Source organism: Dama dama, chromosome 19, assembly GCF_033118175.1.
Source record: "Dama dama isolate Ldn47 chromosome 19, ASM3311817v1, whole genome shotgun sequence".
In the NCBI taxonomy this organism is placed as follows: domain Eukaryota; kingdom Metazoa; phylum Chordata; class Mammalia; order Artiodactyla; family Cervidae; genus Dama; species Dama dama.
The window spans coordinates 17,354,089-17,426,177 of record NC_083699.1 but is presented as its reverse complement, the minus strand read 5'-3'; positions in this window follow the sequence as shown (position 1 = coordinate 17,426,177).

Sequence of the window (72,089 nt, the reverse complement as noted above, 5' to 3'; positions counted from 1 at the left end):
AAATTGAAAAAGACACACGTATCCCACTGTTCACTGCAGTACTATTTACAATAGCTAGAACATGGAAGCAACCTAGATGTCCATCTACAGATGAATGGATAAAGAAGGTGTGGTACATATGCACAGTGGAATATTACTCAACTATTAAAAGGAATGTGTTTGAGTCAGTTCTGGATGAACTTAGAACCTATTATATAGAGTGAAATAAGTCAGAAAGAGAAAGATAAATATCATATTCTAGTACATATATACAGAATCTAGAAGAATGGTACTGAACAACTTATTTACGGGTCAGCAATGGAGAAACAGACATAGAGAATAGACTTATGGAGATGGGGAGAGGGGAGGAGAGGGTGAGATGTATGGAAAGAATAACATGGAAATGTACATTACCATATGTAAAATATATAGCCATTGGGAATTTGCTGTGTGGATCAGGAAACTCAAACTGGGACTCTGTATCAACCCAGAGGGGCAGGATGTGGAGGGAAATGGGAGGGAGGTTCAAAAGGGAGGGGACACATGTATACCTATTGCTGATTCATGCTGAGGTTTGACAGCAAACAAAATTCTGTAAAGCAATTATCCTTCAATAAAAAAATAAAAAGAAAAAAATTGTGTTTCTTATTTGTCCTTGAGTATGTGTAATTACATTAATACAGAAAAAACAAAGTAGGGTTTATATCCAAAAATATAATACACAGTATTATAAATGTCTCTTTCAGCAGAGATCAGTAAAACAAAAACAAATACATGGTTCTTTGGACCTACTACTCACTTTTACCTTCAGGGGAAAAAAAGCCATATCCAAGTAGAAATCAAAAATTAAGAAGGTTGAGAGGAAAACAGAATATTGGAAAAATCTCATTGTGTTCAGTTGCGCTGAATATATTTTGATATAATTATGTGTGTGTCACAAGGTGGCACATACTTAATGAGCATGGAGTGCTAAGTCGCTTCAGTCATTTCTGACTCTGTGCAACCCCATAGACTGTAGCCCTCAAGGCTCCTCTGCTTACGGGGTTCTCCAAGCAAGAATACTGTAGTGGGTTGCCATTTCCTACTTCAGGAGGTCTTCTTGACCCAGGAATCGAACCTGCATATCTAACATCTTCTGCATTGTCAGGCAGGTTCTTTACCACCAGCATCTGCATAGTCCTTTTTAATTTCCAAAAATCCTATGATATAGCATTATTATTATTATGTATATATATTTTTTCCTTCAGTTGGTGAAGGGGTAAAAGATCTGCCTGCCAACGCAGAAGACACAATAGGTGTAGATTTTGATCTCCAGGTGAGGAGGATCCCCAGGAGGAGAAAATGAAATCCAATCCATTTTTTATTTTTTTTTTTGGCCTGGAAAATCCGACGGACAGAGGAACCTGGTGGGCTACAGTTCATGGGGTCGCAAAGAGTCAGACACAACTGAGTGCACACACACACACAGTGAAAAATCAGAGATTCAGTATTATCACATTGTACACAGTTGAAAATGTAGCACTTGATTTCAGTTCCTCTGAAGTTGAAGATCATAAATTTAAGCCACATCCCATAGTATGGGCAACACTCTATAGATTAACTCATGTACCTAGTATTCTCAGAGCTAATTTTGAGTCAAAATATTTTTGTGGAACAACAAATGACACTTAAAAATGCATTTCTCATGGATCCCTAATTTTTTTAACAGGAAGCAAAGATCTAAGTTAAAGAAATAAATTTTGAGATGATTTAAGGCAAGACCAGTTGGAAAAATTCATTTTGTTAAAGAGATGATTCCAGAAGGCTATCATTGTACTATAATGATAGGGGCTTATTTTATTACATGAGTAAAGTCTATCTTTTGATAGCTATTCCTTTATTTACTAATTCTTATACTTTTTTAATTGCATGCTATTTCATTCAGCTTTAAACATTTATATGTATTTGCAAATATTTATACATGAAAAACACTAAAAATTATAGAGGGAAATGTGCCTAATTTTTGGCATAATACACCATTCTCTTGGAGGTTAAAGTTAGCAACATAATATTTAAGAATATGCAAATCTTTTTCAATTATGGTATTTTAACTCTTTTTCTAGTCTATGAAGTTCATTAAGAATAATAATGAATAAAATTATGGCATTTATAAATATAATAATAAATAAAAATATCTTGTAGATGGCAGAATCTGGGAAAATACACCCCCCAAAACTGATGTATTTAATATTGCTACTAGTAGCTCTAGTTACTGCTAAAAGCTCTAGTTGCTAAAAGATGATGGTGTTAAAGTGCTGCATCCAATATGTCAGCAAATTTGGAAAATCCAGTCAAAGGACTGGAAAAGGTCAGTTTTCATCCCAGTTCCAAAGAAGGTCAGTGGTAAAGGATGTTCAATTACCAGACAATTGCACTCACTTCCCATGCTAGTAAGGTTACATGTAATATCCTTCAAGCTAGGCTTCAGCAATAGTTGAATGAGAACTTCCAGATATACAAGCTGGATTTAGGAAAGGTTGAGGACCCAGATATCAAATTACCAACATTCTTTGTATCATAGGGAAAACAAAGAAATTTCAGAAAAATGTCAAATTCTGTTTCACTGACTACTCAAGGGCCTTTGAATGTGTGGATCACAACAAGCTGTGAAAAATTCTTCAAGAGATGGTAAAACCAGACCATCTTACCTGTGTCCTGAGAAACCTGTATGCATGTCAAGAAGCAACAGTTAGAATCTCACATGGAACGACTGATTCAAAATTGGGAAAGGAGTATGCCAAGGCTGTATATTGTCACTCTGTTTATTTAACATCTATGCAGAGTACATCATGCAAAATACCATGCTGGATGAGTTACAAGCTGGAAACAATATTGCTGGGAGAAATATCAACAACCTCAGATATGCAGGTGATACCACTCTAAAGGCAGAAAGTGAAGAATAACTAAAGAACTGCTGATGGGTGAAAGAGGAGAGTGGAAAAGCTGGTTTAAAACTCAACATTCAAAAAACTAAAATTATGTCATCTGGGCCCATCACTTCATGGCAAACACAAGGGGAAAAAGTGTAAGCAGTGACAGATATTCTCTTCTTGGATTCCAAAATCACTACAGCTGGTGGCTGCAGCCATGGAATTAGAAGGCACTTGTTTCTTGGAAGGAAGGCTATGACAAACCTAGTGTGTGTGCTAAGTCACTTCAATTGTGTCCAACTCTTTGCGACCCACTGGACTTTAGCTCACCAGGCTCCTCTCTCTATTGGATTCTCCAAGTAAGAATACTAGAGTGGGTTTCTGTGTCTTCCTCCAGGGGTTCTTCTCAACCCAAGGATTGAATACAGGGTCTCTTATATCTCCTGCATTGTGAGGCAAGATCTTTACCACTGGCACCACCTGGGAAGCCCATGACAAATCTAGACAGTGTATTAAAAGCAAAGTCATCACTTTGCCGACAAAGATCCATGGAGTCAAAGATGTGATTTTTCCAGTTGTCATGTATGATGAGAATCATAATGTGAGAGTTGAACCATAAAGAAGGGTGAACACCAAAGAATTGATGCTTTCAATTTGTGGTGCTGGAGAACACTCTTAAAAGTCCTTTGGACAGCAAGGTAACCAAACCTCAGTCCTAGGGGAAATCAAGCCCGAATATTCATTGGGAGAACTAATGCTGAAGCTCGAATAATTTGGCCACCTGATGGGAAGAGTCAATTCTTTGACAAAGATCCTGATGCTAGGAAATACTGAAAGCAAAAGGAGAAGAGGGTGGCAGAGGATGAAATGGTTGGATGGAATCACCAATTCAATGGACATGAATTTGGACAAACTCAACTCTAGGAGATGATGAGGGATGGGGGGGGGAGGGGGCTGGAATGCTGTAGTTCATGGGGTTGCAAGGAGTTGGACACAACCTAGTGACTGAACAACAACTAGCAACTCAGGTATTTATTGAGGTGTTTAACCTTCTGGTAAGTGCATCTGACATGCTAGTAAAGTAACGCTCAAAATTCTCCAAGCCAGGTTTCAGCAATACATGAACAATGAACTTCCAGAAGTTCAAGCTGGTTTTAGAAAAGGCAAGGAACCAGAGATCAAATTGCCAACATTTGCTGGATCATTGAAAAAGCAGGAGAGTTCCAGAAAAACATCTATTTCTGCTTTTTTGAGTATGCCAAAGCCTTTGACAGTGTGGATCACAATAAACTGTGGAAAATTCTGAAAGAGATGGGAATACCAGACCACCTGACCTGCCTCTTGAGAAACCTGTATGCAGGTCAGGAAGCAACAGTTAGAACTGGACATGGAACAACAGACTGGTTCAAAATAGGAAAAGGAGCATGTCAAGGCTGTATATTGTCACCTTGCTTATTTAACTTATATGCAGAGTACATCATGAGAAACGCTAGGTTGGAATCAAGATTGCTGGGAGAAATATCAGTTACCTCAATATGCAGATGACACCACCCTTATGGCAGAAAGTGAAGAAGAATTAAAAAGCTTCTTGATGAAAGTGAAGGAAGAGAGTGAAAAATTTAGCTTAAAGCTCAACATTCAGAAAATTAAGATCATGGAATCTGGTCCCATCACTTCATGACAAATAGATGGGGAAACAGTGGAAACAGTGTCAGACTTTATTTTGGGGGGCTCCAATATCATTGCAGATGGTGATTGCAGCCGTGAAATTAAAAGACGTTTACTCCTTGGAAGGAAAGTTATGACCAACCTAGAGAGCACATTAAAAAGGAGAGACATTATTTTGCCAACAAAGGTCCATCTAGTCAAGGCTATGGTTTTTTCCAGTCGTCATGTATGGATGTGAGAGTTGGACTATGAAGAAAGCTGAGAGCTGAAAAATTGATGCTTTTGAACTGTGGTGTTGGAGAAGACTCTTGAGAGTCCCTTGGACTGCAAGGAGATCCAACCAGTCCATCCTAAAGGAAATCAGTCCTGGGTGTTCATTGGAAGGACTGACGCTGAAGTTGAAACTCCAATACTTTGGCTACCTCATGCGAAGAGTCAACTCATTGGAAAAGACCCTGATGCTGGGGGTGATTGGGGGAAGGAGGAGAAGGGGATGACAGAGGATGAGATGACTGGATGGCATCACCGACTCCATGGACATGAGTCTTAGTAAACTGCGGGAGTTGGTGATGGACAGGGAGGCCTAGTGTGCTGCAATTCATGGGGTCGCAGAGTCGGACAGAACTGTGAGACTGAACTGAAGTGCATCTGATCTCATATATATTTTGTTACAAATTCTATTGGTTCATAACAGTCTTCATTTTAATTGCAATAAATCTTCTGCAAAGCTATGTAACTTTGGAAATTATTATCCAGGCCTGGATAAAATATTATCCAGGAAATTATTTTCATGCTGGTTTTATAGAAAATATTGCTCACTTAAGGAAAAAGTGAATGATTACCATTATTTAAAAATTTCTCTGAAATTGTTATAGAATTTAAGTTATAGAATTTGTTATCAATGCAAATGTAAACTGTAACTGAATAGCCAGAGTCAGTTACTTTCCAAGACATTGGTGACATACAATTGTTAATACGGGTACCTTTGTGACCTTAAAGAACTAATGCTGCTTCCTGAAAAGCCAGGCTATTTCTTCACAATTTAGATTCCTTCCTACACAAATTTGATTCAAAATCTTTTATCCCATTTTTAATGTAATAAAATGAAAGCAAAAATAGTGGAAAATTTGCATCCATTAAGAACACTAAGAAAGAATATCATTCAGACTTCAGAAAGCTGAAAGGATTTTTGCTAAATGTGATATGCAAAGTAAGGAACTAAAGGAAAGCATATAGAATTTCCTATTCTAAAAATGAACTATATTGTTGAGAAGTAGAAAATATCCTAGTGAAAGAGGGATGATATAGCTTATTTCAACTCACCTATAATCCTCAACTATTTTGGCACTAGGACCAGTTTCATGGAAGATCATTTTTCCATGGACAGGGGTTGGGAGGAATGGTTTCAGGATGATTCAAGTGTGTTACATTTATTGTGCACCTTATTTCTTTCATTATTACATCAACTCCACTTCAGATCATCAGGCATTAGATCCTGGAAGTTGGTGACCCCAGCCTTAAACTACAATGACAATGGCTAAAAACAAGGTTGATATACCATACGCAAAGAATTAAAGTAAAATTTTTATGGAAATAATGATCTCCTTTGGTATTGTACCATAAGAATTCATGTGTCTGGACTGGCTTGAGGTTGAGAATTGATGAGAGCATGCATGAAAAAAATGATATAATTTATTGTGGAAGTAGTGCAGAGATAAATATGCTAACTAATTCACTTTTGAGATTCAAATAAGATTATGAAACACATTCCTAGTTTTGCAAGCCACTAATTACTGACTTTGGCTCTGTCTCTTCATTCTTTCTGGAGTTATTTCTCCACTCATCTCCAGTAGCATATTGGACTGGGCACCTACTGACCTGGGGAGTTCATCTTTCAGTGTCCTATCTTTCTGCCTTTTCATACTGTTCATGAGGTTCTCAAGGCAAGAATACTGAAGTGGTTTGCCATTTCTTTCTCCAGTGAACCACATTTTGTCAGACCTCTCCGCCATGACCCGTTCATTTTGAGTGGCCCTACAGGCGTGGCACATAGTTTCAATGAGTTAAACAAGGCTGTGATCCATGTGATCAGATTGGTTAGTTTTCTGTGAGTGTGGTTTTCAGTCTGTCTGCGCTCTGGTGGAGAAGGATAAGAGGCTTATGGAAGCTTCCTGATGGGAGAGACCTACTGAGGGGGAAACTGGGTCTTATTCTAAAGGGTGGTGCCATGCTCAGTAAATCTTTAATCCAATTTTCTGTTGATGGGTGGGGCTGTGTTCCCTCCCTGCTATTTACCTGGGGCCAAACTATGCTGGAGGTAATGAAGGTAATGGTGACCTTCAAAAGATCCCATGCAAGCACTGCTACACTCACTGCCCCCTACCCTGCAGCAGGCCACCACCGACCCATGCCTCCACTGGAGACATTTGGACACTCCTGGGCAAGTTTGGGTCAGTCTTTTGTGGGGTCACTGCTTCTTTATCCTGGGTTTTGGTGCACACAAGGTTCTGTTTGTGCCCTCCAAGAGTCTATTTCCCAGTCCTGTGTAAGTTCTGGCAACTCTATGATGGGGTTGATGGCGACCTCCTCCAAGAGGGCTTATGCCACACCCAGGTCTGCTGCACCCAGAGCCCCTGCCCCTGGGGCAGCCCACTACTGACCCGTACCTCCACAGGAGATGCTCAAACACAGTTCTGGCTCAGTCTCTGTGGGGTCCCTGGGTCCTGGTGTGCACAAGGTGTGTTTGAGCCCTCTGAGTTTCTCTGCTGGGAATAGGGTTTGATTCTAAATGCTTTTTGAACTTATATGCAGAGTACATCATGAGAAATGCTGTGCTGGATAAAGCACAAGCTGAAATCAAGATTGCTGGGAGAAATATCAATAACCTCAGATATGCAGATGAAACCACCCTTATGGCAAAAAGCAAAGAACTAAAGAGCCTATTGATGAAAGTCAAAGAGGAGGGTGAAAAACTTGACTTAGAAAACTTAGAAAACTAAGATCATGGCATCTGGGCCCATCACTTCATGGGAAATAGATGGGGAAACAGTGGAAACAGTGGCTTTATTTCTTGGGGCTCCAAAATCACTGCAGATGGTGACCGCAATCATAAAATTAAAAGATGCTTACTCTTTGAAAGAAAAGCTATGACCAACCTAGACATCATATTAAAAAGCAGAGACATTACTTTGCCAACAAATGTCCGCCTAGTCAAGGCTATAGTTTTTCCAGTTGTTGCTGCTGCTAAGTCTCTTCAGTCGTGTCCAACTCTGTGTGACCCCATAGATGGCAGCCCACCAGGCTCCCCTGTCCCTGGGATTCGCCAGGCAAGAACACTGGAGTGGGGTGCCATTTGCTTCTCCAATGTATGAAAGTGAAAAGTGAAAGTGACATCGGTCAGTATTGTCTGACTCTTAGCGACCCCATGGGTTGCAGCCTACCAGGCTCCTCGGCCCATGGGATTTACCAGGCAAGAGTACTGGAGTGGGGTGCCATTGCCTTCTCCGAGTTTTTCCAGTAGTCATGTATGAATATGAGAGTTGAACTATAAAGAAAGCTGAGCACCAAAGAATTGATGCTTTTGAACTGTGGTGTTGGAGAAGACTCTTGAGAGTCCCTTGGACTGCAAGGAGATCCAACCAGTCCATCCTTAAACAAATTAGTCCTGAATATTCATTGGAAGGACTGATGTTGAAGTTGAAACTCCAATACTTTGGCCACCTGATGTGAAAAACTGGCTCATTGGAGAAGACCATGATGTTGGGAAAGATTGAAGGTGGCAAGAGAAGGGGATGACAGAGGATGAGATGGTTGGATGGCATCACCGACTCAATGGACATGAGTTTGAGTAAACTCCAGGATTTGGTGATGGACAGGAAGGCCTGGTGTGCTGCAGTCCATGGGGTCACAAAGAGTTGGACATGACTGAGTGACTGAACTGAACTGAATTACTGACTTAATTTATTAACAGTCAAACCCAGAGTACTCAAATAAGTGACTTCACCTAATATTTAGATAAAATAAATAACCTAAAATCAAGAAGGAAGAAACTAGAATACAGGAAAAGATATTCATCACCTACTCCTTGGTATGGGAAAAATATTTTTAATGACAGGTACAAAAGCAAAGAAATAACATATAAATTTAAGTTATTTCTTAAGGTGTTGAGGTAAGTTCACTGGATAAATGAGAATAATGTAAGGGCACAGATGATGTTTTGTTCTGTTTCCTTGGAACTCAGCAAGAGAATTAGGCCCTGAGGACCAGGTGGCAGTGGGCTATAGACACTGGAATTAGAGCTCATGGGCTTGCTATATGCCAAGTGTAGTAGGATAATTTGATCTCTTAGAAAAAAAATGAGAATGAAACCCTGAGCCTGTAGAATTTTTGAAAGACATGATACTAGTGCAATGATATTCATCCAAAGGAAGCTAAGGTAATTCACGGAGCACTATCCAAACAAAAAGATAACAAATATGAAAGCAGAACTGATAAGGACCACAAGAGCTCAAGTCAAAAGAACAACTTGTTTCCAAGTCTAGTGTCAGAAACAAGCCTGTCCATATCGAAGGTCAAAACTACGCTTTGAATGATGATGTTTAAAACTCCACTGCAGGCTCTTAGAAAGAGAACAACAGAAAAGAAGAATATATGTTTCTTTATAAAAACAATTAGTTGGACTATTTTAAAAATAATATTATTCTACATTTTTATACAATTAAGAATAAAAATTCACCTTTGTTGGCAAAGTAATGTCTCTCCTTTTTAATATGCTATCTAGGTTGGTCATAGCTTTACTTACAAGGAGTAAGCATCTTTTAATGTCATGGCTGCAGTCACCATCTGCAGTGATTTGGAGCCCCCCAAAATAAAGGTCTGTTACTGTTTCCACTGTTTCTCCATCTATTTCCCATGAAGTGATGGGACCAGATGCCATGATCTTAGTTTTCTGAATGTTGAGTTTTAAGCCAACTTTTTCACTCTCCTTTTTCACTTTCATTAAGAGGCTGTTTAGTTCACTTTCTGCCATAAGGGTGGTGTCATCTGCATATCTGAGATTATTGACATTTCTCTCGGAAATCTTGATTCCAGCTTGTGCTTCATCAGGCCTGGCATTTCATGTGATATACTCTGCGTATAAGTTAAATAAGCAGGGTTAAATATACAGCCTTGATGTACTCCTTTCCCTATTTGGAATCAGTTTGTTGTTCCATGTCAGGTTCTACTGCTGCTTCTTGACCTGCATACAGATTTTTCAGGAGCCAGATAAGGTGTTCTGGTTCCCCATTTCTTTAACAATTTCCCCCAGTTTGTTGTGCTCCACACAGACAAAGGCTTTAGCATAATCAATGAAGCAGAACTAGATGTTTTCCTGGAACTCTCATTTTTTTTGATGATCCAATGGATGTTGGCAATTTGCTCTTTGGTTCCTCTGCCTTTTCTAAATCCAGCTTGAACATCTGGAAGTTCACAGTTCATGTACTGTTGAAGCCTGGCTTAGAGAATTTTGAGCATTACTTTGCTAGCATGTGAAATGAGTGCAATTGTACGGTAGTGTGAGCTTTCTTTGGCATTGCCTTTCTTTGGGATTGGGAATTCTTTCTTCGGGAGTATTCTAGTTAGGTTTTGTTTTTTGATCCATTTTGGGAATCTCTTTTAAGTGGTGCATTTAGACTAAGTAGTTATGGATCCAGTTGAATTGACATTATCCATTTTGTTATCATTTTCTATTTGTTGCTCATGCTGTTTATTCTTATTCTTGTCTTCTATTTTTTTCCTTTTGTGGTTTTAACTCAACATTTTATATTATTCAATGTATTTCCTTTCTTACCATGTTAGTTACAATTCTTTCTCTCCCCTACACTCCCCCACCTTTTTTTTTTTTTTTTTTTTTGGTGATTGCCCTTACGTTTGCAATATACATTATAGCTAATCCAAATGTACTTTCAAATAACACTATACCTCTTGACTTGTAGGGTAAATGCCTTCTGGGACTTTCCTGGTGGCTCAGCTAATAAAGAATCTGCCTGCAATGTGGGCACACTGGGCTCAATCCCTGAGTTGGGAAGATCCCATGTAGAAGGGAATGGCTACCCACTCCAGTTTTCTGGCCTGGAGAATTCCATGGACTGTATGTGACCATGGGGTCACAAAGAGTTGGACACGACTGAGCAAGTTTCATTATAATAACAAAATATTCCTAATTCCTTCTTCCCATCAATTGCATCATTTCTGTTATTTTATTCACTTACATATAAACTATAATTATTGCATACATTGTGCTATTATTAAAAAATACTTATCTATTAAACCCATTAAGAAAAATAATAGTTTGTATTTTACTTTCACTAGTTATTCTTTAATGCTGTGTCTTTATCTAAATTTAAGTTTTTTATATCTATTTTTCCTTTATCTGAAGAACTTTTAACATTTCTTGAAAGGCAGGTCTACTGGAAACAAATTCCTTCAATTTCTGCTTGAGAAGATATTTATTTATCCTTTATTTTTAAAGGAAAATTTCAGATGACACAGAATTCCAGATTCATTATTCTTTCCATAACACTTAAAATAGTTCACTCCTCTTCCTTGCATGTTATCTGAGGAGCAACTGAATTCTTGTCTTTGCTTTTCTATAGATAAGACACTTCCTCCCTTTGGTTTCTTTCAAGATTGAAAAAAAAAAGTTATCTTTATTTTTCTTTATTTGCAGTTTGAATGTAATATGCCCAGGTGTAGTTATTTTGATATTTATCATACATGATATTCTTTGAGATTCTTGGATATGTGCTTTAGTGTCTGACATTAATTTGGGGAAAATAATCATTCTTCTTTCAAATATTGCTTCTATTCCTTTCTTTTTTCTCCTTCTGGTGTTCCCAGAAGGGAATGTATGTTACACTTTCTGTAGCTGTCCCAAAGTTCTTGAATATTCTGTTCTTTTTTGTTGTTGTTCTACTTGCTTTTCAGTGGAAGAATTTCTGTTTTTTTTACATTCTCAAGCTTAGAGATTCTTTCCTTAGCCATGTCCAGTCTATCTCTGAGTCCTTCAAAAGCATTCGTCCTTTGTATTATAGCATTTTAATCTTCAGTATTTCCTTTCAAGTCTTTCTTAGAATTTCTATTTCTCTGATTTACACCTTCCATATGTTCTCTCAGGTTGTCTTATTTTTTTCATTAGAATCTTCATCATATTAATGATAGTTGCTATCATATCTGGATCTGTTTCTGATGCTTGCTATGTCTCCTCAAACAGTACTTTATGCCTTTTATTATTTCTTATATTTTTGTTGTTGAAACATTGATGTGATATACTGGCTTAAAGGAACTTCAGTAAATTGGCCTTTATTAATCTTGTTATAAGATGTAAGGGGAGAGGAAGTATTCTGTAGTTGTATGACTAGTTTCTCTGCAATTTGATTAGCCTGTTCCCTGAACTGTGAACTTTACTAGTGCTTCTCAATTTATTATTTTTTCCCCTCACCACTTTAGATGAGACAGAATGGCTAGAGGGGCCTAGAGTTTGGTATTTCCTTTTCCCCAGGTTGGTTAGGCTCTGATAAAACCTCAGTAAGTTATATGGTGATAAAATAGTTTTGCTTGAGGGTAGGCCTTGTTAAGAAGAACACAGTGCTATGGCATATTTCAAACTGGTTATTTTCTTCTCTCCCTAAAAAAAAAATTGGAGGGATTTTTTTCTGATCTTCACTGTGAGAACCTGGAAGAGCTCCCACAGATGAACTCACAAAAGTGTAAGGGCGCCTCGCTGTCTGGGTCCCACAGGTGTTGTTAACTGTTAGGTTTGGCCAGTTTGAGCCTCCAGCAATTGCCAATTACAGTTCAGGCTTCCTACTCTGATACTGATTCCTTTGGTGGTTTCTGTGTGGGGATTTCTGCTCTATTACATTGTTATTCTTTGTATCTGTGGATCTATCTCCAAGTTGGGGAGCAGTGCTTTGTCCTGTGACCTAAGTTCTCATAGAGATATTTAAGAAGAGTTGTTGACTTTTCAGTTTATTTAGCTTTTTATTTGTTGTTAGAACAAAGTAATGACTTGGAGCTCCTTACACTCTGGGCAAGAATTTGGAAGCTGTTTGCAATACACTTTGGCCCACTGCAAGAGGAGCTCTGGGCAGTCCTAGAGAAATGTAGATGTTGCTAGTCTTAAAGCTCTAGTGAAGCAAGCCTTAGCCTTAGGTAAAATGTGTAATGACACCAGCAAAGTCCATCTTACTGGCTAGTATATTTAGCTAAATATAACGCTGAAATTAGATGTTTTAATTGCAACTCAGTGGCTTCAATGAACTGAAATGTAGTAGAATTGAAATTGACCTGATATTACTTATGGCTCCAAATAATCCACAGTCTTCTAAACCTATTAGATGCTTTAATGGTTTGTAACATATCAAAAACCAAAAATGAAATAATCTACCTTAAGATCTGTCAGCACAGTTCTAACTGCCAGTGAGTAAATAATGAGTGGAATCACTTAAGAGCCATTCTTAAAAATATCTGTAGTAGGCATCTTTTAAAATAATTCCAATGATCACTACTTTCTGATACCAATGCCCTTGTATAATCTCTTCCCCTTGAGTATGGCTAGACTTATGTGAAAGAGAAGGATAAGTCATTATTTTACCTAAAGAACAGTAGACAGACACATATTTAAATCACAGATGAGGCTTTTTGCATCAGCTTTCTGATGAATTGATACCAAATATTTGCTTGATAGCTAAAATGCGGCAGAGATTTTTCAGAGGTGGTTTCCTGTGATTCTGGTCTTTCATGATTTCCTGAGAATTCAGCTCCCTTTCTGACATATTCTAATGCTGCTCTAAGCATTTAATTTGCTATATTAAGTCATTTCCAGCTAAAAGATGTCAGTGATTTATATGTATTTGATGAACACTCTTTTAGCATGATGAAGAATAAGAGATACCCACAAAAGTGCTAATCTGAGTAATGTGAAATATGCAATTATCTTACAGTGATCCACTTTGGGCAGAAAACTCTGAAAGTCATTTTTTACCTTTCCCATTTTGTACTCCATGATTTCATAAATCTGATGGAGCTGAAAGCTTTTAAACTTGACAAGAAGAGGCTGAGTGTGAGAAATTGAGAGAAAAAGATTTAGAAAGGCCAAGGAGAGGGGAAGAAGAAAAATATTCTGTCCAGGGGACTTGTTGAAACAGTAGTGAACAGCCATTTAGGTACTACTGGGATGAAGATTTGAGCCCTTCTGATCATCATAAGCAATTTACAGAAAAGACCGTTGTTGAGTAAGTAAGAAGAAACATATCAGACTGTTCAATATACTTTCTGTAGACTAGGCTGGGAAATACAAATGGAAGCTTCAGTAAAATGTTTTATAAAGTCTTCTGAGAAATGGAATATTTCTAGCCATATCAGTAAACAAGGATGTCATAGTCATCAGTGGTTACAGTCCTCCATTGTGAGCAGGTGAGCTCTAATGAACTCAGGAAGAAGAAGGTCTTCCATCTAGCAGCCATTAGACTACAGCCATTCCCTGCGGTGATCCCTGAGGAAACTCAGGATATGAAAACAGGATGCTGGTCCAGATAGCTGAAGTGCATATCAAAAGAATGATTTCAGTGAGTCCAGACTCTTGCATCTTCCCATACATAGAAAAAGCAGTAAATTCCTCAACTTAGGATGTCCGGTTTTCTTTAATTAACAATAATTTTTGATGTTCAAACTATCTACCCTTTGTTGTAAGATTTCTATATAATCTGTCTCCTCCTTTCACTTTCTCTGAGTAGCTCTCTTAGGATCACATGAGAGGCTGTCTCCTGGGTGTAAGTCCTAAAATTCCCCACTAATAAAACATAATTCTCAACTTTTAGGTTGTTAATATTTTTCTTCAAGTTGACACCTCCCTAGATGGATAGTTCATTCTTACTATCTGGGGCACAACTTCAAGATTTGGTTAGGTTTTTGGAGACGATAACCCCACAATGTTGTTTAACCTACTATAGTTATGTATTGGATTTTAGGGATATAGATTTGTTTCACTTAGTTTACTTTTCATTGAAACATGATGATTTTCTGTCCTTATAGAGACATTATCACTCTGTAATTGATAAGAACTTTTTCTTAAATGCATGCAAAATTTATTTGTTAACTTTAAAGCTTCTTATGCACATTTTTTTTTTTTTTACATTATAAACTCTTTAAGGGTAAAACTATTCTGGTACTTGAAGCACTTTTTGTATATACAAAATGAGTACTTGTTAAAGATGTGTTAAATGAATAAATAAATGCTCTGAAAACAACTCTCTTATGAGAAAATCCTGAGGAGGCAGATTTACTTGCTCTTTCACCCTCCAGAATTTTGATTTTAAAATACATTTCTTCTAAACGTATAGACACATTCTTTCCTTCATAACTGGTATTACATTTTCAAATTAAAAACCATGATATTTCAATAGTCCTAGTGCCTTGATGACCATTAAAAGAACAGCACGAAAATGTATCAGTGCTGCATTTCAAATTGTGTGGGGTGAGATTAATTTTTCGTATCAGGAAATATAGTCTTTTATGGATGGATTTTATCTTTGTTAATCTAGAACAACTTGCCCGTTTGTCTATATAGCTCTGTCTATTTTCATTATAAGTGCATTCAGAGACATATATTTCATATATTTGTTCTTAAGAATAAATTTAATCTTATATTCAAATACACTTTATGTAAAGGAAGGAATTGTTCTGTACTATGTACTCAATCACTTCTAGAATTTTTATAGATAAAGCAGCACAACCTTTAAAGAAAACAAACTTGCAGACAATTTTTCATAGTGATAAGGCATGAAAATAAACCTAATGAAAATAATGCAGATGATTATAATAATAAATGAGCATGGAGAAAATAAATATCTAATGCCACCTAATTTAAATTTAAATATAATTGTCAGTCAGTGACATATGGACACAATCCTAAATATTTTACACTTATCAACAAAGATACAAATACCTCATTTAATATCTTCACATATTTAAAAGAGCCATTCTGAAACTGCATCATGTTGAAGCTGGAAAGAAGAGCTATTTTGTACCAAATAACACAAAATGGCTCTTTTTGAGCTCCCCATCAAACATCCCATTATCACATTTTAAGCAAGTTGTTTTGAATGCATCGCTATAGATTTAAAAGACAACTTGAGCTGCTGATTCTGCTAGGCATTTGAAGTCTAGGAAAAGGTGCACCTAGACTTTTTAGGTAAATACAAACAAAACAAACAAGAAATACAAGCAAGAAATTTTCCAAGATACCAGTGTATTTTCTCAAATAGGGATATTTGTTCCTTAGCACTGAAGAAATATTAAGTATCTATCCTGGACAAAGCACTATGCTAGGCATCAGAGCAAGGCAGTAACAGTTTTGTTGACTAAATTTTAAAAATCATTTTTGTATATAATGTGAGATATAATTCAAAGTTCATTTTTTCTTACATACAATGATTCAGTTGTTCAGAAAACTTTTGTTGAAGACTATTCTTTTACCCAATGAATTGTCTTTGCATCTTTGTCCAAAAACAATTTTATGTACAGTGATGTACTGGGATCTCTATTCTGTTCTATTGATATATTTGCCTATATTTATACCAATAATACACTGAACTGCTATAAAGATTCATGAAATAAACCTTGAAATAAGGTAATGTTCTTTTCTAACTATGTACTTCTTTTAAAACTTTGCTTTGACTATTCTACTAACAGCTTTTCCATATGGGTTTTAGAATTAGCTTGCCAATGCCTGTAAAAATTTTAATATTGATTTGAATTGTATTGAATCTATAGGTCAACTAGGGAGAAATTGTATAACTTCTGTGTCAATTCTAAAATCAGTCATTTCTCCAAGGACATTTTGTTTCTGTTATTGGAGATAAATATCAGAAACTAAGATGTGGGTGCCAAATGTGTCATTTCTTCTAGATTCTCTCAACTGTCAGAGTGAGAAAACATATGTGTGTGTACTAACTTATGTATATCGATCCTCCCTTCTCTTCCTCTCGCTTTCTCCATATACAGTTATGTCTCAAACTTGCCTTCATGCTGATATCTCCAACTCTTGTGTTGTTGTTCAGTCACTAAATCACGTCTGGCTCTTTGCGACTTCATGAACTGCAGCATGCCAGACGTCCCTGCCCTTCACTATCTCCCGGACTTTGCTCAAACTCATGCCCATTGAGTGAGTGATGCCATCTAACCACCTCATCCTCTGTTGTCCCCTTTTCCTCTTGCCCATAATCTTCCCAGCATCAGGGTCTAATCCTTACCATATGATTCATCCTGCCTTTTGTTCATTCATTCATCCTTTTGGTAATCTGTAAACTTTCCAGTAAGAAATCTGGCTCCCATCATCCACTATCTATTTACTTAATTATTTATTTCAGTATACAGGTATAGCAGTTTCAGAATTGCTACCTGTACCACCATGGGAAACAATTAAACAACCTTATCAACTAAAATACAATATTTATGTACAGTTCCTTTTACCTTTAATTTTCCAGATTGCTTTCATTTCCAAAGTTACTTAGATCACAGTTTCTTTCTTACCATTTCATACATTTGTAGTACAATTAGTTTTTTTTGTTACAGTTTTCATTGCATGCTGGGATTTCCCCTTGCTCCTGAAACATTTTTTATAATTTACATATGTTAAGGTTCCCTCCTTATGCAATAAAGATCAGATCAATGGGATTATCCAAATAATGAATGTCATATAACCACAATTAGAGTATCATAGTTTATTAGAATACTTTCACTTTCCTGTGCTTCACTATTCAGCCCATCCATATTAACAGCCCCCCGGCAAACACTGACCTGTTTAACATCTCTGTATTTTTGCCTATTCTAAAATGTCATATAATTCAAATCACAGTGTACAGTCTTCTCAGATTCGCTTCTTTCAAATAGCAATATGCATTTAAGTTTCACCAATGATTTTACATGAACTAATAGCTCATTCTTTCTACTGCTCTGTAGTATATCATTTTAAGGACACTGACTACACTGACTATAGTTTGCTTATCCAAAACCCTATTGAAAGTCATAGTGATTCTTCCAAATTTTGGACATTAAATACAAATCTGATATAAACATTGAATAGTTTTGTGTGGATAACCTGTTAGGGAAATAATGAGTGAAATGATACGATTAGATTTAGTTTCATAAGAAACTGCCAAATTGTCTTCCAAATTTTCATTTCCAGCAGCAATGAATTAGAGGTCCTGATACTCTAACGTTGATTAACTTTTGAATGTTAAATCAACCTTGCTTTCTTGGAATAAATTCTACTTAGTCATGAAGTATTATCTTTTCTATATAATCTTGCATTTGATTTGTTAAAATTGTTTTAGAATTATTGTGTGTCTATATTCATAAGGGGCTTTGGATTGAAGTTTTCTTTTCTCCTAACATCCTTGTCTGAATTTGTCTTTATAAAATAATGATTCATAGAATGACTTGAGAAGTAGTCTTTCTTTAATTTTCTAGAAAAAATATATCTAGCATTGGAATTATTTATTTTATAAATGTATGGAAGAATTCACCAGTGAAGCCATCTTAACCTGGAATTTTCTTTATGAAATGATTTTTAATTGTAAGTTCAATATCTTTAATAATGTGCTCACGATTGCCCATTTCTTACTGTCCGCTGTGTTTTAACAAAACTTTAGTTAGGCTTTATTCCTTCTTACTATTTCCTAACTCCTTGTTCCCAAATCTGTGTAAGCTATAAAAACATGGAACATGCTGCTTCATCTACTTATTGCAAGAATCAGCTGATCACAGTGAGACACTTTTCTTCTCTGACTTCATTAGTCATTTCCTCTTGCTGCCCAAATTTCCTTTAGCACATCCTGCTTGTCTTTGATTATACCTCCTTACCTATGATAGAAAAGTCTTTTTTTCTGTTTGATTATGTGATTCTTGAAGTTTTCTATATCAGTGTAATTTCCCAATTGGAAAAACTTTTCCTTTCTTTTGGGAAAAAGATATCTCCCTAAATTCAGATGCATTAGCTTGATAATACAGATTTATTCACATTATTGTTGAGTCACCTTTGAGAATTTATGTCCTTGAAGTATGTTCATTTCATAAAAGCTATAGGATTTATTTGCATAATGTACATATTATGAAAAAATTATAATTTTCTTATAATATTCCAATATGTTCATTTCAATATCTGTAGTATCTGTAATGATTTCACCTGTCTCTTTCCTTGTATTGTTATTTCTTGTCATCTAATTTTTTACTTACTATTATTTTTTAATTATATTGATCTTTTCAAAAGAAATCTTTTGACATTATTGATTTTTTAAAAATTACTTCTCTATTCTCCAGATCTGATTTTTATTTTTTCTTTTGTTCTATTTGGGGTTTAGTTTTCCCTTTTAGAAAAAGTTTTGTCTAGAGAAGCTGAGTTCATTGATGGGCATTCATATTTTCCTGGTTTTGCACACCTAGGAATTTTTTTGTTTGATGCCAAGAATGGTTGATTTTTACTTTAAATTATGCCAAATAGTTTGTATTCCTATGACTATTCTTGACTTTTATTCTGGGAGACAGTTTGGTTACTTGAAAACTGTTTGATGCACTTGGGTATGGCTTTTAAGACTTGATGAGATGACATAATCAGATTTTATCAAAGAGCTAATCATTCCACACTGCCAAGAAAAATTTCCTCTAAATACTGCATCCAGTTCGCCATGAATTATCAAAATTTTCCAGTCTGATTTTTGACAATTAGCACTATTCCTGGTATTGTGCAGGATATTGGTACTGTTTCCTCTAATCCTTTCAGGTGTTCTTTTTTCCTGGCTTTGGATAATTTCCTGAAATATATAAGGTATCATTATTGTCTGGGTACTCAGGGGTTCCACCTCAGTCATCTGGAGCCCTGTCTCTGAGAAACTCTCTTTCCCCGATACTCTGTCTAGCAAACTCCAGCCGCCCTGCTTCCTCTAGTCTTCAACTCAGGGAATCTGACAGGCTCCAACTGACACCTCTGTCTTTGATCCACAGCCTGAAATGTTTCACAAAGCAATAAGCTGGTACAATCATTATTTTCCCTTCATTTGATACTTAATTCTACTTTACAATATAAAAAGTATTAATGGAATAACAATTATGTATGAAGTAACAATTATGCAGTGAACATAAATTTGGATAAAGCAGTAAGAAAGGTTAGACAGGCTTCATTAAAGTAATCAAATATAATTAAACAAAATGTCTATAGTTAATAAATATATAAATTAATTAAATTGTATTATTTCAAATTGCTAAGATGGTAAAAGACCTAGACAGTGGATAGCAGAATTAGATGGTCCCTATGTATTTAAAATCAGCTTGAGAACAATGTATTATTTCATGAAAAAAGTTTCAGGGACAAATTTGGATATTTAAAAATCACTGATAAAATTTTTTCAGTGAATCTTAAAAAATACATTTGCTTTTCCAAATTAAAATCAAGATCTTAAAAATTAACCACTAGACCCTTTATATTTTCTAGTCTTCTTTTTCCCAGTCAACTCACTTAAGAATGCTGAGTTAAATAATGTCTTTTGTAAATGACAAGTAAGTTGAAGCCTATTATCTTTAAGATATTAAATTGTGTTTAGTTTTATTTTTTTAATTTAAGATTAACTAGTTAAGACATTCAATCTACTGACAATTTTTGTTCTAGTGGATTTTGGTGAATGTCTGAAAGTGTCAAGAAAGAGCCATGGTCAAAAATATCAAAATTTCAATTGTAAGGAGCAAAGGAAAGGAGATATTTACCAGTATGTAAAATCATTAAAATATATCTTAAAATGTCAAACAATCCAAGATGTTTCATTTTATTATTAACTGTTATTATTATTGTTTCCCTGAAACTTTGCTTTTCACTATTCAACATTTGGAAAAGTTAGACCAAAAATATGTTTGTTGTGTAAATCGTCAAATTAATAAATAAATGCAGCTTGGCTGGACTGCTTATTTCACCTTAAAGTGTAGTAATACAAACAAAAGTCATAGGAGCTATTAAAATGTCAATAAAATCAAATTATATTTCAATAGAGGCTTCAGAAATCAATGTATTACTAATATCATATAATTTAAAATATATAATTATATATAACAAATCTTACATAACAGAAATATAACTAAGAATAGTATCAATTTTACCTAATTTTTCAAAACAATAATCATTACAATTTATTAATAATTGCTATTGGTTACAACTACATGCTATATTCCTTGCTAAATAGGACATTTAAGGAACTTGACAAACCTACCATAAAGTCATTTAACAGTTTACTGAACTCTTATCCAACAAGAGTAAAGAAGTGATATGATATTGCATTATTTCCTATGAGAGAAAACTATGAAAATCACAAGAACACAATTCAATTTTAATGTAAATGGACATATTTAATCCTAATCTCTTCATAAAGATATACACTTCCAAAGAGGAGCTCTGCTCAAATGTCTAAAAGATAGACCTTTTGCAGAGGAAATGCATATGTAACACTTTCTCAACTGTTAACTCTGTGTATAGTTCACTGTTCAAAAATGACGTCTTTTCTTGGTATAGCTCCTAGAAAACAATGTTTACAAGTGTGGTATGGCTTCTGAAGGAAAATGCGATGGTGGTAGTGTTATTGTTTTATTGGAATTTTTTGGTCCATAATGCAAATGCTTAGATATATAGCAATACCCAGGGATGGAAATGGGGGTCACTGATTCTGAGAAGCTTAGTAACTTGCGAAAGTGAAGTCACTCATTCATGTCCGACTCTTTGCGACTCTGTGGACTGTAGCCTACTAGGCTCCTCAGTCCATGGGATTCTCCCGGCAAGAATACTGGAGTGGATTGGGTTGCCATTTCCTTCTCCACGGAACTTGTAGTAAGTAATATAAATAGGAATGTGACAGAGCTGGAATTTGGATACATGCCTGAGACATTGAAACTCACACAACCATCTACTTGTTCAAAGTTCCTTGTCTGTGTTAAAACAAAAATATCTCAGAGACAGGAAAGCTGATTGTTCCAAATCACATCAAAAAATGCTCAGCTACATCAGCTGTCACTAATGATGAGATCTATGAAGTCAGTTGAAATTATAGATTGTAATTTTCTTTCCTGTCATTTCTGTTCACCACCATCTGGTGAAGGTATAAAGAGAAATCCTCACAAATGTTTGGGTGTTTTTATAGGCATACATATGGAATTTTTTCCAGTTTGCTTTCCACCAACTTTGATTTATACTCAGCTTTAAAACACATTGAGTCTTATTCTCCTCTCACTAGCAGAAGGGAGAAGCTGCCATAAATCCTTGATACTGCCACTTACACAAAGAAAAGGACTGTTCTGGATTGCATGACAGATATAATACCAGCTCAGGGGCAGGAAAAATGTGATGGGAGAATTCTCTAGTGTCCTCTAGGCAAAGAAAAGTATGAAATAGGCCTTTCATTACCAAGGAGAAATTAAGCTAATTCATTTGTAGTGCTAAAATTGTACAATAGAGAAACATATTTTTCAAAGATCTAGCCATAAACAAAACAAATAGAACATTTTTTAAACCAATAGAATCCAAGTACCGTCAATTACAACTGCTCAGAAATAATTATATTTGCAATCATATTCTACATATTATCATGCATATCAGTTTTTCTCATTTATTTCAAAGAAATAAGGAGTCTGCATTTTCCAAAGCATTAAATAAATTACAAAAAAAAAAAAAAAACAGAACTGAAGGTCTGATGAACATGACTTAGATCATGTTTAAAATTTCAATATGATTTCTGAGTAAATACAGAATACATAGTTTATCACAAAGTACTACATAGTTTTTAGGTGCATCTAATTATTATTATTTAGACTCATTGGATAAGACTCTATGATGGGAAAATTGAAGGCAAAAGGGGAAGAGGACAGTGGAGGATGAGATGGTTAGACAGCATCAATGGACATGAACTTGAGCAAACTCTGGGGAAATAGTGAAGAACAGAGAAGTCTGGCATGCTGCAGTCCATGTAGTTGCAGAGTCAGACATGATGTAGTGACTGAACAACAGCAAAACTGTTATTTATTCTCTGAGAGGTAGCAAAGATCATATGTATTCCAGTGTAATTTTGGGTTCTGCATAGTTGGCAGGATTATGTGGTCATGAGAAATAAATTTTATTTTAGATAGAAAAATGTTAAGATTATTTTATAAAAAATGCACAGGTTGTTTCAGATATAATAAGAAACCCTAGAAAATATGCTTATAAAAATATTCCATAATACTCAGTGGTTTACATTTGTAGAAACTATTTGTTTTTAAATAGACTCACTGGAAGGCAGTCACTGAGAAAAGTTAAAACTCATATATACTAAACTTTGCTCTAGTCTCATTTAAATTCTGACAAAATAATCAGTATTGAGTAAAGGAAAAATGAGATTCCACTCATTTTTAGTATTTTTTATTCTTCTTATTTTTGGTTATGGATTATAATTTCATCAGGCTTTTACGCTAATTCTCTAATAACTAACTTAACTGCAAATCCTCTTAGGCAAAGATAAATGTTTAGAATGGAAATTTGTAACATAACTGGAATAAGGTGATTTCTAAGTTAACCCTTACTGGATATCCTGTGAAATCTAGAATATTCATGTCATTACTTTTTTCTAGCAAATATAAATTAGTAATTATAAATATGCTAATAAAACAATTCATGCTACATGTTATGTTTAAAGAAATCCAAACTGTTCACTTTAATCTGATTTATGATGGAACTTAATGGCAATAGCTCATAGTGAAAAATATGAAAATAAAGATACTGCATATAAAAAGATGAAACAATTTGGGGTTTTTACATTTCAACAAAAATATTTACTCCTCATGATCACATAGAGTATCAAAATGGAAATAATGCAAGTTTTTTTCATTCATGTTTATAGTTACTGTGTGATCACTTATTTTTTTTCCAAATTTATTGCTTAAATATAGGAATATGGAGCCCCACGGCATTGGAGACAAGGATCCAAACAATTATAAACTTGCTCTTGAAAAAAAACAAACATGTAGTTGAGTGTGAGGCTGTATTGGAGGATTACTGTAACTGTTCTCAAGCTAACTTCCATGTAGAATACAATAGTTTATTAACAGAAAAGTGACAAACTGCACTAATTTAAAGTGTGTGTGTATATATATATAACTTTGCACAATACAAGGTACTTCAGAAAAACATGTATAATAATTATAGCAGAATGCCTAAACAGCAGTATGTGCATGAGTTAAGTAGAAGAAACAGAAACCGCTTAAGTTAACAAGCATGAATGATTTAATATCAGTGTTGCTATATATAACATCAATTTTAATATAAAAAGTGTTAAGAACTCAGACCAGAAAACAGTTTGGGGGAACTATATTTTATCTGTTCTTTTTAAAAATTGCTAGTACAAGGCTTAATAAAAAGAACACAATTTTGGGGCTTCTCTTGTTATAATTTAAAGGTCACAATAAAACAATGCACATATTTACTATCTACTTGCAAAGCAGAAACAACTCTGTCACTCTACCCTTGTTCCACCACTGCTAATAGATGAATTATACTTTGGTACATGTTTGTGTGATGGAAGTTCAGCATTGTAATTCTATGTCTTTCATGCATTCTATCTCATTTTATAGCATACGTATTTATTGACACAACACTTATAATTAGGATCCTATTTGTGAGACCATGCATTAGACCAGATGGCTTCTATTTTTGGATATCACTCAAATGCAAACATACTATGAGCAGATACATGCATCTGATTACTCTATTTTTCTTTCTAGTGTAGTCATGTCCAAACATTACATACTGTGAAGCCTGTTATGATTTGTCTCCTTCAGCTTTCATCCTCTTCCTTTTAGTTTGAGGAGATGGCTATATAAAGCCTATATATCATAGGTATCCCCACTGCTGGTTTTCTGGCTGGTGCTAGATTCTGATAACAGTTGCACTCATGGCAACTCAAAAGAGAGAGAGAAGGCAGAGAACATTTTGTTCCTTTTTTGTTTTTTTCTGGTGACAAGCATAGTTATACAAATGAGAGTTCTTTGCAAAAACACTGTGATTTCTGGCTTCCAGTGTTGTTAGTGACTAGTAATAATTTGGTGTTGATGATGTCTTCTTGATTTTCCAATACAGTTTTTTTTATTCTGGGTGACTGATATGGGTGTCCATTCTCTAGCTTCCCAGATGATGACAGGAAGCTGTAGCCGGAGCATAGGCAAGGTTGTGTTTGAGTATAATTTCATGGTGTTCTAACAATATACTGTCATCTAATTCAATGTGGTATTGATCTGGTGTATTCCCTGGAATCCAATTCTAGTGCTTTCCTTCAAATTTCCAATATTTTTTATACACACCAATTCTTAAATTAAATCACTTATGCTTAAGTTACCTTAAATGGTTTATGTTTCTTGCACTTATTTGTAATTCATTCACACTTGGCTCTTTAAACATTCTGCTAAAATTATTATATGTGCTTTTATGAAATGCATTATATTGTGTAAAATCATGCACTGAAAACAGAGCTTTGGGGAAGACTGGATTAGGAAAAGACCAACCAAAACTTACCCAATTTTGTGACAAGAACACTAGCCAAAGCAGTAATAATACTAATAAAACACCATCGTGATTTAAAAGATATATTGTATTTCTAATGAATGTAGATGTACCATAACAAGTAGGAGACTTTACTTTTTATTGAAAAGAGTAAAGCTAGTTTGTTGGGAAGTTTAAGAAAGTCAATGGCATTCAATTATGGAAATGAAGAGCAAGGGTTGTCATCATTGCCAGAAAATTCACATGGAAAAGTAGTTGGAGACTTTTCATTAAATGATCCAATGAACCAGATAGATAACTCTGGTTCGCATTGTGTTAAGCTCATGCCGAGGAAGCCAAGTGGAAAACTACAGTTTGATTCTTTTGTTCACCACTATACTCTATGACTTGTAGAGAATTCATATAGTTTACACATATTTTCTATTATTTAAAGGAACCAAACTAATTTGCTGAGAAAATATATATTATATTGACTGATAAATATTATGAATCATATCTGAGATGATTTTCATTCTTACAGAAATGGTGTATATCTTTTGATTTCAGTTCGTTTTATTTTTTCCTTCATATTTTACTAAAACTACTGATTATTATACACGTGTGTAATTGTGGGTATTTTATATACAAATTTTATTCAAGGATTATTGTTACTAAAATATTTATTTCTAATAAGCCAAAAAAGCAGATACTGTATGAGATCTGACATGTTTGAGGTCTTTCTCAAACATCATCTTATCAGAGACAATAGGGATGATTGGCTGCTGTGAATTGTGGTCTCATTTCTCTCTGCGGCTGCCAAAGTGTGTGACTTCACTTATGAGAATATGGAAGGACTCAAGGGATATTTTGCAAAAATGTGCCAATTCCTTACTCAGTGTATCACATCTTTTCTTTATTTTTTGATTTAGTAGCAAACCAAAGTAAAAATAAATCAAGTTGAATACAAGTCATTATTCTCAATCCAGATCAGACTTTGTACCCAGATGCTGGCTAGACTCACATGCAACTTCCCAGATATTCTAAACATCTGCATACATCAGGAAGAAACCTAATCTCCTCGGTACTATAATGCACAGCCTCTTCTCAGACTAAAAACAGTTCAACTTAGAATAGCCAATAAATATTAACCATTTTTGTAACTGATACTCCTACTGTCAAATTTACATAGGTAATGTCTAAACACTGACAGTGACTGAAATCCTTTGGGCTTAAAATTATCCTGTTATGCATTTCAGATTTTCATAGGAGTGGGTTTTAAGGCATTTTCTTAAATCAGTGAATTTTTTCTTATATTACTTATCACATTATGAAAATTTTATTATATAGTTAGAATGAAATATTACATTTTATTTTATATCACCACCTACATAGGAAGGCTTCCCTGGTGGCTCAGACAGGAAAGAAGTTGCCTGCAATGAAGGAAAAACCCTGGTTCGATCTCTGGATCGGGAAGATCCCCTGGAGAAGGGAATGGCAACCCACTCCAGTAATTTTGCCTGGAGAATCCCATGGACAGAGGAGCCTGGCAGGCTACAGTCTATGGGGTCGCAAAGAGTCGGACACAACTGAATGACTAACACTAACACTGCCTAACTTACCTATGAAGATAATGCATGCTTATTGATATGTTTGTCCATAGATTTATAATTCGAATCATCTCAATGATGAGTTAAAGCTATTTAAAACAAAGTTCATAAATTCTAAGCGACTAATCAATTTTGCATTATTCCTTAAAATATAATTGACAGTCTAGTGAAGTGGACAGAAGGCGATTTGTATCATTTCAAACCACAGATAGTGTTTTTGCCCCAAAGGATAACATTATGTAAAATATATGCAGATTATTCATGTGATAGCTCAATGAATAATATCATGGTGAAATATATGAAGGTTATATCTGGGGTTATTACAAGTTTGTACATATTTAAGTATTCTCAAATATTAAGTTTCTGAAATTACTACACACTTTCTTTCAGACCCTGTTAACATATAGAGTGTGTATGTTTTAATTATTAATATGCCAACTATCTTACCTTTTTAACTGTCAGTCATTCAGAATTTTTAAAGCTATGTTCCTTCAAAGTCATAGTTATGCATTATTATTAAGGGCCTAGTATTTACATGGATTTATAGGTACCAATGTTTTATTTTTCTAGAAATTCATATGCAGTGCTATTAGTCTGTATTTAAGTCAACCTGAAGTTGGATATACATTTCTAAATCTTTCCTTAACATTTTTTTTACATTTTTTTAATTTTTATTTTTTCAATTAATTTATTTAGTTGGAGAATAATTACTTTACAATAATATGATGGTTTTTGCATTACATCAACATGAATCAGTCACAGATATACTTGTGTACCTCCATCCTCACTCTTCCTCCCATCTCCCTCCCGCTGTATCCTTCTGGGTTGTCCCAGAGCACTGACTTTGAGTGCCCTGCTTCATGCATTGAATTTGCACTGGTCATCTATTTTACATATGGTAATGCACATGTTGCAGTGCTATTCTCTTAAATCATCCCACCCTCACCTTCTTCCACTAAGTCCCAAAGTCAGTTCTTTACATCTGTGTCTCCTTTGCTGCCCTGCCTGCAGGGTCATCAGTACTGTCTTTCTAAATTCCATTTATATCTTTCCTTTCCAGAATTTTAATGCCTTAGTCGCTCACCATCTCTGACAAAACCTTTGAATTATCCCTTGGTTTATTTGTCTCCATTCAGTTCACCTGAACAGATTTTCATACATACATATATATATATATATATATATATCTATATATAGTCTTACAAGTTTAACCTGAGGATTTTCCATGCCACTCTCCTAAGTGAAATTTCTACCCTAATCTCACTCATTTTTCAAACTACAATCCAATATTATCTCTTCCACGAATGTATACCTATTTACAGCTGAGAAGCAAAAATTCCCCCTCTTTCCTCCTGTATAATTTAATTTTATCACTGTTACTTATATAAATCTTTGAATTATAATTATTTGTATACTAACATAAAAATTTGGTGTCAGAGAGTCCCTAGGCTATCTTTGCCCTAAGTACCTACCCTTGGTATGATTTTCTTGTATTAGTACTGAATCAAATTTGCAACAAGAACTTTCTATTTCTCCACATTCTAAAATTTATACAATTGTAATTATTTATACACAGTAATTATGTGTTTTAAAAAGTATCTTTTATGTTATATCCTATCTAGGTTTTCATTTATTTGTTAACTTAAAATTTGTAATGCTGGTATTTAAATATTACTAACAGTTTTCAGAGCAATACCATTTTCTTAGTTACCTAATTTAATTCTAAAGTAACAATAATTTTTACTTTATAGAAGAGCAAACAGCCTTGGTTATTTTCCCAGGATCACAGACCTACTATTTGAGAAAATCTGGCCTCAAAATAAAGTTGTCTTTTTATAACATGCTTTTATTATGGAATGATTCACTTTGATTAGTTCTTTATTAATAATTAAAATGACTAAAAATGCTTCCTCCCTCACTTGCTCTCTTCTTCCATTAAATATATATATGTATATATATATATAATTTCTTAAATTAGCATCTTATTTTCCCAAGTACATATTTTAAGTATACTGAATTTAATAAAATGGTGCACTTCTATTTAACAAAGTTAGTGTCCAGTTGTTGACATCATGAATTAAAGTGAAGCAAAATGATAACTCAAAATCACTTCTATAGAGTTGGGTAAATTTAAAGTTGTCCACCATTCTAGTTAATTCTCCAAGTTATTTCCACAATTCTCACAGAAATCTAAGAAAACCTCAAAAATCAAAGAAAATATTTTGTTGCAGAAAGATCACTCAAGAGAAAATGGGCAGAAGTTGAACAGTCACTTTACATAAAGAAGTATGAAAGTAAACAACTAACATAATTAATCTCATTAATCAGAAGAATGTAAGTGTGATAAGATACAGGAATGGTTAAAATTAAAGCTTAATTAAAAATGAAAAACAAAAACAGATATTGATCCAGCCAATGATTATTTCCTGTTTAACCTTCCAATACTGAAACACAAACCCTAAATATATATACACATGTGTGTATATGTGTACATATATATATATATGTATATATATATTTGTGTGTATATATGAATATATATTGTGTGCTATATAAATTATAACCACTATCTGTGTGACATTAAATTTCTTCATGTACATTGAGTCTAACCTAAAATAATATATTCTACATCTCGTACTTTCAATTTCAGTACCATATGTTTTGTTGATTTATATGCACAATCTTCCATTATAATTAGGTTAATATCTCTTATTCATGAGATTTTATGTCCTTTGAGTTATTCAAGATACATCTTGCTGCACTCTTGTAGCTTTTAATACAGTACTTGGCATAAAACATTTGATTAAATTTTGATTGATTGATACTTATCAAGGAAAGACTTTTAAAATTTAAAGTACATTTCTTCAGTAAAAGGGTTATCAAAACCCCAACGTATGTATATGCACTTTCCCCCTGCCATATCCACCCTTTAATTTTATGGATGAGAAATTAGAAATTTAAAGAGGTTAACATGACTTTGTCCGATACACTTAGCAAGCTAGTGGCAAAGTTATAACTTGGTACAGGTCCACTGATTTTTGGGAATGCCCTGGTAGCTAGTTGGTAAGAATCTGCCTGCAGTCCAGGAGACCTGCTTTCAATCCCTGGGTTGAGAAGATCCCCTGGAGAAGAAAATGGCAACCCACTCCAATATTCTTGTCTGGAAAATCCCATGAACAGAGGAGCCTGGTTGGCTATAGTCCAAGGAGTTGCAAGTTTAGACTTAGCGACTAAACCACCACACCATGCAATTCCACTGTATGCAGGTCAAGAAGCAACAATTAAAGTCTTATATGAACCACAGGGTTTTCCTTGAAATTTGTTTTCATTGAAAATCAATGCTTTTGAACTGTGGTGTTGAAGAAGACTCTTGAGAGTCCCTTGGACTGCAAAGAGATCAAATCAGTCAATCCTAAAGGAAATCAGTCCTGAATATTCATTGGAAGGACTGACACTGAAGCTGAAAGTCCAATATTTTGGCTACCTGATGCAAAGAACTGACTCACTGGAAAAGACCCTGATGCTGGGATAGATTGAAAGCATGAGGAGAAGGGGATGACAGAGGATAAGATGGCTGGATGGCCATTGGATCACTGATTCAATGGACATGAGTTTGAGCAAGCTCCAGGAGTTGGTGATGGAGAGGGAAGCCTGGCGTGCTGCAGTCTGTAGGGTCACAAAGAGTTGGACACAACTGAGTGACTAAAGTGTACTGAACTGCTGGAACAACTGATTGGTTCAAGATTGAGAAAGGTGTGCGACAGAGCTGTCTGCCGTCACCCTGTTTGTTTAATCCATACACTGAGCACATCATGAGAAATGCTAGGCTGGATGAGTTACAAGCTGGAATCAAAGTAGGTAGGAGAAACATCAACAATCTCAGATATGTGGATGATACCACTCTAATAAAAGTGAAGAGGAGGTAAAGAGCTTCTTGATGAGGGTAAGGAGAGTGAAAGAGCTGGCTTAAAACTAAATATTAAAAATACTAAGATTGTGACATCTGGACCCATTATTTCATGGCAAGTAGAAGGAACAAAATGGTAGTGACAGATTTCCTCTTCTAGGGCTCTAAAATCACTGCAGATGGTGACTGCAGCCATGAAATCAGAAGACGATTGCGTCTTGACAGGAATGCTATGACAAAGCTAGACAGTGTGTTGAAAAGCAGAGACATTACTCTGCCGACAAAGGTTCGTAAGTCAAGTCTATGGTCTTCTCAGTTAGTGGTCATGCACAGTTGTGAGAGCTGGACCATAAAGAAAGCAGAGTGCTAAAGAATTGATGCCTTCGAACTGTGGTGCTGGGGAACACTTCAGAAAGTCCCTTGGACAGCAAGGAGATCAAACCAGTTAATCTTAAGGGAAATCCAACCTTGAGTACACAGAAGGACTTATGCTGAAGCTGAAGCTCCAGTATTTTGGTCATCTGATGTGAACAGCTGATTCATTGGAAAAGTCTCTGATGCTGGGAAAGATTGGGGGTGGAAGAAGAAGGGGTGACAGAGGATGAGATGGCTGGATGGCATCACCATTGCAATGAACATGAACTTGGGCAAAATATGGTGAGGGACAGGGAGGCCTGGCATGCCACAATCCATGGGATCTCAAAGAGTTGGACACCACTGGGTGACTCAACAACAACAACAACAACCATACAATTCAGGGCTTGCCTGGTGGATCAGATGGTAAAGAATCTGCCTGCAATGTGGGAAAACCAGGTTCGATCCCTGGATCAGGAAGATCCCCTGGAGAAGGGAATAGCTACCCAGTCCACTATTCATGCCTGGAGAATTTAATTTCATGGACAGAGAAGCCTGGCAGACTACAGTCCATGGGGTTGCAAAGACTTGGACACAACTAAGGGACTAACACTTTCACACTACTTTCACCATGGAATTCAATGAATATTTTTAATAAAAAAAAAAAAAAAAAAAGGATTCTAAAAAAGAAAAAGCAACCTCTTTCTGACTCCAGGAATCCAGTTTTCTTCTCTAGAATGAAAGTTGCTCTTTAATGTCATGTCTATATTCTTATGCCATATGGTACTGAATTCTAGTTGAGAAACTTAGCTGAAGATAAAAGGTAGTAAATAATACAAAGAAAAGTAAAACACAGAAATTGAAAATATTTCCCTATGGTATAATACTCATGGCAAGAAAATTTTGACAACCAAAAGGATAATAGATATTGTACAGCTATCTGGAATTCCAAATGCAGAACATCTAGCAAGAAATAAAGGAAAACAAATGGATATTTCTATCTTTTGTGTTGTATTCCCAAGAATCACAAGAACCTACTTGAATAACCAAGGACACAATATTCTAGTCTAATAGCAAAATATTGTAGGATACTTGAACAAAATCATGGAATAAGTTTCTGTGATCAAATATAAGTAGAATTTATGATTAAGGAGAAATGAAGACGAACAGAAAAAGAAAGAAAAAATCCCATATAGTATATGACAGAATGGCCAAAAACATTCACTCTTACATTTTAGTAGTAACTTTGCTATCACTTACCTGACTCATGAGACTGATTCTTTATTCCTTCAACTATAAACTGCAAAAAATTATTTGGCAGGATATCAGAGTTTTGCTACAGGGACAATTTTATTTTAAATTGCTTCCTTTTTTAAATAATATATTTCAAATAATGCATATTATTAGTGTTAGGTAGGAAGTTAGGCATGAGCAATGACAGGCAGCCTAGCTGAAAAGGTGTAAGCTGGTCTCCAAACCCTACCAAAGACACACCCAGAAGAGCTCACAGATATGCTATGAACATAGCCACAGAGACTTCCAACTCCTGCACATGCACCCTAGTCACAGGTGGATACAACTAACAACAGGGGCTTCCTCAAGTAACCTCAGGCAGCTAAGAGCCTATTAAAGGCTCATAAATATTCTATATATACATACATCTGGTTATAACAGACTGAATGATGGGAAGATATGCACAATGGAGCCTGTTGCTATGTAACTTGCAACTGTCAATCGGCCTTGAGCATATGTCCATTTGCATTCTTTTCTTAGTTGGTGATGGGTACAAGTTCTGTTTTGCACAAGGTACAACCAAAAATAGGAGATGGGGAGTATAAAAAGGGAGAAGCCAAGAGGGATCATTATGACTCAATTTTAAGGTTAGCTGCTCCCACCTCTGGAGAGTATACTATCCCCCATCTGTCTGCTTGAGCTGTGACTGAGCTGTAACTTGTCTGTTGCTTTAAACTCTTTAGTCTCTCATTCCAAATTTTTGTTGTGATGAGACAAGAAAGGAGGAAGAGAAATAAACCAATGCAACATTAGACTTCATATTTTACCTCCTTTTTGTTTCCAGTTGCCTTTAAAATCATAATTATAAAAACTGGCTCCAGACAAATGGTAGTTAATATAAACAATTATTATATTAGCATATCTGAAAAGCAAAGTGAATGACATGAGAGATGGATATTTAGATAGGCACTGGAATAAATGAGACTGAGGCAAGCTTTATTTATTTATTTTTTTTAGTGTAACCCATTAAGAATAAACTTGTGGGAAAATGGCTTATAATTTTGCCTAATGCATTAAAGAAATAATAATTAATCTACATTAGGGTTTAACTACATTTAAGAGAAAAACACTATAGAATGGAAAGCAGAGAGGTTTCCTTGACTCTAAAATGAAAACTGCATATATTGAAAAGAAAATCTTAGTAGGTCTTTAGAACAATATACCAAACAAAAAATCAACCAGTGTGCTTTTAAAATAACAATCTTGTACATTTGCAATTGTAGGTCTACACAGATTTAAAAAAACAAAACAAAACAAAAAACACTGCCACTTTGCTATGTAATCAATTAATAATTTTGGTTTAAATTTCTCTTGTGTGGCATCATGTGGCTTGCACTGCATTATCACTAATGCCATTCATATGTTTTTATTTAAAAAAGAAAAAGTGTTTTCCTTTAGATGAATCTTAGGCCAAACTCTTCACATTAGTCAGTTTTCAAATATCATTACTTTCCAATTTTGACAAACATAAGCAATCACTTATTTTATAGCAAGTTTTAAAATAGTGAAATGAATTCTTTATATCAGAGGTTTCATCTACGCAAACTGACTCATTCATATGAAAGCCTTAGGTGATGATGGGGATTATAAATAATCTCTTCATGTCATATCTAAATTTTTCTCTTCAGGTGGGGTGAAACATCATTATTTCTTCTACAAACTCAAGTAAGACTATTGGCTAGTCCCAGTGATGCCCCAATGATGGAAAAAAGGTAAACCATAATTCTAAAGGACAGAAATGTTTCTAAATTTTATTTCGAAAATTCCTCTGACAAATTTTTAAGAAATAAAAAAAAAAAAAAAAAATCAAGTTTCTAAACATGCTAACTCATCAAGGAACTATCTGATGAAAAACAACAAAATACCATAATGTGTATGGTCTTGAATGTGCTCCATGAATTTTGAGCTGTGACTTGATCAATACATTTCATTTTAATGAGAACTTCATGGAAAATTCACTGGCTCTAGAGAGCTATGTCACATACTAGTATTGACAGAATACTGTAAATTATTTTCCTAATATTTATAGAGTACTTGCAGGCTTTGTCTTAAATTACAGAATCATCTTCTAACCTCTAAATCACATTGAAGCCATAGTGCTACATCACTTTTCAGTATCTAAGCTTTGCAAATTAGTTTCAGAATTACCAAATGTAGGTCCTTCTGATTTTTGTGTTTGCCAAAGCAAACATATTATTTTTTATATTTATAATGATGCATGAACTACCTCTCCATTTTTTCATCTCAAATGTCTTTAAGCATTAATTACTTTTTTCAAGTTTGAAGTTGTAATTTATATTTGGACATATATTGGAAAACTCAGTTCCGCTGTTATGTTTATTACCCTCTAAATATAATTTCAGCATATGTATTTGAATAAAATAATTTGTAATTTCCCTGAGGTTAAACAGAATTATAAGATTTTTAAAAGGAAGACGAATGAATATTGAAAGTATTATCAGTCTACAAACTAAACCAGAATATAAAAGTAATTTTACATCCTGACTGCTAGAATTTGAATATAATGCAGATAGCTTTAAGTCATTTAGGTACTCAAAATGCTCAGTTGTGTCCAACTTTTTGAGAACCCATGGACTGTAGTCCACCAGTTTCCTCTGTCCATGGGGCTTCCTGGCAAGAATACAGGAGTGGGTTGCCATTTCCTCCTCCAGGGAATCTTCTTGACCCAGGGATCAAATCTGCATTTCCTGCATTTGCAAGCAGATTCTTTACAACTAGCACCATCTGGGAAGCTCAAGTCATTTATATATAAATTAAACAAATATGTATCTGGTGTGTAGTGTATCAGACTAGTCCACACATTTTATTTTGAAGTCAAGAAAATTTAGAATCATAACAATTTAGTGACTTGCCCAAGGCACATTTTTAATTTTGTACACTTGTGTTATTTTTTAAAAGGGCTTTCATTTGAATTTTAGCTAAAATTAACTTTAATTACAATTTTAATTCCTTTTTAATTCAAGGAAAAATGTAATTTTCTACAAGTTCAATTTGAACAGACTATTTTTTATAACACCCCAAAAGAGCCCACAATCTTGACATTTACTATTTTGAACTAGCCAAGAGAGTATTTTCTCCATTGCTTTTGTCCTGCAAAAGCAAGTAAGATGACATTTTAAACTGAGGAGCTTATGTCATTAATAATAAAAAGATTGGGCAACCTGGGTTAAAATCAAAGATGCTATCCAAGTATTTTAAGTATTTTTGCTTAGATAGTAATAGAGCATCATATGTCGAATCTCCTTTACCTTGTAAAGTCAGCAAGCACTCCAACTGTCCTCAATCTCAAGTAAAGCCAACAATTGTCTATTTTTTTTTGCCAGAAATTAGAAAACAGGAACTTAGATTCAATAATTAATAATCAATAAAGGAAAACTGTAAATATGTGGTAAAGAGCAATATTGGATAGGAACCTGGAATGCTAGGTCCATGAATCAAAGCAAATTGGAAATGGTCAAACAGGAGATGGCAAGAGTGAACATTGACATTTTAGGAATCAGCAAACTAAAATGGACTGGAATGGGTGAATTTAACTCAGATGAGCATTATATCTACTACTGCAGGCAAGAATCCATTAGAAGAAATGGAGTAGCCATCATAGTCAACAAAAGAGTTTGAAGAGCAGTCCTTGGATGCAATCTCAAAAATGACAGAATGATCTCTGTTCATTTCCAAGGCAAATCATTCAATATCATAATAATACAAGTCTAAGCCCCGGCCAGTAATGCTGAAGAAGCTGAAGTTGAACAGCTCTATGAAGCCCTACAAGAACTTCTAGAACTAACACTGAAAAAAGATGTCACAAGGGAGTGAATGAAAAAGTAGGAAGTCAAGAAATACCTGGAATAATGGGTAAATTTGGCCTTGGAGTCCAGAATGAAGCAGGGCAAAGGCTAACAGAGTTTTGCCAAGAGAACGCACTGGTCATAGCAAACACCGTCTTCCAACAACACAAGAGAATACTCTACACATGGACATCACCACATCGCCAATAACAAAATCAGACTGACTATATTCCTTGCAACCAATGATAGAGAAGCTCTATACAGCTAGCAAAAACAAGACTAGGAGCTGACTATGGCTCAGATCATGTACTCCTTATTGCCAAATTCAGACTTAAATTGAAGAAAGTGGGGAAAACCACCAGACCATTCAGGCATGACCTAAATCAAATCCCTTACAATTATACAGGGAAAGTGACAAATAGATTCAAGGGATTAATTAGATCTGATAGAGTGCCTGAAGAACTATGGACAGAGGTTTGTGACATTGTACAGAAGGCAGTGATTAAAACCATCCTCAAGAAAAAGAAATGCAAAAAGGCAAAAAGAAAAGATATATCCATTTGAATGCAGAGTTCCAAAGAATAGCAAGAGATAGGAAGGCCTTCCTCAGCAATCAATGCACAGAAATAGAGGAAAATAATAGAATGGGAAAGACAAGCGATCTCTTCAAGAAAATTAGAGATACTAAGGGAACTTTTCATGCAAAGATGGGCACAATAAAAACAGAAATGGTAAGGACCTAACAGAAACAGAAGATATTAAGAGGTGGCAAGAATACACAGAAGAACTATACAAAAAAAGATCTGCATGATCCAGATAATCACAATGTTGTGATCACTCATCTAGAGCCAGACATACTGGAATGCAAAGTTAAGTGGGACTTAGGAAGAATTACTATGAACGAAGCTAGTGGAGGTGATGGAATTCCAGTTGAGCTATTTCAAACCCTAAAAGATGATGCTGTTTTGCTGAACTCAATTTACCAGCAAATTTGGAAAACTCAGCAGTGGCCACAGGACTGGAAAAGGTCAGTTTTCATTCCAATCCCAAAGGAAGGCAATGCCAGAGAATGCTCAAACTACCGCACAATTGTACTCATCTCACACGCTAGCAAAGTAATGTTCAAAATTCTCCAAGCCAGACTTCAACAGTACATGAACCATGAAATTCCAGATGTTCAAGTTGGAATTAGAAAAGGCAGAGGAACCAGAGATCAAATTGCCAACATCCACTGGATCATCGAAAAAGCAAGAGATTTCCAGAAAAACATCTACTTCTGCTTTATTGACTGTTGACTAATACAATAATTATACGGTCCTATGTAAATGTTTTTCAACAGCCACCATCAACAATTTTAAAGTATTTGCTTACTCAGTAAGAGGTCTTGTTAAATAGATATCAAGTACCAAAAAACTGGTAAATGCAATTTAAAATTGTATTTTGTTGCATTTCTCTTGACATTTTAAGAACTTTATATTTTACTTATATTGACTATGATAATTCATAGAAGACAAGAAAATTTGGCTTTGCCAACAAAGATTAAAAACAAGTTAATTTTTAGATACATATTCTCTTTTAACTGTGAACATTTGTAGTAATACTGTAGATTTTGTTTTACACATTTAATTGGAATTCATGTGTCTTCAATTGTGTTTGCTCAGAAGCAAACCCTGAGAAAAGCACTTGTGAATTAGTAGTACATAAGATAATCCCACAAAGAACTAGTAGTGGACTGGGGAATTGAGATGGTAGAGAAACAGAAATAAACAAAAAATGTTTTATTAAATGGTGGGTACTTGAACTGCTAGAACAAGGAGAGTCAGTGGAGAATACACTTTAGATTTTCATAAGGAAAAAATATAGGTAAAATAGCTAGCTGTCAGATTAGGGGAGTTATTACTTGGTTATATGCTTGAATTTTTAATCATATTTTACCCAAATGAATATTCCATATTATATGACACATTTTTTCCCAAATTCAGAAGTTTAAAGAACATTTTTATTTTCTATACTATGGATTTGCTCTATATACATAGATTATGCAAACAGATATAACCTGACCACACACCAGGACATAAGATAAATCAATAAGTACAGAATCAATAGGTATGTTTTTATTTCTTCTTTTCTACTTCACTTGTGTTTATAATCAATAAACCATATAAAAGTACTCACAAAAGGTCAGAGGAATGCTGTGGAATGACCTCTATGGGTTCCTGTGGCTTCCCATTTATTCAAACAGAAAAGCCACAGGCCTATTGGGCTCTCATCATAAGACACTGAATGGTACTGAAGCCCAGGAGTCAGTAAGATTTTTATTTTGTTGTTTATTAAAAGAGTGCTAGGTAAAGTCTCTGCAATTCAGCAAGATGACAATTTGAAATATTCAGGGTGATTATGGGCATGAAGCAAACTGAGAACCTACAAGAAACTACAAACTGAGAAACAGGACTGTACACTGAACCTCTGAAATATTATGTGAAGCTATTGAATTAGAAGCTGTAACTATTACTCTCAGATAGTCCTCCTTATGTGCCAGTTATTGAGTGAAGTACCTTTACTGTATTTTATAATTTAATTTACAGGAATTTCCTATGAGAGACACTGTATAACAATTTTACAGATAAGAAAATGCACTGAGTAAGTAAATTACTTGTCCAAATTTATAATTATAACAGCAGGGATTCAAATCCAGATTTATATGGTTGTAATGTCCAAGCTGGTTTTAGAAAAGCCAGAGGAACCAGAGATCAAATTGCCAACATCTGCTGCATCATCAAAAAAGCAAGAGAGTTCCAGAAAAACATCTATTTGTGCCTTATTAACTGTGCCAAAGCCTTTGACTGTGTGGATCACAATAAACTGTGGAAAATTCTGAAAGAGATGGGAATACCAGACCACCTGACCTGCCTCTTGAGAAACCTATATGCAGGTCAGGAAGCAACAGTTAGAACTGGACATGGAACAAGACTGGTTCCAAATAGGAAAGGAGTATGTCAAGGCTGTATATTTTCACCCTGCTTATTTAACTTATATGCAGAGTACATCATGAGAAACGCTGGGCTGGAAGAAGCACAAGCTGGAATCAAGATTGCTGGGAGAAATATCTATAACCTCAGATATGCAGATGACATCACCCTTATGGTAGAAAGTGAAGAAGAACTAAAGAGGCTCTTGATGAAAGTAAAAGAGGAGAGCGAAAAAGTTGGCTTAAAGCTCCACATTCAGAAAACTAACATCATGGCATCCAGTCCCATCACTTCATGGCAAATAGATGGGGAAACTTTGGAAACAGTGTCTGACTTTATTTTGGCGGGCTCCAAAATCACTGCAGATGGTGATTGCAGCCATGAAATTGAAAGATGCTTACTCCTTGGAAGGAAAGTTATGACCAACCTAGACAACATATTAAAAAGCAGAGACATTACTTTGTCCACAAAGGTCCATCTAGTCAAGGCTATGGTTTTTCCAGTAGTCATGCATGGATATGAGAGTTGGACTATAAAGAAAGCTGAGAGCCAAAGAATTGATGCTTTTGAACTGTGGTGTTGGAGAAGACTCTTGAGAGCCCCTTGGACTGCAAGGAGATCCAACCAGTTCATCCTAAAGGAGATCAGTCCTGGGTGTTCATTGGAAGGACTGATGCTGAAGCTGAAACTCCAATACTTTTGCCACCTGATGCAAAGAGCTGACTTATTAGAAAAGACCCTGATGCTGGGAAAGATTGAGGGCAGGAGGAGAAGGGGATGACAGAGGATGAGATGGTTGGATGGCATCACCGACTCAGTGGACATGGGTTTGAGTAGACTCTGGCAGTTGGTGATGTACAGGGAGGCCTGGCGTGCTGCGGTTCATAGGGTCACAAAGAGTCGGACACGACAGTGCAACTGAACTGAACTGAACTGAAAGCAGATATCACAATGTTTCCATCTCATTTCTATTTTACTTTTAGGCATTTTTAGAAAGAAATTAGGACATCAGCCAAAGAAATTAATGCAAAATATAATATTTTAAACATACTACAGAGATATTCTTATGCTGTATACTATTTAAGATGACAAATTACCCTAGATGAATGTTTTCAGAAAGGCTTGTGATGAAATTAAATTCATGATAATAGAACTGCTTTACAAAAAATTAACCTATTTTTTGTGGCATGAGATCTTACTTTATATTATATAAATGTGTCTTTTGCTTTATTTGGTGTTTTGTTCTACTGTGGTTCATGAAATTAGTAGGACCTTAATTTAATCAAAATCATTTTTTTAAAACTTGAGTTATAGAAATCTTCTAAACAGGATTTAAACAAAGTAACCTTAATTTAATGTAAGGGTGGGATATTTCAAAAGAACAGCATGTATACTATCTATGGTGAAACAGATCACCAGCCCAGGTGGGATGCACGAGACAAGTGCTCCGGCCTGGTGCACTGGGAAGACCCAGAGGAATCGGGTGGAGAGGGAGGTGGGAGGGGGGATCGGGATTGGGAATACGTGTAAATCCATGGCTGATTCATATCAATGTATGACAAAACCCACTGGAAAAAAAAATAATAATAATAAAAAAAAAAAAAGCAAAAAAAAAAAAAAAGAATAAAATTGTTCTACTCTGATCCCTAAAATTGGCCCATAATTTTAATTTTTACAAAGGATTAAAAACTTCGTAGATATTTCTACTCCACAGGCCTGTGAGAAATACAGTAATAATTTTTACAATAATTATAGCAAAATATTTTTGTTTCTGTGACAAACGGGCTTATTTACCCAACTTTTTTTTCCCCCAACTTTTAAATATATTTTGTGGCCACAAGAAAAACATATATATGGATAAAAATATACAGTGATAGTAGAAAAATATACAGCAATAGTAGAAAAATATACAGTGATCCACAAAAAGTAATCTGATAGAGTTAAATGCAAATATCATTTTAGATATAGCATTTTGCAAAAGCACTGTAGTTACAGTATATTTTTTATACCTATAAATCAATGAAAAATGAAATCTCCATGACTCTCATTTTTAGTGCTAAGAAGAGAGGAAATGATGTGATTATTATACTCAGGCAAGGCCACACTGACCCTTAAAAATTCTGTTACATTTACATGTAACTTTGTGTGATGAAAAGTTCCTTTTGGAACTTTATAAAATATAAATAGATTAGTGAAATAATGAAGATCTAATAAATCAGAGAATCTAGTACAGTAAGTAGAATGCTGACTCAGTGTCCAAAACAGTTATTTTCCATCACTAACACTTCTTCTATGTATAGGATCTGATTTAGTTATGTAGACTCTCCAGATCTGTGCCTAACATACAGTTTGGAAACCTAGCAAGCTCATGAGGAGCAACTAACACTAACTAAAGAGGCTTAACTAATTTCATTTCAAAATTTCAGTCTAATCCTTAACCTAGCCTAGGTTGTAAGATTTAAAATTGGCTTCACATTATAATTTATGGAACTTGAAAACAGAAATAACAAAAGCCAGTACCCAGATCTTCCATGCCCAAGATGCTTTTTTATTTGAAAACCTCATTTAAAATATTTAACAATAAAAAATTCACTTGATTCTTTTTATGTTGCAAGTACTACTTAGTAAAAATGTGAGAAAACTTATCATTTATGTTAATGTTTGAGTTTGAAATACTTCCCCCTCCACCTTGAAATTGGCATTTTATGGAGAATCCACAGCAAGAACAATGAAAATGTCATCATTCTTCCTACTTTAAGCTAACATCAAGATGAGTTTTCAAATATCCCTTTTATGGCACGTAAGCATCTAGAGCAAAAGTGCTCAAGCTTGCTGTTAGGAGTCTTTCTGTTTGTTTGTTTGCTTTTTCTCCCACTGGGACTTCTGCTGTATCATCATAAAAAGGGGAGAATGGGACTGACATGTCTCTGGTCCATCATCCTGCCTCCAACCATCGAACCAGAAATGTCAAGGTGGAGCCACTTGACATTTCTTGATTCTATAGGTTACACTTTTTGCTTAAGTAAAGGATTTGTCTTTTCTTTAAAAAGTTGATCACTGGCCTAGAAGCAAACAAAATAACATAGATCATGAAGAGTTGGCTAAGAATATTGATAGTAGATGTGTGTGTGTCTTTATGTGTGTGTAGTCATAAGTTGTAAACTTCTGTTATGAATTCTTGGAATATTTTGGGATGCATATAGCATAGACTTTGGTCATCATCCTTCACAGAAATTGTATACTTATATATTGGTCTCTTCATTTATTCTGGGGGAAAGCAGAAGGAAGCTATCCATGAAAGAAGCTGAGAGGGAAAAAAAAAAGTTGATTGCTTTAATCACAGTATTATTTTGGGAAATTGCCAAATGTACTTATTCTTTCATAAAGCATTTTTTAATGGAAAGCTGGCAAGAAACAGGATTGACATTTGTTAATAGACACTGCTATGAGTGGTGTGTTTATTCTTTGAGAAACATGATGATGATCTCAACAAGTAGTATTAATTTTCAAGTTAGAAAACCAAATTTTGCTGTGGAACTTTGAAATGTTGTTGAGTCTGTTATTGTGAAAATAATTGAAACTGATTTTGACAGCAGATATAAAGTTAATATAAAGTTAGTATTAGTTTGATAGAGAATATAAAGCTGAAAGTTTAAATTAGCCGCATAGATCTTTAGATGTTTTGGGGAAAAATAGGACAGTCTATTTTATTTGTCTATAGAGAAGCAGTATTTGAATTCAAGGAAAGAAGAGTTTTTTGACTATCCAAACACTGTTAAAAAGGGAAAGTTCCCTAAACCTTTCTGTTTAAGATTATTACTGATTATAAGATGTGCTACTGATTATAAGATGTGCTTTCTAATTATGAAAGAGACTTGAAGTCCACATTAATTTTTCATTATCCAACAGATATGTAATAGCTTTTGTGAAACTAAGAGATCCACCTAGAGGGAAACATTCTTTTGTGATAAAATTAATATAAAAATACTGGATAAGAGGTGAAATATTATGATAACTATTCTATACAATGGCATATATATTGTTACAGAAACTCGGCAAATACAGATCCAGCATTCACACCTTAAGATATTTGCAAAGGACTCCAAAAGTCATTGATATGTAGTTATATTTAGCTTTTTAGGAGGCTTCTGTGTGAAACAACTCTTGGCTAAGAATGTGAACAACTCAGTTGCTGAGCAGCTGCCTTACAATGCATTGCAACATTGTTCTCTCCTTTGTTTCTGCCTTTGCTATCTCTCTTGTGATTAGACACATAGATATTTACTAGTGCAAATGAAAAGCAAAAATTCAATTGAAGGCCTGGTGTTAATGAAGAACTTTTAGAAATAGAAATTTTTGTAGAAAGTTAGATAATGTAAAGTGAAATTTTATATATATATATAGATATATATGTATGTATATATATATATATATATATATATATATATATATATGCTTTTAGATATTGCCCAGTAAGCATAGCATTCTCCTTCAAATCAATGACAAACAGATGTAAGATGATGGATAAGATGGATTCATTCATTTGATGTCAGAAGATATTCATAGGAGACATGAGACGCTCATGGAGATATAGTAATTCTGAGTAAAAATCAAACTTCTGCATATTAATTACATGAAGGAGCTAACAGTTAGAGACCATATGCTTGAAATCACTGACATGAATATATGTTTATGAGGAGTTAAATCATCTTGTATGTAAGGAGGAGCTAAGAGAGGAGGAATAATTTTCTCATTTTTTCAAAAGAACGAGTCCAAGATACTGAAGTATCTCCTAGAAGGAATAAGTGTAATAGGGGAAAATAAAACCTTCCCAAGCATACATATCTAAGGATAAGCATGTCAAGGACAGATCAACTCATCAGCTGATAGGCAATATGACCAAAATTTAGATTGAGAGAAGCTTACTATATTATTCTAAAAATTTTAAATCATTAAGGGGCCTAAAAGGGACCTTTTATATATTGGAGTTAATAAGATAAATATTAGATCAAAATATAATAAAATTTCTTTCCTCCTTTCATTGATTGGACATGGAAGTAGAAAAACACTTTTATTCATTCATGAATTGCAGACAGATACAGGGTCATCTGTAAGCTATTTATGCATCTTAATGTTGAGATGTTTATTGGTTCACTGTAAGATCACATGGGCTTCCTAAGTAGCACTAGTGGCAAAGAACCTGGCTGCCAATGCAGGAGATATAAGAGACTGGGGTTCAATCCCTAGATTGGGAAGATCCCCTGGAGAAAGACATGGGAACCCACTCTAGTATTCTTACCTGGATTATCCCTTGGACAGAGGAGCCTGACAGGGTACAGTCCATGGGTTCGCAAAGAGTCACACATGACTGAAATGACTTAGCAAGCACGCATTCATAATATCATATACCTTTAGCCTCTTAACTAGAACACACTACATACATTCAACATATTGTACAAGGATCACATTTACTCTTTGAATATACTGAGCATGTTGTATATGAGGAGGTATTGAATGAAAATACTTAATAAATAAGTATTTATATCAAGTGAGGTGTGCAACATTGAATAATTTTGAAGGGCTCTATGTAAATAAAATTATTCCAAGGGCTAACCTCTTAAAAATAAAATATGCTATTTTTAAGATAGCAGATGGTAAAATTATTGAGTGCAATGCTCAGACCTAATTGGAAGAGCTTATTCAAAGGCAACAAAAGAGAAGTTGTTGGAAGATCTAGGAAATGTAATTGAAACTGTCAAAAAGACAAAATTGCAACACTGAAAAATTAGGAAAAGCTATCTGGGAATCTTTAAAATGTAGTAAACATTTCTAATACACTAAGCTACTAACCAACACGTCATTAGTTGTGATCTGCAAAGAAAAAGGAGCACACTGATCTTTGATATCACAGAAGAAATAAATCTCTTCTTTCCATGCCTTTAAATGTTGCTAATCATAATGCTCTGAAAAATAACATTCACTGCTTTGTAAATAGCCATTCTCTTTAATCATTCATAGCCTTCATTTCAATTGTCTTCCAAATATTTTTCTACCAACTACTCCAAATTTATTTGCACAGGATGATGCAATCATTTACCAGAATGCATAGAGATTTGCTTCATCCTACTATTTGTCTACTACTTTTGGTAATTTTTCGTCAACTTCAGCTATATTTAGTGAAAGATTCGTAAGAATAGAGTTCATCTATTTCCATCATCAAAGCATCCAAACACAATATCCTAACACAGACTCAAACAGAATAAACATTCAAAGATATTCTTCAATAACTAAACTCACAGTATATAAACATGCCTTAAGCGCAGCTATTATCCTTTATTTTCTTTATTCCCAACCTTAACATTATCATCAACTTGATCATCAGCACTAATGGGATGCAGAAATATGGTTCGTGCCACTGCAGTGAAGAGCGTTATCACTACATTGGGAGATATAAAAGGCTAACATGTATATCCTTAGAAATATGAACTGAATAGCCCCTAGTTTCACATGCAAAATGATATACACATTTGTAGTTTTATAAGCCAAATAATATGGGTATATATGTGATTGCAAGAATGTATATATATATATATATATATACACACACATATACATATATGCTTTCATAACTCAGTGATTGTGAATAATGCTGCTATATACATGGATTGCATACATCTCATTGAAATAAACTGTTTTTCATTTCTTTGTGGTAGGTATATACACACTCAGAAGTGGAATCGTTGGATAATATGGTAGATCAAGTTTCATTTTTTTGGAACCTCCATATTGTTTTCCATAATGATTGAACCAATTTACATTCCCTCTGGCAATGCACAGGGTTCTTTTTCACCATTTCTAGCACCTGTTATCTCTTGTCTTCTTGCTGATAGCAATTCCTGGATTGTCATTTGGTTATACAATTCTTGCATAGAAGAATTTTTTTTTATTTGTTATATATGAAAGAAAAAATAAAAATGTAATTCCACATTTAGCTTTTGTTCTTCTCCATTCTGTCCTGCAATACATATGTATAAATACCAGTGAGAAAGCATTTACTCTTTTCAACTTTTTCAGTTTTGCCTCAATTATTTTTCCTTGGTTCTGACGTTCTTATGTTGTTTTCAATTCAATGATGCTAACATATTCAAAATGCAAACTCAGTTTTGATCTATCTAATTCTAGACATTTCAAAACTATCATAATTGTCAGATGGTGTTTTGAATTTTCACAATTATTATAGAACTACCTAAAAAGGTTTTTCTGTTGTCAGCAATCTATTGTTTGATTGCTTTAATCAAAAGAGAAAATAAATGTATTTTTGGTGTTCTGATATTTTGGGAAGTTAATCCCAGGTCGTAATGACAAAGAATAACAATATATGTATGTTTGGAGAAATATGTGAATGGCTCAGTTTCAACTGTATATAGATGAATAGCATAAACTGAGATAGCGATAATATTGGTAGACTTCTATACCTCCATATATATATGTCAAGATATATATTTATTTTAAAAATTTGCCTTATGTTGGTCTTACTTTAAGGAAATATATTAAGTAACCTTAAATAATATATTCCATAATGCTGATTTAGCTTCTTTCTTATATAATTTGAGTTTTTCAATCTAACTCTAAATCACAGAAAGCAAATGCAGATAATTTAAAAACAGAAGTAAAATGCTACAATGATAAAAAGTATCAAGTCTATTAAGAATAATTACAACAAAAATTAACATTTTGTGGGTTATTTATATGCACCACTGAGTCAAATAAAATAAAATTATCATGGTTTTTCATAAAAACCTGTTAGCTATTACTTTTGCTAATTTGTATATGAGATATTATAATTTGAGAAAGGATTAAGTTATCTGTTGCTTCCCAGGTGGCTCAGATGGTAAAGAATCTGCCTGCAATGCGGGAGACCCGGGTTCGATTCCTGGAGAAGGGAATGGCTACACACTCTAGTCTTCTTGCCTGGAGGATTCAATGGACTTGGGAGCATGGCAGGCTCTAGTCAAAGAGTCTCAAAGAGTCAGACACAACTGAAGTGACTTAGCAGGTATACAATCTGTCGACAGTCTCAGGGCTTGTAAGACATGGAGTTGGAATTTGAATTCATTTCTGTCAGATCCCAGATCCAAGTTCTTTCCTACTAATCATGCTGTTATCTTAATTATGCAGTGCTTTGATTCTCAGTCATGTCCTTCATGTTTCCATGTAATCAATGCATTAAATAATTCATCAATTTTGTAAAATGAGGACTGGCAGAGAATAAAACAGTCAATATACCGTAGTACAAATGTTCTCTGTTCAAATCTTGCCTTTTTACCTTTCCTAAGAACTATACATTTTGAAAGGACTATTTATTAGTGTAAATTATTTGTAAAAATGTTTGAAAATATGTTTTAAACTTGCCTTTTTGTTTAAAATGCAAAAAAAGATACATTGCCACCTTCTATAATGTGTCAACAACTCAATCTTTACTATCATTTATTACAAAGAAGGTACTTAATGTTAGATGCATTGTATAGAAATAAATACTTTAATCCAAGTTTGATATTTTAACTCTAAAAGCCGAATCCTGGTTCAGATAATATAACAAAATATTATTAATAATTTGGGATACATTATATGGATCCATATTTTAGTTATGAATCAGAATGTAAAACACTGATTAAATATGAAAACATTAATTTCTCAAATCATGCTTATGCCATGAATGCTTTTATTGAAATTATAAATAGTTTAAAATATTTAAACAAAGTAAAAACTAAGAGAAGCTTGTGTGATGTCTTTCAGTACACTGACATATAAGAAGTAAATGGGCATGAATTCTCTCAATGAGATTTATAACTTTAAAATAAGCACTTTGCATTTATTTTAGTTTTTGATTCATTTAAATGAAATGGAAGCAACCATTAAGCTCACATAAGCATTTAGCTATTTTTGCAACATTAAAATATTATAGGAAGACAGGATTATGCAGCTTTTGATGTCTATTTAAATCATTCTTTGGTTTAGATTTCTACACAGAAGGAAAATATTTCCACACACGGACAAATGTACCAGATTAATTTATCTTCATCTCCATCTGTGTGAGTATGCAGTGTGTATAAAAAAATTTGTTATTGTCAAAGAGTTTCATTTCTAGAGGTGAAGGTAAAACAGGCATTTCCCAGATTGCCACAGAGAGCTATTACAGTAGTTAATTTGCTTTTATTGACATCCAGGTTTTCCTGCTGAGAAATTTCCTGGCTGATGTTCTTAAAACTATAGTAAATGTCTTCATCTTTGCTCATTCCTCTGAAATTAAAATATGGCTTTTCAATCTCCTTGAGGTTTATCAATTTGTTACATTTCTCAAAAACACAGACTATGTTTCATTAAAGATGTTCAAAACTCTGAATACATTTTTTGTTAATTCTCTCTGGCCTAAACTCATCCAGGATATTACATATACAACATATATATATATATATATATATATATATATATATATATATATATACACACAGGTATATATTTTAAAGTAAATTCAATAACTGTTCATTTGTTTTTGTTTGCTTCTTTATGAGATATAAAAGGCTGTAGATACAAGAATTTAAAGCCATCATTGCCTTATTGTTGACACCTGATCGCAGACTGCTGGTTATGACACTGAGAACTACAGTGAATACAGGTGAAGGAAATGGTAACAAAATTAACAGTGGGGGAAAAAGAAAGAGGCAGGCAAGTAGCCATCTCTTATTTTAGGTAGAGAACCTCCAGTGAAAAGAAATTTTGCAAAATTCTCACTAGCAAATATTTGAAAATGAAATTTGTTTTATATTTGTTTTATTTTATTGGCAAACCAACACAAAACAAATTAGAACAGAGCACTACTTAGGTTATAGTGCTATCTCTTCCCAGTAGGTACTTCGAATTTTGGAATAGATTGTATAAGATATATGATTACAGAAAGTAGATTTTAACAGAATGTCACCTATCACTAAAAAATCACTAGAGTCCCCTCTCTTTTAATTTTGGTAGTAGCAATGCTAAAATTAATAGGAGAGGCTTATGCTTTTGAGAAGATAGAGTAGATGTAATTTTCCCTATTTTGAAGGAATAAGTACAATGAAACAAAACTAAAAATGTTCTAACAAGGAACCAGGGCTCTGGGCTGACTAAGCGTTCCGAGGGCTCTGACTCAGGGCTCTGAGCTAGGGCTCTGGGGACCCAAGGAATGACTTGGTGGTGAGTTCCCTGGTTATTTTTTTGCTTCATATGTATCTTAGACTTGGAGCTGAAGAATCCAGCAATCTGAAAATAGAAATGGAGGCAGACAAAAATATGCCTTCCCAAAGCCTACTTACTCTGTCTAGTTCATGAACAAGGGAAGGTGAAACTTACCATGAAAGAAAATATTTATAAAATAACACTCCTCCAATACTGATAAATTACATAATTTTAAAATGAATTTTAAAATCCTATTTACAGTTGTTAACTACCTAATTACAAGTAATATTTCCCTATACAACCACATAATTATTTTAGCTAGGTTGACTATTTTACCTAGTAACAAGATATTATTTTTTCAAAGACAGTATAAATTATAATAAATAACTTCTTGAGTCACTCTATTTTAATGTTTCTGTTTGGCCGACAGATTTCTCTGCTGCTGACAGTTCATTTCTCCAGGATCAACACCTTTAGAAAAAAAAAATTATTCTTTTTGCACTATCAGGTGCATAAGTAAGATGTCAAATGCAGTGAACACCTCTCTACCCTTAATGTGCTTTTAAAATTTTGAATGTTAAGTCAAATAAATATTCTTTTTACTGCTAACAGTATCTCTCAATTTTACACTTAGTTTATTAACTCTATATAAATATTATGGAAGCAGATTATTTGGAAAGTATTTCAGTTAGTCCATAGTCCTTTAGGGTAACTGATTTGGCAATATATACTATACATGATATGCAAAAATGATATATCAAAAATGTAAGCCTAAATTTATTTTTGTTCATTCATTTTTAATGTTTCTGGAATTTATGTGAAGCTCAGCAATTGAGGAGAGTTAACAAAAACTGCTAAACACAATCAAATGATTGTTGGATGACTTTTCTGTTTATCAATCTGCTCTTGTTATGAACTTTAAAAGTTTTCCAAAATATTTAAGGTAGAAAGGAGGCCTCATCCCAACACCAATATCCTCTGTCACACTTGTTGGTTTATCCTTCCCTTTTCTTCCTCCTTTCTTCCTTCCCTTTTGTTTTGATTACAGATGGCTACACAATCTTCCTAACTTCTTAGCAAGCATTTTTCCAGTGTAATTTTGCAACTGCTCCCATCAAGAGGTGGAACATGTTTCTTCACACCTTGAATCTGAGCTGGGCCAGTGCTTTGCTTTGCGTCATAATACATTTAGGAAGCATAACTGAGGAAGAGTCTTTAAGAGTTTGCATATCTGTTTTCTTTTACTATGTTTGGAACCCTGAGAAAGCTTGTGAACAAAACTGAGCTAGAATGATGGAAGTAAAAATCTAAGTGCAGGAAAATCAGGGGCAAAAATAAAAAAATCTGTCAACTTCTAGAACAATTGAAACCATTCTATATTCCAGCCATCAGCTAAAATAAAAACATATCAGAGGGCCCAGTAAACATAAGCTGAGTTAGCCCTGTCAAGAACAGTAGAGCTTATCTACAAAATTGTGAACAAAATCAACAAGCTGCTGTTTTAAACTATCAAACTGTTATCCTTTCTTTCCTTCCTTATGTCTCCTCTTCTGTATATCTTCCTCAAATTGTTATTTCTTTTCTTAGTCACTTCCTTTCTTTTTATATTGTAAAATATTATTTTAAAAACTCCTAAAACCCTGTTATCTTTCTCAAAAGTGCTTCTGTACATATCTTAATAAACAAGGGCATTTTGAATTGTTAAGGCATTTTGTTAATATTATTTAGTGAGATCAGAATAACATTATCTCACTAAATAGTATTAACAAAATGCCTTAATAATTAATATTCAATTGTTAATATTTATTATTAAAGTTAACAGTTAGTATTTAAAGTTCTTCAGTTGCCTCAAAATAAATTATATTGCTTTTATTTTATGAATAGATTATGAGATAGTGTTTTAAACTATATGTAGTGAAAGTTGCTCAGTCATGTCCGACTCTTTGAGACCCCATGGATTATACAGTCCTTGGAATTCTCTAGACCAGAATACTGGAGTGGGTAGCCTTTCCTTCTCCAGGGGATCTTCCCAAACCAGGAACTGAACTAGGTCTCCACATAGCAGGTGGATCCTTTACCAACTGAGCCATCAGGGAATCTCAAAACTATATACGTAGGGGTGAGTAGTGGTGGTGCGCTCAGCTGTGTCTGACTCTTTGTGACCCCAGGGACTGTAGTCCTCCAGGCTCCTCTGTCCTTGGCATCTCCCATCAAGAATACTGGAGTGGGTTGCCATTTCCTTCTCCAGGGGATCATCCTGACCAGGCGTTAAACCCATGTTTCCTCAGTCTCTTACATTGCAGATTCTTAACTGCTGAGCCATTTTAATTTATGTACGTATATATGCACACACATACATATTAGCCTTTGTAGCTAGGTCAGAACGCCAATGCCTCCCCCATACTGTTCACCTCTGAAATCTTTGTTCATTTCCTACCTGCCAGTAGTCGTTCTATTATTCCTTTCAGAGTCTGTTGCAGTTCATCTGCAGTTAAGAATTCAGGCAAGCACTTGATGGAAACCCCTGAGAAGATGACTGGGGCTCTTTCTCTGCCATGCCGTCACCTCTCAGCCCTGCCCAGAAACTCTAGCTTCCTTAGCAAGTCAGTTTGTCTCCATATGGGCTCCATTTACTTGGATATCAATTGTGAAACTTCTTCTTGGAAGGAGGAACCATGGAATACGTCTGTGCTCACAAATGATATTATAGACTCTCTTCAAAGGTTTTTGTTCTGTGTTTTACTACTAAATATCTAGGTCAAAACCATACATTGTTTACTGTTTATAAGGAGACAATATTTCCTCACTTGTAATTGCCATGCCAGACAGGGAGTTTCATTTATGCCAGATTAGGCTATTTGTGTGGTCATATCTGGCTAAGGCCTACAATTCAGTTTACATGCATATATATATATATACACACACACACATACATACAAAATTTTCATTTATAGAAAGGATTTATTTTAATTGTGTTAGATTAAGGGTGGCCTCATTAGTTGACAATGGATTAGTTTAGAGTCAGTGTGAATTATAATATTCAAAGTACACATATAAAAATTATTTTTGCCATTGTATGAGAGCCAGAACCAATATAATCCACTGTAGAAAATTAATGCAAGTGAATGAATTATTACTCTGGGATCTTAGCCACGGACATGCAGATTAGTGTTGGCTGGAGAATTTTATAAATAAAACCATAGGCTAATAATTTTCATACTCTGATGTAGTTCATCTTTCAGTTTTAATTTCATCATCAATATTTTCTAAACTAAATTGATATGCTTGGAGAAAAATTATTTTTGAAACAATTTATAAAAGATCTACAGCTTAATTCAAAACATTAAGCAGTAGTAAAATATATTTCAAAATTTTTCCATTTAATTTAAAAAAGTAGTCCACTTGTGTAGAGTGAATTCAAAATTATTTATAGATTTAACGTTTGGGAAAAAGAGTAGAATGCTGAAAGATTGTGATTGATAGGACAAATTTTGTATGCTTAATTGCTATATAAAATTGCACCTGGATTTTTATTTTTAAATATAGTTTTGCGGTTAGAATTAATATTATTTTGAAATCCTATGTGCAATTAGCTAATGCCAAAGTTAAATATCCTTATGTGATGTTGGAAAATCATGATGAGTAGAAAGAGTAGACTAATTTCCTTAACATTTTTGGTCAAATGTGAAATAAGCAAATCACAATTTCCACTTAATGTATCAGTTTGAAAATCAACACATGCTTGCCTACTATATCTTCTGGCACAGGTTGAATTGTGTGCCCCCTAAATTCATCTGTTGAAGTCTTAATGTCCAATACATCAGAATATGACTCTGTTTAAAGATATGGCCTTTCAAAAAGTAATTACTTTACTATAAGGGTGTTAGGACTCAAATCTAATCTGACTAGTGTTTTTATAAGAGAAACAGATTAGGACATAGAGGGTGAAACACAAGGGACACCTGTGCACAGAGGGATGGCCTGTGAAAAAGATAGCAAGACAGCAGTCATCTGTAAGTCAAAGAGAGAGGCCTCAGAGGAAACCAATGCTGCCATTACCTGGAATGAGAAGTCAAGTGGGCCTTAGGAAGCATCACCACAAACAAAGTTAGTGGAGGTGATGGAGTTGAGCTATATCAAACCCTAAATGATAGTACTGTTAGGTGCTGCACTCAATATGCCAGCAAATCTGGAAAACTCAGCAGTGACCACAGGAATGAAGAAGGTCAGTTTTCATTCCAATCCCAAGGAAAGGCAAAGACAAAGAATGTTCAAACTATCACACAATTGCACTCATCCCACAAGCTAGCAAAATAATCCTCAAAATTCTGCAAGCCAGGCTTCAACAGTATGTGAACCATGAAATTTCAGATGTTCAAACTGGATTTAGAAAAGGCGGAGGAACCAAAGATCAAATTGCCAACATCAACTGTATCATAGATAAAGCAAGAGACTTACAGAAAAATATCTGCTTTTTGATTATGCCAAAGCCTTTGACTGTGTAGATCACAACAAACTGTGGAAAATTCTTCAATAGATGGGATACCAGACAACCTTACCTGCCTCCTGAGAGATCTGTATGCAGGTCAAAAAGCAACAGTTAGAAGTGTACATGGAAACACAGACTGTTTCCAAATGGGGAAAGGCATTCTTCAAGGCTGTATATTGTCACCCTGCTTATTTAACTTATACGCAGAGCACATCATAAGAAACACTGGGTTGGATGAAGCACAAGCTGGAATCAAGGTTGCTGGGAGAAATATCAATAACCTTAGATATGCAGATGACACCACCCTTATATGGCAGGAAGCAAAGAACTAAAAAGGCTCTTGATGAAGGTGAAAGAGGAGAGTGACAAAGTTGGCTTAAAACTCAACATTCAGAAAACTAAGGTCATGGCATCTGGTCCCATCACTTCATGGCAAATAGATGGGGAGACAGTGGAAACAGTGACAGACTTTATTTGGGGGGGGGGGGTCCAAATCACTGCAGATGCTGAATGCAGCCAAGAAATTAAAAGACGCTTGCTCCTTGGAAGAAAAGTTATGACCAACCTAGATAGCATACTAAAAAGCAGAGACATTACTTTGCCAACAAAGGTCCATCCAGTCAAAGCTGTGGTTTTTCCAGTAGTCATGTACGGATGTGAGAGTTGGACCATAAAGAAAGCTGAGTGACAAAGAATTGATGTTTTTGAACTGTGGTGTTGGAGAAGGTTCTTGAGAGTCCCTTAGACTTCAAGGAGATCCAACCAGTTTATCCTAAAGGAAATCAGTCCTGAATATTCATTGGAAGAACTGATGCTGAAGCTGAATCTACAATACTTTGGCCACCTGATGTGAAGAAATGACTCATTGGAAAAGACCCTGTTGCTGGAAAGACTGAAGGGGATGACAGAGGATGAAATGGTTGGATGGAATTACTGACTCAATGGACATGAGTTTGGGCAAACTCCAGGAGCTGGTGATGGACAGGGAAGCCTGGTGTGCTGCAGTCCAATGGGGTCACAAACAGTTGGACATGACTGAGTGACTGAATTGAACTGAATCAAACTAATGGATCCCCTTATATAATTATTGTGTTAGGTTGTCTAGTAAGAAGCATTTGTAATTCTCAAAATAACAGAAAGGTCAAAAAAGCTGTATATTACGATGTATTAAAGATGGAGACCAAAGCCTTTGACTGTGTGGATCACAATAAACTGTGGAAAATTCTGAAAGAGATGGGAGTACCAGACCACCTGACCTGCCTCTTGAGAAACCTATATGCAGGTCAGGAAGCAACAGTTAGAACTGGACATGGAACAACACACTGGTTCCAAATAGGAAAAGGAGTATGTCAAGGCTGTATATTGTCACCCTGCTTATTTAACTTATATGCAGAGTACATCATGAGAAATGCTGGGCTGGAAGAAGCACAAGCTGGAATCAAGATTGCCGGGAGAAATATCAATAACCTCAGATTTGCATCACTTCATGGCAAATAGATGGGGAAACAGTGGAAAAAATGTCAGACTTTATTTTTGGGGGCTCCAAAATCACTGCAGATGGTGACTGCAGCCATGAAATTTAAAGACACTTACTCCTTGAAAGGAAAGTTATGACCAACCTAGATAGCATATTTAAAAGCAGAGACATTAATTTGCCAACAAAGGTCTGTCTAGTCAAGTCTCTGGTTTTTCCAGTGGTCATGTATGGATGTGAGAGTTGGACTGTATAGAAAGCTGAGAGCCAAAGAATTGATGCTTTTGAACTATAGTGTTGGAGAAGACTCTTGAGAGTCTCTTGGATGGCAAGGAGATCCAACCAGTCCATCCTAAAGGAGATCAGTCCTGGGTTTGAGCCAACTCTGGGAGTTGGTGGTGAACAGGGTGGCCCGGCGTGCTGTGATTCGTGGGGTTGCAAAGAGTCGGACATGACTGAGCGACTGAACTGGACTGAAAGATGGAGATGGACTTCCCTGATAGTTCAGATGGTAAAGATCTGACTGTAATTCGGGAGACCTGGGTTTGATCCCTGGTTTGGGAAAATAACCTGATGAAGGAAAGCTACCCACTCCAATATTCTTCCCTGAGAATTCCACGGACAGAGGAGACTAGCAGGCTACAGGCTATGCGGTTACAGTCAGGCATATCTAAATGACTAACACACACACACACACACACACACACACAAATATGGAGATATGAAGACATTGAAAGTGTAATACATCTGGAAATAGTGAAATAATTTATAAATTCTTAAAAGTGCTCTGTTATATAGAAAACAATTTTTCTGAATGTCATCTCTAGGTTTATCCATTTAATTTAATCAATTTTGCCATTTAGTATCCTAAGTCTGCAAAGTGAGAACAACATTTGTTTCAACAATTCAGTTACTCTAATACAGCTTTAGAAAAGCTGTGAACGGTTTTATTAGATGGACCAATAATAGTTGAACAAAAGCATCTATTAAAATTTAATACTGATATTTGGAAAAGGGGGAAAATGTCTTAAAAACTTAAACTGTACATTGTATATTGCTTCCTAACTTTGGGTCACAAAATATTTTAAATAAAAATTATTTCTTCTGTGAGTTGTGGTCACTTTTAAAATAGGTTGTTTATGATGCTATTAAATTTAAAATAAATTATAGATACATTTCCTTTGTCAGCTATATGATTTGTCAGATACATGGTATAGTCTTAGTGTATATCTTATCTTTTTATTATTTTAACAATGTCTTTCACATCAGTTCAGTTCAGTTAAGTTGTTCAGTCATGTCCAACTCTTTGTGACCCCCATGGACTGCAGCACGCCAGGCTTCCCTGCCCATCATCAACTCCCGGAGCTTGCTCAAACTTATGTCCATCAAGTTGGTGATGCCATCCAACTACCTCATACTCTGTCGTCCCCTTCTCCTCCCACCTTTAATCTTTTCCAGCATCATGATCTTTTCCAAGGAGTCAGTTCTTCACATCAGATAGACAAAGTTATTGGAGTTTCAGCTTCAGCATCAGTCCTTCCAATGAATATTCAGGACTGATTTCCTTTAGGATGGACTGGTTGGATCTCCTTGCAGTCCAAGGGACTCTCAAGAGCCTTCTGCAACACCACAGTTCAAAACCATCAATTTTTCGACTTCCACATGTTAAGCATCAATATCAATTCTATATCAATTTCAAAAACATCAATTCTATGTCTCTCACATATGAAGTGCAAAATTTATTATGAAGTCCAATTTGTTATTATTTTCTTTTCTTTTATTTACTGGCCTATGGGTATCATGCCTAAGAACTCCTTGCCTAACTCCTGACATTATAAGTCAAAGACATCAGTTTCAAAATGTCACCTACTGTATAATTCCATTTATATGACATTCTTAAGATAGAACTTAAGAATGTAACAGAGAAAATATTAGTGGTTGCCAGAGACAGGTAATGGTGTGATTATAAAAGAGTCTCATGAGGGGTTTTATGGGGTGATGGAATTGTTCTGTATGCTGATTGTGATCGTTATTCAACAAATTTGTACGTGGTTAAGGCTCATGCATCTGCACAATTCTCCCCAAAATGTCAGCTTTACTGTATCTTAAATGAAAACACAAAAATAAATGAATTAAAAAAAAAAAAAACACTGCAATATATTTTATGGTACTGCATATATGGTAATATATTTTACCCAATATATTTTATGGAATTCTCCAGCCCAGAGTACTGCAGTGGGTAGGCTTTCCCTTCTCCAGGGGATCCTCCCAGCTCTGGGATTGAACCCAGGTCTCCCACATTACAGGTGGATTCTTTACCAGCAGAGCCACAAGGAAAGCCCAAGAATACAGGATGGGGTAGGATATCCTTTCTCCAGCAGATCTTCATGGCACAGGAATCAAACCCCGTCTCCTGCATTGCAGGCAGAGTTTTTACCCAGTGAGCTATCAGAGAAGCCCCTATTTTATGGTAGATATTCATTAAAAAGATATGAACATTAAGAAGAAGGCACAGAGATAATAAATTAAAATTAAATTGAGTAGGTTATAGACTCACACAAAGGCACTGATTAAGACAGTTTTCATTCTCAGAGCTCAACTGAATCTCATTTATTATAAGTTCATCCATCAATTTATGAAATTTACATGTATAATGTAAATACTAAACACTTTGTTATTGTGTCACGTGGTGCAGCTAATAGAAATATTCATGTAGCAGAGGCAGGACTGGTATCAGAGTTTCTTGATTACTTTTCTTAAGTAACAACAATAAGAACAAATGTGTAAGATTATGAGTAGAAAACAAAAGTAATCCTAAAAAATGTGAACTGGGACATAGTTATCCCTTATGACAGTAATTAAGTGATCAGGACTTTCTCTTCACTCATGTTATAATTGGCTAGAAATCAAAGCTAAGTAAGACCTAAGAGGACCTTGCTTTATGATATATAGCATATGCTGTAGCTGGTTCCTGTGGATTCAGCAACTCACAGATTCTTGGGCATTACACAGTCAACAGTTATTTATTTGTTTGTTTATCTATATATTTATTTATTCAATACAGATTGAATCAACCATAAACCTGGATTAGACCTAAATTTATATTTCCTTACTGCCATTTGCAATCTTTTTTTTTTCTTTACTTGTGTTTCAGTTTTAACAGATAAGCAAGTCAGTGAATCTCTGCTGACAAATCATAAATGTTAATGAACATTTTTGTTAAGAGTACACAAACACCTATCTTTCAATCTTTTTTTCCAACTGTTGCTAGGTTGTTGCTATAAATAAGGAAATATTTTTACTGAAGACTCAGCTAAATTTTTAAGGTTAAAAAAGGCTACATTCTTAATTACAAGGAAATAAAATAGACAAAAATATCTTTCAAAAATAAAATAATTAAAGGAACACAGAACTGTGTTGGAGGAATGATTAAAAGAAAAATGTGGAATAATGGGTTAGAATAATGACTTAAAAATGTAAATTATTTTGAATCATTAGAGGGTAAGCAGTGATACAAAAATATGTTGCTAAATAACAAAGTTCAGTTCAGTTCATTTCAGTTGCTCAGTCGTGTCCAACTCTGCGACCCCATGAACCACAGCACGCCAAGCCTCCATGTCCATCACCAACTCTTGGAGTCCACCCAAACCCATGTCCATTGAGTCAGTGATGCCATTCAAACTATCTCATCCTCTGTCGTCCCCTTCTCCTCCTGCCTTCAATCTTTCCCAGCATCAGGGTCTTTTCAAATGAGTCAGCTCTTCACATCAGGTGGCCAAAGTTTTGGAATTTCAGCTTCAACATCAGTCCTTCCAATGAACACCCAGGACTGATCTTCAAAGAGGGACTTGAAATTAAAAATTGTTCCAAAATGGCTAAGTTATTAAAACTAGTCATACAACTCTTTTCTCAATAATAAAAATGAAAAAAAAAATTAGGAAATAATGACAGCTTTGCAAAAATTGTTGACAAAACACAGGAAGGAGACTAGAATCCTTGAATATGTGAACACACCCAAATCAGCAATTTGGATAGCCTGTTTCCAAGGGTACAGAGAACATTAGCTTCATAATGTTACATGTCTTTCTACCAATCAAGGAATCAACAAAAATAAAGATGTAAAAATAGTGTCAGAACATTTATATATATCTACATATATATATATATATAAATAGATATGTCTTTGAACCATATTTTCTCAATTATTTTAGTTTCTAATTTTCATGCAGTGTCTTTTAATATAATATGATTTTTTTTCCAGAACCAAAACCAAACATAAGAAAGTTGTCACTTTTGTATTTTCCAGTTTTGTCAAAACTGCAATACTTAAAAGGAAAAATACTTTTTATTTAAGAGGATTGGATGCTAAAGAGAAAATGACAAAAGTTCAAGGTTGAAAGATTGAGTATTTGTTTTGTTTTCTCCTCTACCAGAATAGCACGGAACTACTTTCTAGAAGACAATACTTAGTCTGAAACCTAAATAAATGAAAAGGATCCAATAATATGAATTATTGAAGTAAGATCATTTTAGAAAAAGAAAACAGTATATCTACATCCCAGGGGTGGAAAGATTTTATGTTTAACAATAAAAAAAATTAAAAAAAAAGTCTTTTGGGCTGGATTTTAGTCCCTGTGGGTGAGAGTGATAGGAAATGAGGTAGATATTTATGGTTAGATCATGTATGGTCATAATAAGACGTTTGAATAGAAAAATGTGAAGATAAATGTATAATTTAAGTATGTAATCATCCTTAAAATAATTTCAGGTTATATTTCCATTGAAAGAAACTCAATGACTGAAGATGTTACATTAACATGACAATATGTGTTTTATAAATTAGACAAAATGATGGAAACGGATCAAAAAATAAGGCCCAATGGAAGGAATATATATGAATAACCTAAATCTCTAACAAGTAACATAAACAGACCTGCAATGAGAAATTAGATCAGTTTTTCTACAATAACTTTTGCAACAAATTCTAATGTACAATCCTCGTTTTATATACACCACAAGTAATCAATGGTTAATAGAAATGCTTTTTTTTCTAATTTCTATGGAACTTAATGTTTGTTTTTAAGATGGCATGTTTTTTAAATTTTATTGCGAGTATTTTGAAGAACTATAAACGAGGAGCTGAATTTGAGCCATCAATCAGCATTCGTCTGACTCTTTGCGACCCCGTGGACTGTAGCCCACCAGGCTCCTCCGTCCATGGGATTCTCCAGGCAAGAATACTGGAGTGGGTTGCCATTTCCTTCTCCAGGGGATCTTCCCAACCCAGGGATTGAACTTGGTTCTCTCACATTGCAGGCAGACGCTTTAAACTCTGAGCCACCAGGGAAGCCCTCAATCAGCACTAGTAGATTTTATTTGACTCTGAATCAAAAATATAAATATTTCAGTAGTTCCTATTTGGATATAATGTTTATTATTCCACCGTTTCCTTTAATGTCAAGCAGGTTAGGTCAGATATGGTTTAACAAAAGCTGAAATTTGCTCCAAGGATACTATTTACAGAAATGTTAACTCTGCAAATTTCACAGATACTCAACACATATTAGCCCATTCATGGTTGTGAAAAGTTATATATATTTTTAATTATGCAGACTATTTTCATATTTAATATATGAGATATATTTTCATATATGCAGATATTTCAAATATACCTTTACTCCAAACACTGTTAACAGTGTTTGGACAATGGAAGACATAATGATAAAAATCTAAGCAAGGAACTGGCAATCTAAGTTCTTATACCAATACATCTCCCTCTAACATTTGAGCATGAGGAAGTCATTGAGCATCAGAAACTTACTGGGTGAAACAAAGATCATCATGTCTTTTCATTTTGCTTAACTTTCTCTATCTCTATTAATTTAGGTGAAGGAGCTACATATTGCTGTTTTGAAGGGGTGCCCATGTGTGGGAGCATCTCTATAGAGGCTGCTTGTGCCTTTGGTTAGAAAGCTAGATCTGCTGTGGATGCCAGTCATATATTTCCTCAGGGTTTATTGGCCACTATCACCTAGGTAGGAGGTGAGGCTGGAGATGGAGGGACTGGGCTAGAGCTGAGTATATGGCTGGGCTTTCCCTTGACTCAGTGGCCATAATCACCCTATGTGTGGGGAAGGTTGGATCCCTAAGTTGTTGGGGCAGAAATCCTGAGGATCGGGTCTAGGATGGCTCTACTCTCCTCAAGTGTGTGCTTTCCTCTCTCTCAGCACTGATACACTTGCCCCACAGAGGTGCAATGCTGAAGCAAGTGGCAGGAGTCTCTTAGCTCATGATGGAACATGGGCCATAGTGGATCACCTACAGACAGATATCCACGTTGCCTCCTATGCATGCAGCAGTAATTGTTGTCTTTGCTTTGCTCAGATACAGCTTTGAGTCTGAGTAATGTTTTATCCCTTGCAGCTGATCATTTTGCCTGGATTCTGCCTCTCCAGCCCTGCTGTGGATCCACACTGCAGGAAGTCAGAATTCACAGGCTGACTTCTCTGGTGTGTCTTGGGGCATTGGCTGTGCTGGACCAGCTCCCATCACAGTTCTAGGCTATGTCTGATGTGCTGAGAGAGTCCATCCCCAAAATGCCCTCCCTCCTTCCCCCAGTTGTTGCTCTAGATGTGAGTCATCTCTGTGTTCTAGAACTGACTTGGTCACAACAAGGTAATGCCTTTTCTACTTGAAAGCATGAGATTTTAAAATATATTCATAGAATTTTAAGAGACTCTATTCAATATTTACATTTCCTAAATTAGACATTTGTTCAGGTTTTAAGAGAGAAACCAAGGAGATGGGAAGAACCAGGAAAAGGAAAGTCTAAGGCAAAGAGAGATAGGAATGGCATGGTGCAGGGAGGAAATTTCAGTCTTATAAGTCAGTATTAAAATGGGAGACATAGTTCTGTAAAAGAGAGGGAATCAATATAAAAATATGCTTCTGCTCTTTGAGGGCTTTTGATTTCTTTAATGGTTGACTGATGTGGAAGCAAAAAGGTTAAAATGTATGTATGAAGGGCATAATTAGGGATTTTTCTATAGTTTTCTTCTTGTATTGATTTTAATTTCTGAATTCTCACTATGAGTGCACAGTGGGTCCAATTACACCAATGTTAAAGTCCCAAGATTATGTCACAGCAGCTGGCACTGAAATCTGAGGTGAAATAAAATGCATAAAAATTAAAGATAGGAGTGTCTGAGCTAGACATGGAGAAACATCTCAGTTTGGTTATACAGAGTCCAAGCTTACAAGCCCTTTGAATAAATCATGTAGGTAAGAACTTGGAGAAAATTAGAGGTTTCAGACTTAACAGTTGCTTAGTCCATCTAGAAGTTCTTATTTATGCTATGATGTAGTCTGTGAAATCATGAACCGTCTGACAAGAATAAGAAAGATAAAAAAAAAACTTAATTGCTCCAGAAATCAAGAATGTCTTTCATCAATGAAGATAGAAGCAGAAATTTTAAGACTGAAATCTAGTTTGACATGTATCACTACATTTAACTACTACATGGATATAATCATCTAGAGAAAATAGTTTCATTTTAAATAATTTTAGTGGGGAAATTAGAAGATCTAATATTTTTTACAGAGGTATGAATGAAGAAATACTGAAAGCAAAAATGAATACATATTATATACAAAATATACTGCTATATACTGAATCAACAGTGCTTGATACCAAGACTCATGTTTTTTTTTTAATTATTTACGTGTTTATTACTTATTTTTGGCTCTGCTGGGTCTTTGATGATGAGCTGGCTTCTCTCTGGTTGGGGCAAGCAGGGGCTACTCTCTAGTTGTGGTGCCCAGACTTATTGCGGAGGCTTCTCTTATTGCAGAGCACGGGTTCTGGGGCACGTGGGCTCAGTAGTTGTGATTTCCCAGTCTCTAGGGCACAGCCTCAATAGTTGTCATTATAATAGATTGAATACATTTTAATCAGTCAAATATTTTGGGGTATTTGGGAGTGTATTCTGCAGGATTTGGAAGGAATTCTAAATCTGTAGATACTAGAAAGTCAGCAAACAAACAGTAGTTGTTATTTTTTAAGAGCAGATATTATATTACTCTATATGTTTATGGTACATATGATATGCTTGACTTTGCAATACATTTGTGTATATTACATACACAATAATTCATAAAATGATAATACAGAAAAATTAGAAAACCTTTTTGATAAAATAATGCAACCTTCTTTATTCTGACTCTAAGGATTTTGGTCTTCAATTAAGAAAGGTAGGTATTACTGGATAGGTCAAGTGTCTGCTGTCTAATGGAGCAGTATTTCTACCACCTTGCTTTCTTCCACCTATGATCTCCCTCTTTTGTCCCAGGTGTTAAGAGAGGAAACAATTTCTCTTCCACCTAAGCAGAGAGATCAGACTACCTTGAAAAATTCATATATTGAATAAGCGGATGATGAAGGATCACTCCCCACTTTTGATTAGTGAGTTTTAAGCAGATTTGAAGGGTAAAGTATGGGCACACACTGTATGCTTTATGCCTAATATATATTATCACTCAATCTTCAATACTAATTCTAATGATAGCTGTCTACATTTTACAATTAAGGAAACTGAGGCTCAGGGAAATAATATAATTGTTTAAAATAATCAAGCCACTGAATTGTAGAGTCAGTTCTTGAATGTGAGTCTCTCTGACTCCAAAATTATAGTATAATTATTGATACTATACTGTGAAAACATTTAGCAAGGTGATCATTGAAGCAAAGTCTAAAAATGGAATTAATTGTAAAGAAATTTTGTCCCTAGTGATAATCATTTGGCTTAATCTATTTTTCCAATACTTTTTTTTACAGTTGAAGAATATTTTTTAACTTTACTAGAATTCCATCACTAGAAAATATTTGAGAATAATAAGCTGTAAATTACTACTTGCAATGACATAAGATATTAATATTTATAGATTTTCTCCCCATAACTCACTACCAGTGCTGCTTAATGAACAATAGAGAAATTGGATGAGTACATCCAAGATTCAAATGATATCCATTTTTCTGCAGTGGGATCTCTAAGGAACTCCAAGTCATTGTAACTATATATCATTACTGCATTTCAGGCAAATAAGTTCCAAATTAGCACAGCCAATGCATCACAAATGTGCCTTCAGGTCACCTTCCTCTGCCATGGTAGCAGTATGAATCAGGTGATACTGCCACAGAAGGGAAATACTTGGAAAAAAATGTTTTTTCTCAAAATTAGTGTTCTTTGCCATGGTACATAGAGTCTTGCTAATAAAGCAACTTCCAGGCTCTCACTCTATGTCCTTTATTTTTGTATTGTTTTTTACTCCAACAATTCATATGACATATAAATATTGTATCTTTCTTTGTAATCAAATGCCAAGGGAATTCATAATTTATTCTCTTGAATGGAAGTGACAGCAATACATGTGTGTTTCAGAGACCTGGACCTAGGGTTAGGCATTGGAAATCTCAAGTAATTATCTTTGATGTTTGAGACAATATAAATTGGGGGCCTTAGTGATTCAGAATGGTTGAAAATTTAAGCAGAACATATATATATATATATATATGTATATATATATATACAATCAGAATGAGTAATCATTCCCGATTTTTTGAAACTGAAGGGATTTCCTGAGACACATGACTTTCAGTCTTAAAACTGGGACTGTCCCGGGCAAACCTGGATGGTTTGTCATGTTGTTACTGGTTATAAAGTATTAACACAATCTTTGATATGGGAGGCCAAATATGATGGTAAATATACCAAATATGAGGGTATATATTTTTTGTGTATTTAGCATTTACAAATATTAATTGGTCTGTGTTGATTTGCTGGTTCTGTAGAAGAAGTATCTCCCTAGCTTCTGGGAGGCCAACTGGGTTTCTAAATATAAACACTTGCTGTAATTAGCATTCACACATAGTTCCAAAGACTTCCAACTTCCGTGGGGCTATGATTCTCCTGGGCAATTTTAGGGTTGTGACAGAAATATGGAGTTTGGTAGATTTAACTTTTTACAGCATCCTTCCCCATCTCTTGTAAACTCTTTAGGAAACTTGCTGAATCCACTTTTTATTTGATATTAATAATATACAATAACATTGGCTCTTTGCTGAACTTCTATGTTTGGTATGTTTTTCATTTCTACAGATTTATTCAAGAATAGTTAATTCATCTGGTTTGTCACTAATCCAAATTTAAACGTGATTTATAACTCTCTCAACCAAAATTACAATGAAACAATACAAAACAAGCAGAGTATAAAATGACAAATGAAACTAAACCAATGTCAACCAACCAACCAAAGAAACACAGCTTCCTGACATTGCCCATAAAAATTTCTCCATAACTGCCCTCTTGTACTCATTTCACAGTTCATATTCTTGAAAGAACTATCTATATTACTTTGCAAGTAAATCTTCTAAGCATAAAATGAAGCCCCCCCCCTTTTTTTTAACCTTACTTGTTATAATCTTTCTCTAAGTCTCTATCAAAGCTCCGAGAATTTTCTTTCATTGTCAAATTCAGTGAGCAATTAAATTTGAATGAATGAAGAAGACAGACACCATCAACTAAATTACTCTAAGCAGTGATAACTAATTTCATAAGAATTCCAAATGAAACAAAATTATTATTTAAGGTGAAGATGGTCAGTCATTAAAGAAAACCTCACAGGCCCCCCTGTAATAAAGTGAAAGGAAACACTCCTTCCAGGGCGCTTCAATTTGGAAACACACGTGAAAGAATTATGATGAACTGAAAAGTAGCTTGAAGACAAAATACAATATAGTTGAAAATTTTAATGAGGTGTGTTTTCCTCATTTCTGAAAATCACAATATAAACAATCAGTGAGTAAGTCAGGTTTGGAAATCCACCTCGTTAGGTGTTCCCAAATCTTTCTGAAAGCATTTTCCTGAGAAACAACTTGGATAGCCCAAAAGAAGAGAAATTAATAATACTCTCACTGTTTATTTTGTAGTGTATTTTAAATGATTGCAAATATTTTGAGCAAAATTAAATTAAGGAATCAATTTCAAAATTAAAGTCCTTCAGTATTTTCCAAAGCAGTATCATATACACTGCAGAATAGAAAGAGAACAAAAATTCAAACCAAGAAAATTCTAGTTTTGAAGGTAAGAGGCACACTACTTTAGAAATAATTATTTGCCCCTAAATATATTAAGTCACTCAATAGTGTCTGACTGTGACCCCATGGACTGTAGCTCACCAGGCTCCTCTGTCCATGGAATTCTCTAAGCAACAATACTGGAATGGGAAGCCATTCCCTTCTCCAGGGGATCTTCCCAACCCAAGGATCAAACTCAGGTCTCCTGCACTGCAGGCAGATCATTTATCATCTGAGGCACCAGGGGAAAATACGCAGTGTCTTCAAATATTTTCTTTGTTCTAATAAAATGGGAGAAAATTCACTGCTTAAAATGCATAAAATAAAAAACAGTCACAGAGCACTGAAAGTTTCCATATATATTGAACTGAAGAATAAAGTACTGTTTAATCATCAGTCTCTCTTTTGCAATATATGACAACATAGACTTTTCGTTCTTTGAGGAAAGTCAGCCCTTTCCTATGATTATGGATAATGGTATACCTACTGACTTAATTGGATGCTTGTGGAGTTATTTGAAGGCAGATGTGGTGTACTGCTTCTGCTTCTTACACACACATACACAGGCTTCCTGCCTTTTGTCATGAAAATGCTGAAGTGATCTCAGATACTTTAACAGACAGAATGATAGTCCTTTTGAAATGCTTATGGACTAGTCTCCAGAAACTGAAAAGATTACCTTACATGCCAAGAAAAATTCCCAAATGTGATTTAGTAAAGGATCTTGAGGAAATTATCTTGAATCACCTGAGTGGACCCATTGTAATCACAATGGTCTTTGTAAGAGGAAAATAGGATTATCAGAGTCAGAAAATGGAGGTTCTGCCAAAGGAAGTGAATTTTGGAATGATGGACAGTGATGATAGAGGAAAGGCCATGTGGCAAAGATTACAAACAGCATCTTAAAGGGCTTCCCAGGTGGCACAGTGGTAAAGAAACTGCCTGCAATGCAAGAGACATGAGTTCGATCCCTGAGTCAGAAAATCCCCTAGAGAAGGAAATGACAACCCACTCCAGTATTCTTGCCAGGAAAGTCCCATGGACAGAGGAGCCTGGCAGGCCACCTTCCATGGGGTCACAAAAGAGTCAGAGATGAGTCAGCAAATAAATAACAACAAAAGCTGAAAAAGACAAGAAAGCAAGACTCTCCACTAGAACCCCTAGAAAAAATGCAGCCCTGCCAACAGCTTGATTTTAGCCTCATAATATTCATCTCTGATTTCTTACCTCAGGAATTGTAAGATAATAAATTTGTGTTACTTTAACTCATTAAATGTATGATAATTTGTTAGAATAGCAATAGGAAACTAATACAAATATAAAATAAATAGTGCTGTTGAAAAGCAGAACAAAATAGATTTTTAAAATAGAACTGTATAAATCATTTTTAGAAAGATTTCTAGTTTCCATTGTTGATAATATTACTTCTGGGGAAAAAAGTTTCTTTCTTTTAATTTTCCTATATCAGTTCTTATGTACACTATGAAAAACATTTGAAGAATTCACTGATAATTTGTACCTACAGTACATTTTATGAAACTAATATTTAAAATAGTACTAAAGTAGCATTAATATTTTATCTTCACAGATATCAATATTTCCTTATTTAAAAGTTCAGATTAAAAATATTTGAAAGAATTTATACACAGAAATATATAACATATAACTTTTATTCCTGTCATCATATGGCTAGTTAAATGTATGTTAAAAATAAAATTAACTATTTTAACAAAATGAGAAAAAATAAAATTTGAGACTTTTTAGATAAAATTTGATTACTGATACTTTTTATTGTATTTGTTGCCCTGATATTTGCTATTTACTTCTAAAATGTTTATTGAAAATTGATGATTACCCAGTTAGTTCTTAATTTACGTTAAGAAAGTGGGCCGTTTTTTCACATGATGGTTCCTCAAAACCATCTACAATCTTCAGTAATGATTGTACTTTATGTGCAGGCAAAGCTTTAAAAAAATGCCCAAGGAAGAAAATTTGTCTTTAAATATGCATACCCTATTCATAAATAGTTCTCATTATAATCTATTGACTCCAGTAACATTGAGTATCTAAAACCAGAAGTCCACACAGGTTTCCTAATACTTGGCTGTACATATCCATTGACATTTCCACAATAGATTAGTTAGCACAATATCACTACACTGCATTAAAAATTGGAAAAGTTCTGGTTATAGTAGTTAGGATGTTCTAGAATGCATTATTAGGATCATTCTCTTTATTTACTGAAATTGATATTTTTTACATATTTTATTAGAAGCAAAGCAGACTTAAAACTTTAAGGATCTCAGTTTTCCCTATTCCCTTTGAAAGGAATTTCTTCTGTTTATTGACCCTCCAGTGTAATTTAATCAGGTTCTTTAGATCTATCTATTACTTGATCTTTTTCTCCTTTTCCTCAGAACAGCATCTCAGGTACATTGAATTTGACTTTTCTTTGCTAACTAAATTTAAACTTTCTGGATTTTGACCTTTCCAATAAATACTACATATGTAAAATATATCCTGTCCTGACTAGACCATCACAAATTTCTCAAATTCATTTTTAATTTGGATTAAATATTTAATCTCAAATACTTAAATAACTTCTGAAATATTTCCTTCATATATCTCACAAATCTCAGAAAGCTATTTTAGACCAATGATACCCTCTACCACCCTGAATGGGCTTCCCAGGTGGCGTTAGTGGTAAAGAAACCACCTACTAATGGAGGAGACAAAAGAAACAGGGGTTCAATCCCTGGGTTGGGAAGATTCCCTAGAGGAGGGCATGGCAACCCACTCCAGTATATTTACCTGGAGAATCCCATGGACAGAGGAGCCTGGGACGCTACAGTCCATAGGGTTGCAGAGTCAGACATGATTGGAGCGATCTAGCACACATGCAGACATACATCATCCTGAATAATCTGAATGTAGGTTTATTCTATCTTCTTATTTAATTTTAAGAAAAATAAAACAACACACAAAATACTTTGGATTTTGACACATAAAATTAATAATTGCTACTAGAAATAATATATAACACAAAGATAAAAGAGTTTTCCTTTCTATAAAAATCATGGTCTATTAAAGGAGTGACATTTGACTAAAATGTGATGTTGCATATATATAAGCTGTTTGATAAAGTAGGTGAGCCTGAACACAAGTAATTCAAAAACGGAGAAAAGAGAAGTGATAAAACCCAATGACATCACAAGATCTGCCAAAAAGAGAAGCAGAGGAAATAGGTAAATTGATCAACCAGGAGTTCTTCAAAAGGGTACTATATTTAGAATTCCCAGAGAAATATTTCAAAACATAGCAAAATGGTGTGCTCCCCATACATTGTGGAACAAATCATATTTTATGGGGATGGATTACACTAATATACACATCAAGTTTTTTCAGATAAAATATGACACTAATTAGGTAGACATCTGGGATCTCAAAAATGTAGGTTTGCAGCAGAATCTGTTGGAAAGGCAAAAAGTCTCCAGACACATTGACAGTCCATCACCCATGCAACCTTACCTTTTGTCATTTTCCCCTTGCTCACTCAGGTGCTCACCTGTAGTCCTCATGTACATTCCTCAAATCACCAGGGAAGACCCTGCTGAAGTGACTTTGCATTTGAGGTTCTCTCGCTTTAGGGACAGTCACATGATTGCTTAGCTCACCTCTTTCAAATCTTTGCACACATACCCCCTTAGAGAAACTTTCTTTTAACAATTTGCTAAAATACTGATTCCCCACACCCATGTTCCCTAATATTTTTTACTCATTTAGTTTTATTCTTCCCTGAACCTCTCATCTTCTAACATACTACATAGTTTACTGATTGGTTTATTTTCTGTCTCCGGCCCTTGAGGCATATAGCAGACATTTTTGTACATTTTTCTTATTGCTCTAACACATGGTAGGTGCTTGGTATTTTTTTAAATGAAATGAAGCTCTTCTAACTCAAATCCTACATACGTGATACTTAGATGTATGTTCTAGAAGCCAAGAGACACTTGACTTCTTTCAGTTTTGTTGCTCTCATGTTGGTCAAGGTGAAGGGAAATGAGTGTCAAGGGTCAGAGTCATGTGCATAGAATCCAGGCTCCCATGCTATCTGATGGAGGCTCCTTACCACACTTAAAAAATCTGTTGGGATTCTTCCAATGAGCCTTGTACTTGTTCTTCCTGTCTCTTATACTTTCAACCATCAATTTCTGTTTTAGATATTTTGGTCTCACCTTATACCTCAAATTCTTCTCTAACCTCCTGAAATGAACTGAACTCTTCAATAATATTTCCTATAGTGAACTTTAGGAATACAATCAAACATTTTGCATTATTCTAAATGCACAACTCTCTACTGAAAGTGGCAGAATATAAGTTACAATTTTCTTGCAATGGAGAAAAACATAACCCTGAAGGCAAGAAGTCTTTAGTTAGCTCTCATTTTGTATTATAGTAATATACAGAGTGCCACAATTAGTTGTTATTAAAGTCTTAGTTTTAAAAGTGAACTTTTTTTCTCATTTTCATTAAAAACGTAGCTGAAATTATTTTTCGGATAATCACCTGAATTTTTAAAATATACACACACTCTATTGTACCTTACCTTTATGTATGGAAGTATATGCTTCAATGTGGGGTCAGAGACTGCAGTTTCTGACTGAACCTAAACATGGTCTTATTAGCTCCGCAATTTCAACAATTTAGCTGATTACCCACTAAGATTATTTTAATCTTCTTAAGCTATATAGAATTAAGCAAAACACAATCAAAGCTAAAAGGTGAAAATCACAAATACATGTATCACTACAAATATTAAAAGAGGAACAACTGCCAATATTCAAGGAATGTCATACAGAATAACAATTTTAGAGGAGTATCTACAGTCTGCATGACAGTAATGGGAAATACATGACATTTCTATTTTAGTTGCAAATTTAATTACTTCTATAGAATGCAAGAAAAGAATAAAAGAAAAGATTCAAACTCAGTTACATCCTTTGTTCATTGGTTTTATGCTATACTAAATACCTTAACAATAAGAGAATATTTGAAATCAACATTGCAGTGTCCTACATTCATTTCAGGGTATTGATTACTCAAATAGGAGAGGAAAAGCTAAGGCTTGATCATTCTAGTAGTCTCTTAGTCAACTGATTAATCAGAAATCAAACCACTTAATTATAGGTTATAGAAAAGAGAAAGTAAATGACTTTTCCTGCTTGTATTACTTGTTAAAATTTTCCATGAATCTTTGTCTTTTTTTCCACAAAGGACAAAACCTCTGTTTAGTGAATTTTTTTAAAGTTCTTTCAATAGTTTGATGTATCTAATCTGTGAATCTGACAGGTAAATATACCTTATTTCAAGAGACAAAAACAAGTTAAATACTATGGTAAAGATATATTACTTCTATGCAGTTCAGTCATATTATCAAAATGTTTTCTAAAATAGAAAGTTAGAGTGGGAGGTAGCGTGGCCGAGTGGTCAAAGTGGTCTTAAGTGGTCTTAAACCTTCTGGATTAAGAAGGTTAGAAATTCTAACATGCTAGTCCCATGTTCCTTCAGTATGTTGTGAAGGATGGTTAACATTTGAAACCTGTAGTGAAAGTTATATGGTCAAGTAATAAGGGAAATATACTTTTGGCCACCTCATGCGAGGAGTTGACTTATTGGAAAAGACCCTGATTCTGGGAGGGATTGGGGG